The sequence below is a fragment of the Schistocerca piceifrons genome, chromosome 3 (genome assembly GCF_021461385.2).
Source record: "Schistocerca piceifrons isolate TAMUIC-IGC-003096 chromosome 3, iqSchPice1.1, whole genome shotgun sequence".
Lineage (NCBI taxonomy): Eukaryota > Metazoa > Arthropoda > Insecta > Orthoptera > Acrididae > Schistocerca > Schistocerca piceifrons.
In genome coordinates this window covers 573,992,124-574,064,212 of record NC_060140.1, presented here as the reverse complement: position 1 = coordinate 574,064,212, position 72,089 = coordinate 573,992,124, and the positions used below count along the sequence as shown (strand labels likewise).

General features: G+C 40.0%; 1 protein-coding gene across 3 annotated transcripts; it reads left to right on the top strand.

Moving 5' to 3' along the window:
• Positions 1 to 22,512: 22,512 nt before the first annotated feature.
• LOC124787660 (mushroom body large-type Kenyon cell-specific protein 1) lies at positions 22,513 to 42,903 on the top strand. 3 transcript variants are annotated; one of them, XM_047254461.1, is made up of 4 exons: positions 22,513 to 22,804; positions 24,905 to 25,074; positions 25,836 to 26,365; positions 32,589 to 42,903. In XM_047254461.1, exons 1-4 carry the CDS (start codon positions 22,711 to 22,713, stop codon positions 35,167 to 35,169), a joined length of 3,375 nt encoding a protein of 1,124 aa, XP_047110417.1. In that variant the 5' UTR covers positions 22,513 to 22,710; the 3' UTR covers positions 35,170 to 42,903. The 3 variants fall into 3 exon arrangements, with proteins under 3 accessions (XP_047110417.1, XP_047110418.1, XP_047110419.1); XM_047254462.1 differs by lacking the exon at positions 22,513 to 22,804 and adding an exon at positions 22,915 to 23,035; XM_047254463.1 differs by lacking the exon at positions 22,513 to 22,804 and adding an exon at positions 23,144 to 23,447.
• Positions 42,904 to 72,089: the final 29,186 nt, after the last annotated feature.

Sequence of the window (72,089 nt, the reverse complement as noted above, 5' to 3'; positions counted from 1 at the left end):
CATTGTGCAAGAGTGGAACAGTAGAGAAATAGTTTGAATGTGGTTCGACTACGTTCTCAATTATTTGCTGGGTATATTTCAATCTCTGTCTTCTTCTGCAGTTTTTGCCTTCTATAGTTCTCTCTAGTATCACGGATGTCGTTCCCTGATGTCTCAACAGATGTCCTATCATCCTGTCCCTTCTCCTTGTCACTGTTTTCCACATATTCCTTTTCTCTCCGATTTTTCGCTGAACCTCGTCATTTCTCACCTTATCAGTCCACCTAATTTTCAACATTCGTCTATAGCGCCATATATCAAATTCTTCGATCCCCTTCTGTTCGATTTTCCACAGTAAATGTTTCGCTACCATACAATGCTGTGCTCCAAACGTACATTGTAAGAAATTTCTTCCTCAGATTAAGGCCCATAGTTGATATTTCTAGACTTCTCTTGGCGAGGAATGCCCTTTTTGCTATTACTAGTCTGCTTTTGATGTCCTCGTTGCTGCGTCCGTCGCTGGTTATTTTGCTGCCTAGGTAGTAGCATTCCTTAACTTCATCTACTTCGTGACCATTAATCCTGATGTTAAGTTTCTCGCTGTTCTCATTTCCGCTGCTTCTCATTACTTTCGCCTTTCTTCGATTTACTCTCAATCCATATTCTGTACTCATTAGATTGTTCAATCCATTCAGCAGATCATGTAATTCTTCACTTTTACTCAGGATAGCAATGTCATCATCGACTCGCATCATTGATATCCTTTCACCTTGAATTTTAATTCCAATCCTGAACCATTCTTTTATTTGCATCATTGCTTCTTCGATGTTCAGATTGAAGAGTAGGGGCGAAAGACCACATCCCTTTCTTACATTCTTTTTAATCCGAGAACTTCGTTCTTGGTCGTCCACTCTTATTATTCCCTCTTTGCTATTGTACATATTGTATATTACTCGTCTCTCCCTATAGCTTTTCCCTGTTTTTCTCAGAATTTCGAACATCTTGCACCATTTTAAATTGTCGAACTCTTTTTCCAGGTCGATACATCCGATGAACGTGTGTTGATTTTTTTCTTTAGTCTTGCTTCCATTATCAACCGCAACGTCAAAATTGCCTCTTTGATGCCTTTACCTTTCCTAAAGCCAAACTAATCGTCAACTAACACATCCTCAATTTTCTTTTCTATTCTTCTGTGTATTATTCTTGTAAGCAACTTGGAGGCATGTGCTGTTAAGCTGACCGTGCGATAATTCTCACACTTTAGGCTCTTGCAGTCTTCGGAACTATGACGATGATATTTTTCCGAAAATCAGGTGGTATGTCGTAGTCTACAAAGCATCTGTAATAGTCGTTTTCTTGCCACTTCCCCCAATCATTTTAGAAATTCTGATGGAATGTTTTCGATCCCTTCTGCCTTTTTTGATCTTAAGTCCTCCTAAGCTCTTTTAAATTCGGATTCTAATACTGGATCCCCTATCTCTTCTATATCGACTCCTGTTTCTTCTTCTATCGCATCAGACAAATCTTCCCCCTCATAGAGGCCTTCAATATACTCTTTTCACCTATCCGCTTTCTCCTCTGCATCTAACAGTGGAATTTCCGGTGCACGTTTAATGCTACCACCCTTGCTTTTAATTTCGCAGAAGGGTATTTTGACTTTCCTATATCCTGAGTCATTCCTTCCGACAATCATTTCTTTTTTGATTGGTTCATACTTTTCATGCAGCCATTTCGTCTTAGCCTTCCTGCACTTCCTATTTATTTCATTCCTCAGCGACGTGTATTTCTGTATTCCTGAATTTCGCTGAACATTTTTGTACTTTCTTCTTTCATCGATCAACTGAAGTATTTCTTCTGTTACCCATCGCTTCATCGCAGTTAGCTTCTTTGTACCTATGTTTTTCTTTCCAAATTCTGTGTGTTTCCTTTCTAGAGATGTCCATTCCTCTTCAACTGCACTGCCTTCTGGGCTACTCTTTATTGCTGTTATCTACAGCCTTAGAGAAGTTCCTTAGCACTTCCGTATCCCACTTCTTTGCGTACTGATTCTTCCTTACTAATTTCTTCATCCTACTCCTCCTCACTACTACATTGTGATCTGAGTCTGTATCTGCTCCTGGGTACGCCTTAGAAACCAGTATCCGATTTCGGAATCTCTGTCTGACCATGATGTGCTGTAACTGAATTCTTCCCATATCACCCGACCTTTTCCAAGCATACCTCCTCCTCTTGTGGTTCTTGAACAGAGTATTCGCTATTACTAGCTGTACTGTACTGTATTACGCTTTCAGTATCCTCATATACTTTCTCTTTCTCTGTCTCTTCATCTTCAGCTTGCGACGTCGGGTTGTATACCTGAACTATCGCTGTCGATATTGGTTAGCTGTCGCTTCTGATAAGAACGGCTCTATCACTGAATTTTTCACAGTAACACACTCCCTGTCCTACCTTCCTATTCATAACGAATCCTATTCCCGTTATAGCATTTTCCGCTGTTGTTTATATTACCCTATACTCATCTGACCAGAGATCCTTGTCTTCTTTCCATCTCACTTCACTGACTTCTACTATATCTAGATTGAGCCTTTACATTTCCCTTTTCAGATTTTATTCTTCTCTACCACAGTCAAGTTTCTGATATTCCACGCCCCGGCTCGTAGAACGTTATCCTTTCGTTGGTTATTCATGCTTTTTCTCATGGTCACCTCCCCCTTGGCAGTACCCTCCCGGAAATCCGAATCGGGAACTATTCCGGAATCTCTTGCGAATGGGGACATCGTCATGACACCTTTTCAGTTACAGGCCACATGTCCTGTGGAAGCACCTTATGTGTCTTTCATTCAGTGATTTCAATTGCCTCTACCAGGCACTTAATTGTGAATTAAAGAGCAATCGCGTAGATGTAAGTAAAGTGGGATTCACCCAGAAGGAACGACGCTGACTATTCTACAGTTCGTTATCAGCATGGGACACTTACCATCTTCGATATTCAATTAATGGAAAGGATAGAACAGATTTCAAGGAGAGATGAACGCTTCATCTCGAGTTAGCTTAGTCAGCGCCAGGGCATCACAGAAATGCTCAGCAAATTCCTATGGGAGGCGCCACAAGGAGCTCTGTGCATCGTGTACAGTTTTATCCGAGAGCAGACCGTGAAGTACTGGTTTAAACCATAACTTCCTTCTACTTGTATCCACCGTGATCATCATGTGAACAAAATCAGAGAAATTCTGGTAGTTCGCATACGTACAGGTGCGTAGTGGGAGTCTTTCTTTTTTCGCATAATCCGCATGTCGGAACAGAGAGGGAAGGTGATTGAACAGATACGCCTTGTAGCCTCTGCCCCATTCAGTACGGTGGCTTGGGACGTACATAAAGTATAGTGAATACGGTGTGAAGAGCCCCTTCGAGTATGAAAAGTTGATGAAAAATGTATTTTACGATATCCCGGATGTGTGCTGTCCTGTAATCACAACAGTTGCGTCTGATACTTGATATTATATCGTTATTATAATTTACAATCTCTTTCAAGTTAATAAATTTTAACTCTGGCATCGACTGGACTTTCACTTCGGAGCCTACGTCGTAATCATAATGAATTCCTTTGACTCTGTGCCGCTAATTTCTTTTACATCTGCAGGTTAGCCTCATTTGAGGAAGAATAACGTAAAGTGAGGAAGATTTTTTTCTACGATCACTATCAGATATCGTCGTAAAATTCATTTATCGATTCTATTCTTTGCCAAGACAACCAGCGATTGTTTTTAGATACTCAATAAAATCGGTGAACTGTTTTCTTCTGTACGAGCAATTACATTTTAAAATAATAATTTTCAAGATTAATATTTCTTAGGAAAACGATTCCCAAATAATTGGGCTGCGTACTTTTCATTAATATATACTCCGTAGTTTTCTCGTGTCCTTCAAAATCCAAATATTCTTTCGTAAATTCACATCGTCGTAGTATTATAAGACCAAAAACATACTTCTGACTTTTAGCACTTCTCAAAATTAAATAACTTCTTTATGCAAACTTAACCAGGTAATTAAAATTTCTTAATAAATTCTGCTGAAATTATTTACATCTTTGGTAAGGTAGTACGCATCATTTAGCAAACTTTTTTCCTATAAAACATGTTCACGTGGTTTATTCGCATCAACGGTATACAGAGGCTGGCAACGCAATGAAATGTTTTAATTGGTAGCATAAATGTGAGAATGACGACATTTTTGAAGACATCCGTGACCTTCATTATTCACTCAATTACTTCTTTATAACCGCCAGAGAAGAATGATATAGCTTCAGATTCCTTGTTGAGTTGGACGGCCGTTGACTACTTTGATACTGTATCTCGCAACGCGATAAACTCGCGCAGGAGGAACCGTAACCTCCACTGCTCGTCAGATCCCTGCGACGTAAATGTAACAAGTGAACACAGACACCACACTTTGCAGTTTACATCAAACAAAAATATTATTATATGATACTCACTAGATTAAGCATATACACTTCATACATGGTGTAGGCGGCAAAGTTCTCGGTGGTACCGCGCAGTTAATGTATCACAACAAGATGTAGACAGGACATTGAACGCTATCATTTGTCCCTTATTTTCCATCATATTATCCTCAAACACCAATGGTTTTCACGTTGTAAGCCTGCCCTTATTCTTCGTTTATAAATGTCTTAAGTCAGTTCCAGTATCAGGAAAAGAGCACGGGGAGCAGGTTCGATAATCCCCTACTACCGTCTGGGACAAGGATCTAGTGGAAACAGAGCACTGTTGCTTACTGCGACCTATGTCGTGTGGATGACTGGGGTGATTGCCTTTGCGCTATAGTGTTGTGCTGTATTTGCGTTGTTGTGGATGAAAGAAAGGGAAGGGTTAAACACGGTGCTGGCATACAGCCTATCCACCTCTTGAATAGCACCAAGGGGTCCGCCGAGCCTTACGTCTCCATCTGGCTGTCGAATCGCCATTAACATTGTTACACGGCTCACTTCACGAGATACGGCATTGCGATTTGGAATTTAACAGAAAACTTTGGTGCAAATTCTGGCAATCATTAACTGTAGGGCCTACGCCACCCAAATACTAACGAAGAAAATGTTTCATCTCCAGGATTCGAAATGGCTATACTAGAGTGAATAACCTACGCTTCCAAAGTATTCCACAACTATAATTGCGTGGTAATGCTAAACTTATTACTTGCACTATGGTGAATTGCCATACACGAAGATCGGACACGCTGCGATAGCGTGCACTTTTTGCATTCAGTGTTATCACTTAAAACACGTTCTTAACTCCGGGAGAGGGACATGGTTTGATACTGAATTTGTCTCCCACCCCTCCGCAAATATACCTGGCTGTCACCAACGCTTTTAACGTGCCACAGAAGTGTACGAATTTAATAATAATAATAACAATTTATACAATAATAGTAAAGTAAGGGATTAAGAAAAATCCTTGGCCCCAGATTGCACAACAACAAACTAACCCACACCAGAAATGAGACCCTTTTACCCAACTATCGAAAAGCTCTCAGACACAATGAGGAGAAAAGAATTGATTTCTTTATCCCAAATAAATCAACAACAAAATTTTTTGATTGCTTCCGAAACAAAAAGTCCAACCAAATTGGTTAAAAGAAATAGAGAAACACTTAAGAGAATTCTAAATGACAGAAAATAAATTGCAAAGAATAAAATCCTAGGACAATAAAGAGAGGTTCCACGTCGAAATGAAAGCCAAACGAGTGATCCAAATCTCTGAAGAAGAAAGGAAAGCAAGAGCAGAAACAATGAAACAATACTGAACTAACAGAAAGGCACAAACATATTCTTTAGCATAACGTCCAATAAATTGCAGTTCAGAAAAATACAGCTTTTGAAAACCACTCGTCTGAAAATTTTAAGTACATGTGTCACGCAGTTAATTTAAGAATTATAACAGCAACAACGTCTCATAACTTTGTGAACCTCATAATTTATACAAAATACAATCGAAGTGTGTAATAACAACTTTCCGTATCTATCCGAGTGTGTAAATGAGGGAAACATCGCCTCTTTGAGTTGTTTCCGTTTGCCTTTGACAAGTCTCCTTGTCGACAGCTGGTACTTCGGACTGCGCGTGCGCGCCTTTACCTGGCTAGGATCTTATTATAGTCGGCCACAACCACATACACGTACACAAGCAACTAAAAATTATCCTGTGTTATACGTAACTAATAATTTCTAGAACTTCTTGTCATTTTCGAGACGCTTAGTTTTCACGGAACAATATTCTCCAAACTTTGGCTGCGTACTTTGGACATTAGTACACCAGTACGTAAAAGAAAATTAGCGCACCAGTATGTAAAAACATAACCTCTTACATACTCGTATATATGAGTCTACTAACATGAGTTCTAAAATGCATACCCCTTAAGAGCTACTAGCACTTCTTCATCTTCGATACTGTGGAACACGTCTCTTGCTCTGTAAACTCTTTGCTTTCCATGTTTTGAGAAGTGTCGACTAAACATGAATTCTAACAGCTATGAGCACTTGTTCATCTTCGCTACTGTGAAACATCCATTCTACCGAACAAGTGAATGGATGTGTTTCACAGTAATGAAGATAAACAAGTGGTTATAGCTCTTACGATATGACGATTTTTTCTTATTTTCGCCCATATTATCCCCTCTCAAAACATGGGAAGCAAAGAGCTAGCAGTAGATGAGATTTTTTACGCAGTATCGAAGATGAAGTGCTTATAGCTGGTGCGGTATGCATTTTGGAGCCCATGTTAATTGAATTTTTTCATTCGAGTGATCGTTCCTGTCATAGCGCTGAATATACACCATTCCTCCTGGGTCCCCATATATATGACACGACAATACTATTCAGTATCACTGCCTACGTTGACAAATGTGTCTCGCGAACCTTGTAACATCTGCAGTTGCAATAGTTTCATATACAGTTTGTTCATCAATACTTCGCCGGAGACCCATAAATTCTTGTAAGACAATATCGCAGGCTTGGCGGGTTTCGTTTAATTGCTGCTGCCTGCCCGGAGCTCGTTTCTTCGCAGAAGGCGACGTAATTGCTGTTAGTACGTGAAATCGACACGAAAATAAAACCCAAAGTCCTGATTTTTACAGTTATGAGCGTCATCTTTTTGTCCTCGTTTCCTACAAACGGATTGGTTGCTGCTGGTGTAGTCACACGTGAATCTCGTTCACGTCCCTACGGGGGCCGAGGTTACATCCGTATGCTTTATATACATTGCTAAAATTGCCCAAATATATGCTTAACCGATAACCGTTTGAAGATTTCTTGTTTACAGAGCTGAGTAAAAATGTGTGTTCGTTCGTCTAACAACCTGATATACAATCAAGCTTTGTCCATTCATTAATGCTTGGCTGTCTGCTAAGACCAGCTTGTATTGAGCCAGTTGTGTCTGGTTACTTCCGCACGTCGAATGGAAACACCATTCGACTCGAATTAGTAGGCATTTGACATCTAGCAAGGCCGGCCGGAGTGGCCGAGCGGTTCTAGGCGCTACAGTCGGGAACCGCGAGACCGCTACGGTCGCTGGTTCGAATCGTGCCTCGGGCATGGAAGTGTGTGATGTCCTTAGGTTAGTTAGGTTTAAGTAATTCTAAGTTCTAGGGGACTGATGACCTCAGCAGTTAAGTCCCATAGTGCTCAGAACCTTAAACCTTAAACATCCAGCAGGTTGGACTGTTCCCGCTACTAATACGCCACTGGGAGCCTGGCGTTGTTAGCTGCCACCGTGTTGCCACCTTCCCATGCGAAGCACTGTGCCTACCACCTCGCAGGTGGGAAACAAACTTTTCCGAGAGCGACAATTTCACCAGTTTAAAGGTAAAAAAACGAATTAAAATTAAGAAAATATTTTTGTCGACGCATGAAGACCGTACAGGGATCTATTCTGTACCGCACACCTGCAAGAACAGCGACACAACTAAAAAATGCACTACTTTAGTTAAATCGACTTAAGGAATTGTATAAAACTTGCATTGAAACAGTATAAGCATCCTTTAAATTTCAAGTAAATGATTTTGCCGGTAAATTTCATTAGAGTCTATACACCAGTAATACGGAGATGTATTCTGTTCTCGTCGATTGTGAGATGATGTCAGGTAATTATTAATTAATTCTTTGAGTTGTGTGACTTTTCTTGAGTTTTGACCCTTTATGTAATACTTTTGACCCTTTATGTAATACTTTTGCCACTTTCCATCGCAAATAATATATATTTTTTTACTTACCGTAATATTATACGACATTCAAACCTACATCAGGCAAAATCAGTGAATAAGTTAAAGGAGTCGAAATTCTTGTATTACAAAAATACTAAACCTAAAATTGTAATTCATGAAAGTTAATACAACTGAATAAGGAACATCAATTACGTACAATTTAAGGAACACAATTTACGAAAGCACAGAACCATTAATGGGCTTATATAATGTAGGAATTCAATATGAACTTTCTTTATGGCAGAACTGCCCCTTCTTTTTCTTGTACGCTGCAACGCACGAAATTTCGTAATACAGTATTTACAACTGTAATCGTTTGTTTCTTCAGATAGGAGTGAACCTGTGAAGAACATTGTAATGCAAGATACAGACACGGCGTAAACACTGACATTGTAATAATCAATAATATTAACAATTACATTCAGAGTGCATCATACATGAAAAGTTTCACATCTCAGAACGTGCCAGTCTTCGTGAATGAGCCGTACTCGCCTGCCAGTAGCAATGTTGAAGAGACACTGATCTTGCCGCAGCGCATCACGAAGGAGCGCACAACAAAACTCACATCTGCCCTAAAGTGGACAAATTGCGAGATAGAGATGTGACACTTTTCGTGTACGTTGGGACACTTCACACGCATATTTTGGTGAAAAAAACTAAATATTGCCTTTTTTATAATGGTGTCGCTTTTACTGCCAGTGTTCTATATGGCAGTTTCAGAACTTTTACGTGACTTTTGTTTGAGAAGCTTCTGCACAGGAAGCGCAGTACCATGCGTCACTTAGAAATGATCCATTGGCAAGCGAGATATCTGCGTAATTAACAAAAAAGGTACTTTAGTGACTTCAATTGTTTCCTCTGTTTGACGCGACATGCTTGAAGCTGCTTCCCGGACGGAGAAGTTTCAACCGTTTTAAAACAGTAACGTAACTCCGGTCCTAATTAACATTAAGAACAGATTTTTGAAAGGCTTGTACACAGTGTGGAGATCCATACTATACGTGAATTTCAGATTTTTCTTTAACGTGACTTATGTCAGAGCGATTTTCTACCGCAAGGAGAGCGAAGCGCTGTGCCGGCTGCCTGCAGACAGTATTTATCGGGATAACTTCGCAACTTTGCACCTTAAAATTAGATGCCGACTAATATCCCGACTAATTTAAGTCAGACTGTGAATGCCCTTGAGAACCGTATCCGTGCCCGGGTACCCAGATAGCCCGTGTCTATCAGTGTTAACGCCCGGGCGAGCTGCGAATTATACACCAGGCGGAAGCGAACGCTTGCGAGCTGCCTTCCTTGGTGCGCGTGGCAGCTCCGTTTCAATTTGCCGTTGCTCCGGACCGCTCTCGGCCGCAAGCCCGGTGTCCACCTGTTGCCAACCCAACGAGTTCCCTGAAGCGACGCCATCTGCCCCAGAAATCGTTCCTAGTGCTCTGTACACCAAAATGCGAGCGGAAAGTACTGCACGATTTCTTCTTCTTTGTCTTGAAATGTGCACCTGGGCCACCACAACTTACAGGACAGACACTTTTCTCAGTTACAGTGTATATCTAGCAAGTTACCGAGCCCTTACGAACACACAGATGCAGATTCCTAAATCCCTGTCTTACTTATATTTCTGACGACGTTGTTTTATCCTAGATGCAAGTCAACACTCTCTTAATCTCTCAGGATATTTTTAATCTTACGTCACCAACGAATGACGAAAGAAACTTTACATAACGTCTGTTTATTTTTCACTTTCAGCTCAACAAAACATATGAATGAGAAAGACATTAGTTAACATTTCAAGATGGCTGCCACCATAAAATGATATCAAACGATTATACTGAAGCGACACGTGTGGTACACGCAGTAACTACGTTTACATGGGACCCCCAAAATCGATTTCGTAAACCGATTTCGCAGTACCGTTTATGGTCAGTCATCAATTCTGGAAATCCGTTTTCAGCTGCCGGTTGTTCACTTCCACAATCGATTTTCGCTCCCATATAAGCGCACAACGTGTGGATTGTCAGGTTACGTCTTGTTTTCAAAATTTTCGGCTATTATGGACGGGGTGACTTATTGTGCAGTGATGTAGAAGCAAAAATGTTTGAATATTAAACTGTCTATCTCTAATACTAAAGTGAAGAGAAATAGTTATTGTGCTGACTAAATGAGAATAGCTGTGTCCCAGGCGCCGTATTTAACTGGGCTAGTAAATCCGCTTCAGACCTCAATTAACATGTAAACACGATAGCGTAAAACCGTTTGCGAAATTCGTTTTTCGTCTTTCAGAAGATGCGTCGCATGTAAACGTAGTGACTGTTTGTCGACTTGTCCCCTTGCTGCGGTATGTCACACACTGCCCCTCTATTGCACAGACAGATTCTTTTGATATGGAGGCTTGCGTCATTGTCATGGCGTCAATCGTACCACATTTCGTAATGACATGTCTCTAAAACCGTTTCGTGTTTAAAATTTTAGAAAGCATTCTTGACTGGAGCACAGCGATCGGTACAAAATGCTAAAAATCAATACAAACTCTCGATCGCTTGAGCGTTGCAAACCGTACTTCTACGGATCTCGCTCCGTCTGCCGCCACAAGCAGCCATAATGGCGTTGGTAAGCCAGAAGATGGTCTGAGGAAAGGGCCGAAGCCGGTTGCCAACAGATAAAAAAAAACCTGAAAACGCGATCGAGACTGTTTGTGTTGATTTTTAGCATTTCATGTTTTATTAATCTCAAACGAAGCTGAAAACCAACTTCTGCTTGGTTCAGAGAATCATGCAATGATGAGACTCCCTCACTTTGCATGCAAATCACGTTTAAACAGGTTAATTGAATCGGTCTGACGCTAGGGTACCTAGGCTAAAACGCAACAAATGCCAAAATAAATATTGAATTGAGCATTGTTATGTGTATTAAACGATGGCATTTGATTGGGGGGGGGGGGGGGGGGGTTACAGATCTGATTTTGTCGAGGAAATGCATTCGGAAAGTAATCGAAATAATCTTGTTAATCTTCCAATAAATTAATGTGAGTGAAATATCGTCTTTTATGGGAACCTAGACGTTTGAATCGAAGTATTTCGGCCTCATTATTCAAATGAGATAGCGGATAGCTCAGTTGTTTCAAAAGGCTGTTTTTCAAAAAATGTGAGAAACGTATGGAACAGTGCTTCCACATTGGTGGGATTAGCTCAAGGAAGGAATCCCTCACAAACTAGGTGGAGAAGACCTTCAATAACGTCAACAGTATTGATCTTAATTTCTAGAAAGGAAACCAAAGGCGAAAACTTAAATCACGCGTTGACGACTGACAGAGTAAATGTAAGTGAAATGGCTGGTATGAAAAGACATTGATAATTATAAATAGTTACGTTGTAGCCGAAAGTGTTTGTTGTATTACATTAAAAATCAACTTTTAATACGTTAAAAGGAACAAAGAACTTCAGTCCGAAATAATCGTTCAGATGATGAAGTTTTTGCAGTCGATCTTCGAGAGCGGCGAATTCGATACGCTTATAGCTCTACAAATTGCTAACATCCGTTAATCTTTGATATTTTTGATTGTTACCTCATTTGGGTATAAATGCTTTCCTATTATTTTTCGTGGATATCTTATACCTGCAACTACAAAACTTAGATGCTTCAAGTACAAGCCAGTACCTCACATTTTTTTCTCAGTTTATTGTTGCCATGTAGCAAATTCGCAGGTATCTAATTTTGGTGATGTTGGATATTTTCAACTAACTCGTCTTTTGGTTCTAGATTTTCCACTCTCTTGATGTAGACAAATGAAATGTAACGTACTTTTTAATTTCAGTATAGATTTTTTTTTACTCAATATCGGAAGCTTTCTCAAAATGAATGAACACTGCTGATGTTACTGAATGTTAATAATAATTGCAATAACAGAAACCGGTTTATCATACACACTTACATAGTATATATTGCTGGTCAACTCAGACGTTATACATCCACATTGCTCTGGTCGTACAGGTAACAAAAATATCGCGATTCAGCATATAATATGTATCCGGGCTTCATTAATTTTGCACAACACAATTACAAAGGCATTTGAAAATGGTAAACGTTCCCGAACCGCTTAGTGCTAGTTTTAAGTGTTAGAAACATTCGACTGCAGCACGAAGTATTATGTTTGTTTCGTGAAATCAACATGTTGTCACCAAATACTAATTAAATAACCAACAAATACGACCATATTGCCGTGACGTATTCAATATTTTTTTATGATACCATGAGGCGAAATATAATAGTTTCTAAACGTCGCATCATGGAGTCACAGACGTATTGGATGTCCGTCGTGTGCCGTCTGCAGTTCATTGCAAACTAATGGCGCAGAGTCTGAAGAGCTAGTCACCAAGACATCGTAATCCATTAAGTGCCCAAGGGAGACAGACTTGTCGAACTGTTAGTCTCGGAAAACGGCAGCAAATAATTGGGTATTATTTTGTTGGAATGTCGTTATTGAGTGTTGCGAACGAAAGATACTACATCGGCTTTCTAGAGTAGCATTCTTTCCCTGAATATCTTAGTTTATCTTCTCCAGAATGCTGTTTCCACAAAGCTCTAAATACTCGTCATAATGCAATAAATCACTGATATTTGGTCGTCATCGAATAACCAGTAGCCTGTGATTATCACGTAGATTAATCACCCAACATAAGGTTGCAGAACGCATGCTACAGTTTGAGTCGTAATTGTTATAAGCGACCTTCTCTACCTTAATGAATTTCTGATGTTTCCGATATCTGGTGTTACGTCTACGAAGGATGAAGTGTAGCTTACTCTTAGGCCCGCATTACACTCTAAAAGCCGGCCGGTGTGGCCGTGCGGTTAAAGGCGCTTCAGTCTGGAACCGCGTGACCGCTCCGGTCGCAGGTTCGAATCCTGCCTCGGGCATGTGTGTGATGTCCTTAGGTTAGTTAGGTTTAAGTAGTTCTAAGTTCTAGGGGACTGATGACCACAGATGTTAAGTCCCATAGTGCTCAGAGCCATTTCAGCCACTCTAAAAGAACTTTGTCAAATATATTTTATAAAAAAAGACTGGGCTGCTTTTATCATATTTTTTGTAGAAATTAGAACATGTTCTTAGTTTTAGGAAGGTTACTCAAAGACAGTGCCTTAGCGTACATCGCCACAGTCCAGTATGGGTGTTGGCTGTCCTTATCATTCACCACCACTCTCCTTTATTGTGTTCTGTCTAGTTCTAGCCATACAGATCCATTACTTCCAGGTCTTATTAACGTGATCTAAGCGTGTCTGTTTTGGCCGATCCCACTTACTATAAGAAAATATCTTCTTACGTACTATATTTTTGGAGAAAAGTAGGAGACTTAGGCAGCTTGGTCTCAGATGTCATAAATTTTTGGTGTGCAGCGTCACGCTGGCATTGAGACGCAACTCATTTTTGACGAGGATAGACGAAGATTTTTGCTCAGTCTTACTTTAATGCACCATCTTGGCATTCATCTATAATGGTTTATAGAAATCACGAAAAATCTAAATCAAGGTGGATCGGTGGAAATTTGAGCAACTTCAATTCCAGTATTTTAACCACTACGGTTCCTCGCTTAGTAACGGCTGCATCAAAGATGACATCAGAACCATAGGGTTTCCCTAGCGCACACTGGGTCTGTGTTTCAGTTCTATACCACACAATCACTTCGTACCCGTAAACTCTAAGTTTTATTCATAACAAAATAATATTCATCTTCTGACTTACCCGTCGGAGCAATATCTTAACGGTGTGGCAGATAAAGGTTTAACTGTTCATTTGTACAACTAATGGCCACTCTCGTCAGTAATTTTATTCTGTCCCGAATATTTACTTATGCGTGCCTTGAGAGAGGCGATTTGTCGTGGTAAAATATTTTGTTCCAAAAAATGCGTCAGTTGGTAGTCGTAGAGCGTACCTATCTTTTCAAGGCCGCAGTTTTCCGTGTATTCGACTCTCAAGATCAAGAGAAGTGACGAAAAAATAAATAACGCCTGAGTATTGTCCACAGAACTCGAAATACTCGTCATAACGCAATAAAATACTGACAGTTGAGATTCAAAACAGTATTTATCTATTGTAAAACTGTTACATTTTTATAATTTAATTATATGCTTGTCTGGACAACTAATGTTTTATAAATTTTCTGTCGCGTTTTGGCCATTGGTCGTCTTCAGTAGGATACGAGGTACTTCTTCAACTAGACCGCTGCATCTTATTTTGTATTCAGGCAGTTAAACTGGATAAACTTAAATTTATTACCTTGTTCATAGCTATTATTTTTCAGCAACTGTAGTATATATTTCACAATAAAATTCAGTCGTCAGTTGTACAGACATTTTTGTTTCGCTTTAACTGTTTCAACAAATTAATTTGCCGTCTTCAGAAGGTTGCGAAATTGGGAATATTGTACCTTTTTAGATCTTGACCATACATTTATGTAAAGTATAAGATGCATATTACAGAAACTTACTTAGTAGGTATTGATTTAGCGGAGCTCAGCATCATCTTCACAGAAATGTACTGTGTGTAATTTCCTTATATATTTAACTGTACTTTTTAGATATGTTATATTATACTTTTTGCATATATGTTCCTTACCTATGGCCCAATAGCTTGTCATGTACATAGATGTAATTCATTTACTGTAATCCTTCTGTGTTTACGGTAATCACATACAATAAGTACAGTTTTGGAAATGCCGTGGCATTATGCTTCTGTGAAGAAGATGTTGACTCTGCTAAACAAATACTAAGTAAATTTCTGTAATACGCTTCTTACACTTTACATAAATGTATGGTAAAGGTATAACGATTTATAATATACCTCATTCTGTAGGAGTCTGAAGATGATAAATTAATTTGGCGGAACCTGTAAACCGAAATAAAAATATCTGTGCAACTGACTACTGAATTTTATTCTAAAATTAAATTCCTTTTTCAGCGTTGCTGTTAGTCGGACGCATAGTGTTATTGAAATGTATCTTACTTGAGATGAGGCAAATATGTACAGTATATTGCTCTGAAGAGACCAACGCCGAAATCCCATTTACCATGATACCATGGCACGTGTAACAAAGGAAACAAAGGAAAATCTATATCTACAAGTGTTGACCGAAAGGGAATTTGTATCCTGCGTGTCGGAGGGTCCACCGTACCAATACTGTCGACTGTCTGTAATATGCCATTTGCGAACGGAGCGAGGGAAAGCGACTCGGTAGGCGCCCTAAAGCCTCTTACAGGAATCTAGTGGTGCCTACGTGAGTTATACGGCGGTGATGGCACAATGCTCACAAAGTTTTCTTCGAACACAGGTTCTACGAATTTACGCTGTAGGGTTGCGAGGGAACTATGCCGTCTTTCTTCCAAGGATTTCCTTCGAAGTTCCCAGGCATTTCTGTCACAGAGGAGCGGAACAATACCCCAGGATAGGTCGCACCAATATTTTTTTATTTTATTTCTATTTTTTTTTTTTTTTTTTTTTTTACAGTTGCACTGCATTTTCGAGTGACTCTTCGAATAAATCTAAATCTTCATCAGGTTACCTTCCATTCCTTCATTTATAAATCTAAATCTTCCATTCGTCTGCCCTAATACTGATTTTACGAGATCGTCCTATTTCTTGTAGATGCTTAGTATTAGCCCCAGTTACTTGCACCATGTGATGTGCTTAGGATGTTCAGCACTGATCTTGTAAACGGATGTTATCGGTTCCTTCTATTTGTTTTGGAATTATCTTGGATTTATCCACTTTTAGAGAGACCTGTCATTCGTTACACGAAGTGGAGTTTTTGTCCAAGGCTTTCCACACTTCCTTCCGATCGTCGAACGACTATACTTTCCTACACACAGCTACATCTATACTCCGCAAGCTTGTTACTGTGTGTGGTGGAGGATATTTTGTGTACTACACTCACTTTCCACCTTTACCGATCCAGGCTTGAATGGTCGGAAGGAAGAACGATTGCCTCCGAGTGAAATCGAATCTCTCTATTTTTATGCCCATGCTAATTTCACGAGGTGTATTGCATGAGGGAGCAATGTATTGGGTGACTCTTCTACGAACTTACACTCTCGGAGTTTTAACAGTAAATCATACCACGATACAAAATATCTCTCTTGCAGCGCCTGCCGCTGGAGTTGACAGAGCGTCCGTTTGACAAATGAAATCGAACCTTTCTCGTGCGAAACCCAGAATGACGGGCAATATTCAAGTATGGTCGAACTAATACTTTGTACTACGTCCTTCGTTGAAGGACTGCATTTCCTGAGGCTTCTACAAGTGAATCTCACTCTGCCATCTGCCTTAGCCACGATTAATTATATATGGTCATTCCACTTCAGATCGTTCCGTACGCATACTCCTAGATATTTTATGGAAGTAACTGCTTCCTGTGATTGTTCTGCAGTCGTGTCATCATACAATAAAGGGTATTTCTGTCTATATATTCGCAACAAGTTACCTTCGCTTGAGTTGCGGATCAATTACCAGTACTTGCACCAAGCGTCAGTCCTCTGCAGTCTTCCTGCCCTTAGTTACAACTTGCTAGCGTTGCAACTTCTCTGTACAGAATCAGCGGAAAGCCTCATGGAACTTCCTACGTTTTCTACTGGGCAGTTCACATATATTGTTAAAAGTAATGGTCCTATGAAACTGTCTTGGGGCAAGCCCGGAATAACTTTAACATCTGAAGACTTCTGTCCGTTCAAAATGACCTTCTGTGTTCCGTTTGTTACAAATTCTTCAGTGCAGTCAGATAATTAGTCTGATATTCCGTACGCTCGTATTTTGTTCAATAGGCGGCAGTGTGAAACTGTATCGAATGCCTTACGAAAGTCAAGGAAGACAACGTCTACGTAGGCGCCTGCATCTACTGCTTTCTGGATCTCGTGGTAGGGGTGGGAAAAACCAACTGGTTGAAACTGATACTGATATTTTTGTTCTGAAAACTACCATTTTTTGGTATATGTTTGGTCTCGGTTAAAAAAGGCTTTTTTCGTTCTTTGCTGATAACCAGCTTATAAATTTACCGTTCTTATTGTGTTAAAAATTTTATTTTAAAATAAAACATTAAAAAAACACTTGTAATGCTTATTCGTACAATTTCCATTGCTTTCAAATATTGGGTTATTGTAGAAACTGACAAAAGCGGTCACCTTTATATTAATAACAACGCCTACGGTAGAAACTAGCAGCAAACACGTGGCAAGAATCGGTACAACGTTGTAGAGACAATTATGTACCTGGTGCGCCGTGGCGTAGTCTATTAGACGGTACGCCTGCACATGCAGTGCGTAAGACATACCCCCACCTGGACTATTCAATAGTTTCTCGCTGTCGTCCTCAGGTATCGTCTGGATTGTAGAATGGCACCATCCCTAATTTGGAAGTATTTTATTACAAAGTGGGGTAGCAATGAAGGAAAATGCTCCATTTCCTTTCAAAGATAAAAAAAAGATAGCAGGCACAAAGAACTTGTGACGTCCACAGTGTTCTTTGGAAGAGAAGGTAAATTTGACTGATATAGGACTACCTATAATTTTACTGACGTGCTTTAAACTTGGGATAATAACTGGACGCTTAGTATTGTGACCGTCCAAGAGTGACGTTGCAGGAGAGTAATCAACTTCTTTCGCTATCGCTATCGCCACGCTCGTCTTCTTCACCTTCGTAAGCTTTGCTGGAGACAATGAGACCGATTTCTGCCGTAGACTTAACCGCATATCAATTGTGAACTACCGCTCCTTCACCTCCATTAAAATTTTTCGGTCTTTGTTCGATATCTACGGCTATTAGCAATAAAAAAACTTAGAAGTAGGTTATTTCGGAAACCGGTTATTTTGAACGGTTTTAACAGTCAGTTTGAACTGAAAACGAAAAGAACCAGTGTAACCGGAAACCTGTTGTTTGAGCGATAGCCGCCGTCCGTACCTCGTGAACGATCAGAGCGAGCTAGGTTTGACAACAGCCTTCATCAGTGCAGTCTTGTATTGTTGCTGATCTCATCCTGTAATACAGACAGACGTCAGAGTAGGTGTGGCGGTTATCGTTGAAACAACCGCTTTTCGGCTTTCTGTTTCTATTATTTTCTGTAATAAACGTAGAAATCACACAAAGACTGAAAATTTTTGACTCCGTCAGTTTCAAGATACATACAATCAAAATATTAAATTAAATATGCATATAAAAGAATACTTAGTGCGTCCACCGTTCGCTGCTTTTCTCAAAAAGTGGGTGACTGCTACAAACAACCAGTTTTCTCCTGATGATTCTAATGTTTTGAAACACCATACCACTATTTCGACATTAGAATATTCAGTGAGAATAGGTGAAAACTGAGGTTGCAGAACTCAATTTTTCGGTTGATTTGTACTTTTAGGGGCTGCAAGCTTATACAGGCATGTTGCGTAGGCACAGGCAGCAGCAGATCAGCCGGTTTCTATTTTTATTGTAAACTATGAATCATCCGCTGAGTTGTTCGTTTTTTTTTCCCCTTATAATACGTGACAAATTAATCTTTTAAAGTAAATAGGGCATTGAATACCACGCTTCGTAAAATACTTGCAGACTAGGGCTGGTGCCCTTCTGTAATACAACAGATATCCGACGACGACAATGAGAAACTACCAGAGAGACCCGATGGGGCAAGTCTTACACACTGCATGTACCTTCCACTCGGCGACGCCACGTGGTAACAGGTACAGTACTTTCCCGGCAGTGCTGTGCCGATTCTTGCTCGTTTCAGTCGACATTGTCATTAAAATAGCACTGATCGCTTTTAGAATTTTCTATAATAGCGGAATATTTCAGAGCAATGCAAATTGTACGAATAAAAAGTACTCGTCCTTTCAAAAAGATGTATTTAAAAACTGATATGATTCATATTTCAGTTTTTTTTACTCGGTTATTAGGAAAAAATTAGAGACACCTGTTATAATGGAAGCCGGTCGGAGTGACCGTGCGGTTCTCGGCGCTACAGACTGGAGCCGAGCGACCGCTCCGGTCGCAGGTTCGAATCCTGCCTCGGGCATGGATGTGTGTGATGTCCTTAGGTTAGTTTGGTTTAATTAGTTTTAAGTTCTAGGCGACTGATGACCTCAGAAGTTAAGTCGCATAGTGCTCAGAGCCATTTGAACCATTTTGTTATAATCGAGCCCGAACAAATACTGAAAAAAAAAAACGGATATTCGGAACGAAAATACCGGTATCGGTTTTAACCGGTTGGTTTTTTCCATCCATGCGTCATAGTGAAGCACGTTTGAACAGTTTGTAGTCAGACTGCTACTTGCTGTAGCGAGGATACAACGTAGATCCGCGACGAGACGTCACCTGCTGTCGCTTTATCGTCCTCATCCCGTAGGCTCGCCGCTGCCCTTGCCAAGACGGTTGCGTGCGAGCGCGCTTGCTGCCGCTGGCACCCCTGCCAAATAAAGCACACGCACGAATTACAACCGCCATGGAGGGTCAGTGCGATCAATAAATTTAATAAACCATAACCCGTAGTTGGGCCGAGGGGAGGGGGCGGAAGACGAGGCCCTGATGGTGGTGGGGGGGGGGGGAAGAAGAGGGGGGGAAGAAGAGGGGGGGGGGGGCAGAAACGAAGGGGTCGCGGCGCTATCGACCGGCCAGCCGCTACAATATTCGCGCGGTAATCTCCCGAACACCCACCCTCAGCTCAGATATTTGGGGACCTCGCCTTCTTTCGTTCCGTAAAAAAGAAATTAAACTTAAAAATCTTTTCTTTCGGTACGACGTTCAAAAAGTGTACACCGACGGCGAAGAAAGAAATTACGGGGAGGACGAAGGAAGAAGAATAAAAAAGCAAACTGTCGGAGAGGGGTCGGAGGGGAGGGCGCTGGGGAAATCTTTAGAATCGCCCCACCTTATCGCAGGGTTGGCCCGTCGTCTTGACAACGTCACCAAATATTCTCCCCGTCTCGTGCCTCGCAAAATGTTCGCCGAGTGCGAAAAGGAGCGCACGCCGGTACGGCCGAACGGACGGTTGAGGGAGGGAGGAAGGGGTCGGTGGTAGGCGAGGCAGGAGGCCGAGGCGAGGAAGAGACGTACGCGCCGAGTGGGATCGCGCCGCTGCGTCGCGCACTACGGCCAGACGAGTCGCCGAGAACTGGGTTACGACGCGCGCCGCGGTTCCGCCCGCCGAATGTAGATGTCACTAGTGGCCGCTGGCGGTGGGACGTGGGCTGCGCGCACGCCGCTGCAGTAGCCGGCCGGCGATACCGCGAATGCTTAATGGTACCCGCTCCGCCGCCGCCACGCCCGCCGGCTTCCCGTAGCCCGCTGCTGCCCAAACGGCGCGCTCTCTCGCGACGGGGAGCCATCCCTGTGGCCGGCGCTCTAGCGCCAGCGCCGAGAGCAGCCACGACGACGACGACGAAGACGTCGACGACGCGCGGGCCGCTGCTGGCGCAGGTACTACTGCAAGCGCTCTGTCGTCGCCAGCGAGTCATCGGCAGTGAGCCTGGCCCGAGGCGGAGCGATGCTGCAGTGTGCCTTTCGTTTTGTGACAAATGACAGTTCCTCTAATCTGCCGGGCGGGCAACGATAGTAGAAACGGGGTCAGAAGCAACAAGTTTCCGCCGCTCAGGAAGAAACTGCTCGCAGTTAACGCCCACTGGCGGCGGCACAGTAGAGTTTCGCTGCGAACGAAGAACGCCGTGTTCCTCGTTTCGGATACCTCGAGAATTTTTTCCTTTCGCAATCTGTTCTCGTAAGCGCAGATGCACATAAAACTGCACGTGAGAAATTCAGACAAACTGCTCCACTCGTTGTGCAACACAGCGTGATATTCGTGTACCGTACTTTCGCATTATTGGTGACAGAGAACAATGAAAATGTTCGACATGTTTAGTATCTTCGAGTTGAGCGTAGACTGTCTGACAAATAACACTTGACTTAATTCTGTTTTCCTCCACGCATTGTAATGGGTGACCAATACTTTCGGTTGGTTGTGTCTGTCAGATGAGAACAACGAGTATCGCAGTTTTGTAACTGGTGTTCCCGTAATAGGGCGGATGTTCCGCTTCCAAGTTTGGGTGCTTGCGTCTGCCACCTGGCGCTGACGGTTCAGCTGTTGTCCCGGAAGCAGCACGAGCAGCAACGACTCTCAGCGCCTCCCGCTCTTTGTCACTTTCGTCGTTCTACATTTTTGCGACAAATTATCGTACTTCCTTTATTTCACACTCACATGTTCACCAGTAGTGGGACCGAAGAAAAGCAGCGTCCTAGGGAATTACGCAGGTAAGCGAGTAATTTTGACACCTCGCATATATTTTTTTCTGTAAATTAAACTATTTGCGAAAATACCGGTATGCTCTTCCTGCAAATTACGATTGGCGAGAACGCGTGTAAGATCGGTAGATGGACACATCGGAGGTCTCCATTCTCCCCCTCTCTTTCTCGAAAGAGAGAGAGAGAGAGAGAGAGAGAGAGAGAGAGAAGGAAAAAAAAGAAAAAGCAAAAAATAAAAAAATAAAAACAGGTCTAGGCGTGGCGTTACGAAATGCAAGTGTGTGACGCCTGCTTGGGGAGAGAATATTGCAGAAAGAAGCACGGAGGGAAAAAAGGAAGAAAGGGGAACTTAAAAAGAAGAAAAACCTTCAGGGTCAGTTTGGATTGCCATTCGGTTCCGGGCTGTCCGCCTGGGAGGCAGTAGTAGGGGCAGGCAGGCGGGCAGTTAGTCCGCACCGTGCCGCCGACGCGAGCCGCTGCCGACCTGCCGCGCCTGTGTCGCTCTGCTGGGACACGCTCGTTTTTTCCGCTGCGTTTTGGTCGGACGGCTTCGGGCGCGCCCGCTCGCGCCGATCTATATCCCGAAAGGTCATAAGCGCCGGCGGACACCGCGGTAGGGCCTACAGTATTTTTGACAGCACGTGGTGGTCGGCAAAGGCAGCACGCGAGGCAGAAAGACAGACGCTCTAGTGGGAAGCCTTTCTGGCGAGTTCTCCGAAGTGCCTAGCAAAAACACACGAAAACTACAGAAACACCGAAAAAAATTTTCCAGTGGCTGTGTCTTACGAAACTGTGCTCCTCGCCATTTATTATACTTCACTCGACCATCGGGGAGAAATATCTGCACCATCGACATCGAAGAGAGAGAGAGAGAGAGAGAGAGAGAGAGAGAGAGAGAGAGAGAGAGAGAGGGGGGGGGGGGGCCGAGTTGTGTGTGCGATTTTACGAGCGAGCGCCGAGTACGGACTCGCGAGTTCGGGCTGTGGTGGGGAGCGCCAGCGCTGCGAAACTACTCCCTCCCCCTCTTCCTTTGCTGAACGAATCTCCCTCCCTCTCTCTTTCTCTCCCTCCATCTGTAGCGCTCGTCCCCTCCCTCCAGTCCTTCCCCCCCAACGTTCTGCTAAAGATCGCATCGAAGACGCGGCAATAGGCGGTGCAACGTGTTGCGTCATGAGAGACATGACGTCACAAGTAGGGTGAAGGCAAAAATGGCGGAGTGCTCCTATGCTCGCTGTGTTCAGGAGCGCCGAGCAATCAAAAAAGAGCTGCAAAGATGGACGAAGAATATGGTTTTCGTAGTAGGTGAGTGGCAAAAGTGTCATAGATTCCAGAGGAGGTGCATCTCCCTGTTACTCTGTGCTGTGTATCTGCAGAATAACCTTCGTGTTTTCGACCTGTTGCCAAAAAATGCTTAAAACACAGTTCCGTATTTTGGCTAGGGTGACGACTGCAGTCTGCTGTCGGACAGTGTGGTGTTTCGCATCGTAGCGCCGCACACGCCTGCATCGATGCACTACAACCGTGGCTCTTCGTGTGAGTGGAAGTGTTTTCTATAGAACAACGCGCTTTTTTTTCTTTTTTTGCAGATATTCGCTAATGTTTGCGTGTGCAACCGAATTAAGCATCAGCTGAGATGGGGGGTTAAGGCCCGTGCGCAGAACAGCCGAGGCCTAGTTGTCATCGACTTAGTACGTAACTGAGCGTTTACCATGACCCACCGCAATAGTCGCGGAGTAAATAGTAGGTGAAAATGGAAAAGTAGGTAACGCCGAGCCGACAAGTGACAAACCGAAGACGTGAATACATAGTGATGTGATGTTGCGCTCTCACAATTGTTTGCATGGAGCAGCTGTGCGACGTCAAAACACACGGTAAATGAAATAGCGTGCGAAACACTGCGCTCTACATCCACGAAATGCGCCGCGGTTGCAGGCGCCTCTCACAGGTAAGAAGTACAATCGAAAATGCATTTTCATTCGCCGGCAGAACGCTTCCGTGAGAAAACGCGTGTTTTCAAAATCACGTGATATTATTTCTAATAGAAAGAGAGCTCGTGTTTGCAAAATTGTATGGCATCATTTGTGAAAAGAGAAATGCGAGCACAAACTTCGAGTCCGAACAGTAAAGATTAATTTTTATCGTAGGACTATCGAAATAATTGTAAACGATATTGAAATGCGGTCATTCGTGCTTTGTTGCCTTAAAGTGCGTCGTATATTAACACGGTATTCAGAGCAGTTTGAGATTCTGTTTACGATACTGGTTGGAAGAATGGAAAGTGATCACGACTACATCGGTTTCATTCCCGTAATTATAATGCTGCGCTATGGAAATTTGTGTCATATTTTGTCGCTGGCTTGTATATTTCATACTGCTTGTCTGTTTCGAAGATTTGACAGTGCGACTAAGTTTGTGAATGTCCGTAGAGCGAAAGTCAACAATTTCTGACTACGTCCATGGCAACAATGTAGCTGTTCCTTGACACTTGGTGAAACTGCCGACTGCAGTCTTTTAAAAATACTATAATTTGGCGAGCTATAGACAAAGAAGCTGAGAATTTCACAGCTCTTGCGGTGCAAATTAAATTGTGAAAGTACTGTGGAACGATTTCTAACACTCAGTGGCGGACTTTTCAAAGGCACTGCTTTAATCCTTTTTTTATAACAGAATAATATATAAAGACGAGAATAGTCGTATTGCGAGTGACCGAGGAGCAAGCTGCTTCCTGTCGCTATAACGTACTCTTAAGTATAATAAAAAACGTAGCAAAATAAACTGTGATATTGTGTGCACAGGTGAGATGGTTCAGAGTTACCAATAAAATTTTTAGACAGGTAACACACAACTACTTGTGATTGAAACTCTTCTTCGATGGGAATACATGACATATATCCTACGTAACATAAATGATAACATGAAATTTCGTGAATTGCTAATGTTAGCTCTTGGATAAAGTTTTAGTTTTGCCAGACTACTTCCCGTTGTTTGTATGGTATGAAAAGGCGCATTGTGATTCTGAATAATAGTCTGTTTGCACCAAAAACTATAAGGATGTCAGAAATTTTTGTTTTGTGTTAGTCACTTATTTGAGAACTAGCATCTACTCTGATTCGATCATTTGAATGTGTGTCGGAAAAAAGCTAGACTGCTAATGCATTCATTTCCATCACCAACTACTACACATCGACAGAAATGAAATCACATTAAATTTAATAGAAGGCTTTTATCTACGGCGTACATCATAGAACAGAGAAATACATTATTTGAACCTAATATCCTTTAAAGTTTGATGTAAGCAAATGCCAAACCAAATACCAACTTTCGTTACTACCTCCAGCCACACACATAATGAATTTTTCTTTTCGCTCAGTGAACACTGAAGTTTTTCCTTTTTTTACCCAGGTTTGGAACGGGTAGCGGAGGAGTTAATGGGAAGAAGGAAATGGAAACATTATCAGGAGTCAGTTTTGAGAAGTAGACCGCAAGCAGACATAGAACCCAGCAGCAGTGATTGGCAAGTTGAAGACAAATGTTGCTTTTGCGACGGTGGGATGTTCCTAAGACCAGCAACAGTGAGTATTGACTGTCATCGTTCAAGCCATTGCATAACACAGACGTATAAAATATTATACAAAATGTCATGTCAACTGCTCAACCTATTTTGAAAGTTTGTCTTGCAGACAGATTTTTTCATTCTGTTGCCCACGGTTTTTTTTCTTTTTATATTGTTGGTAACTTTATTCAGTCACTTGGAGTTTAAGGGCGCTATAGGTCAGGGTGAATATGCCATCCCACTCAAGGTTTTTTGTGTAACTTGTGGTACCTAAGCAAAATTAAATTTAAAATACGTTTTATATAATTAGCCCTAATTATTGTAATTTTAGTAACAGGTTTCTTACATAAAGTCGTTTTTTTATGAGTTTTGATTTGAAGTGTATGTACAACAATTGGTTTTATTGCATATTTCTACAATTTTGTGTTTTCATCATTGAGAATAATAGATGAACCAGTACTGGTGCAAATACTTAATGTAGTCACAAGTGCATGTTAATTATATGTTCATAGAGGATGAAGATACCTTTAGACAAAGGATATACTCATTACCTTCCAGGCATTTTGTGCCTAGGTAGTGTATGTTAAAAATGATGTTTGTTGTATACTTTTTGGTTCTGTTCAAATGTCACCTGGTTGGCAATGGGTGACAAATGTCACTACAATAATGGTTATTCCTTAACAAAATATTTATCAATATTTTTATCAAACTAGGCTGTGTAAAATAAAAATTTCATTAAAACATAATGCTAATGTAGAAACCTGTGCTTTCCAATGACAGAGTCCACAGTCCGACAGCTGCAGTAGTTCCAACAGCCACAGCAGTTTTCACGAAACCCAGTCGACAGTAGCAGCAGACAATTCACCTCCCAGGCTGGCGATGACAACACTCGAACCGGTCACGTCACTGGCCGCGTCGCTGGCAGCTATCCCGACCTACAGCCCGGGACCCGCACAGGGCCAGAGCCAGGGGCACTCCGCAATGGCAACCACCCCTCCAGCAGGCCTCTCTCTCTACCCCGCAGTAGCACGCCATCGAACACCTGCGGGACTCTTCCCTCCGTGGTACATGTCACCGACGGCACCTGCTCCGAACGTGCAGTCGGAAGGAAAGACTGAACCGGAAACTCCACCCGTCGTCGTATCCCTCCCTGCATCTACACCGCTGTCGGTGCCATCAGCTGCGGCGAGTGAGCAGCCTTTGGACTTGAGTGCCAAAGCCAAGGAAGAAGCCTCTGCACCCAGCGCCTCACCTGTGCCTCAGCCTTTGGGATTGGCAACTCTGAGTTTGGACAGCAAGCAGATATTCAAGTAAGTGCACTTATCCGTATGTTAAAAATACTTCTACAGGTGTCGGACACTTTCATAACTCATTAATATCGTTATAATTCTGAGGTCTGTGGTCTATCAGAATAGTGTATATTATGTAGTTCTGCATTCACCTTTCCACTGCACAGTCGATCAGAGGATATGGGAACATTTGGTTGGATTACCAATAAAAGAGTAATAAATATGGTGGTCCATATCAGTTTTGCCATTCAGATTAGGTATAAAGCTTAGGATTATTATTGTACAGAACAAATTTAACAGCAACTTGTATGTTACTTGAATTCATTCCCGTTCTTTACAGATTTTAAAAAATCAAGGTAGCATAGTGTCAAAATCACAACAAAATTAGCAGTTTTCTGCATATGTTTTGAATGTCATGTTAAATCTGAGGAGAGAAGGAAGAGGAAGACATACTTGCAGGATAAATAACTATAGCTAGAAGGGTCCATAGGATGTTGAAATGTGGGAGTGGAGGTTACTTAATTTTCAGTTTTTAGAACCTTTGAAGGTATTTCTTCATAAGAATATAGACAAAGACGTAGAAAGTTGTGAAATAACAGGTTTGCTGTCTGTGTTTGCATTTTTTGTTGCTACATTTGCCTCATTTTAGCGAGAACAGTACATCGATCTGAAAGGAAGTTTCACCAGTTACTCCAAGGTATAGGAATTTAAGTTTGCATTTAGCTGTAAACTCTGTGCTACAGTAGTTTATGGAAGTGGCCAAAACTAAAGTAGTCACTGCTTATGAAACTACCTCATGTGCACCAAATTCATAGCTCTTGCAAGGGTGCTAATACTGTGTTTAGTATTAACTAAATGAAGCAGTTTTTTAGCCCTGTGTTTAGGGTGTGACAGTGGAAATGTTCTGTGGCAACCTGAGCAACAGTAGTTCCATGATGACAGTGGTAGTGATGTAAATGAAGAAAATGATACTGTCACCAGTCTGATTCTCTTAATGCTCAGAAAATGTCTTTAGTAGTAAACAGTAAATGATCTGAAATTGTAATAAGCCCCACAGCAACACATGCAATTAATTAAGTAGAAAAATATGGGATAACACATTTGTTCATGAACAGTAAACATTGCTGTTTGGTATGTTAAAAAAAGGAATCAAATAAACAAACTAGAAAATACTTCCTTATCAAGCCTGTAGGTATTTGTCTCCTGTCTTGACTCAATTTACTATGCCATACAGTTCTATGTGACCAAGAGTTTTAATTGATCTCTCTTTCAGTTAAGTGAGACAAAATATAAAAAAAAGAAGAAAAAAAACATTGATATACTTTGCTGTTCCTCAACCACCTCAGTAAAATATGAACAGATATTTACAATTCTTCCTCCATTGTTAAGTTCTGGCAAGTAATCAACATTTCCTAAAATATGACGTGATTATCCATAATTTGATCTGGACAAAATCAAGCATATTGCCCAACAACACTGCTATTTTCAGTTTCTTTTTCAATTATTGGTTCATTTTGTAAAACTGAAATTTACATTCCCTAGTATGTTCCTTCCCCATTGATTCTCCGAGCAGTGAAATAAAACTAATTCACTTACACGAACATATTTTATGGTTACGATCACTATTACATATTTTAGTTTTCCTCAAATTTTCAAACTTAAATTTTTATTTGTGTTATTTGCCCCCAGAAAAATTTTTTCATTTGCCCCATAACAACTCACTGTCTGATGTTGCTCACATACTGTATTTATATTATTTTCATTTGATTCTTAAAAATTTCTTTCCTCTTTGACATCAGTGAAGAAACCAACATTTGTATGAGTATTTTGTGCTTTTATCCATTTCTTTGTTTTGCATTTTAAGAATTAGGTCATGTATTACTTTACTTTAAATCCCATAACTGTCAAAAACAAATGAATTAAATACATTTCCAGGCATCAGATAACATTTGTTAATAATCATTCTAATGCACAACACTGCAATTTCTAAGCTCATACCCCTTTGTCCTGGTGGAATTTTTTATGTAACTTATTGTGGCAGTGGCAGCATATAGGTGTACTGCTGTTAACAATTTCAGTTTAAAATCTGAAGTCACAGTCACAGGGAAAAAACATATATGGAGTGCCTTCAAACACTGGTCAAATTGTTTGTGTTCTATGCTCAAATCACTCAAAATATCTTAGGGCTGAAGAGTCTCTTCTGAGTACAACAGTACAAATATAGTAACGTATCCTTAATTAGTGATCGGTGACCATAAAGACACCATGTTTTTCACATATTTAGACATTCTACTGAGCAACTGAAAAAAATGTATATTAAGGAACTAATGACAATTGCTTTCTTTGGTAATATATGCAAAATGGCTACAAATATTTTATGAGCAAAGGTTCAAAATGGCCCTGAGCACTATGGGACTTAACTTCTAAGGTCATCAGTCCCCTAGAACTTAGAACTACTTAAACCTAACTAAACTAAGGACATCACACACATCCATGCCCAAGGCAGGATTCGAACCTGCGATCGTAGCGGTCGCACGGGTCCAGACTGTAGCGCCTAGAACCGCTCGGCCACCCCGGCCGGCTATGAGCAAAGGTATCACACAATGTTTCCTTTGTTACACACACTGACATACTAGAAGGACTGTACTTCCTTACATTCTTGACATTGTATCATTTGAATACCAGCTCTGTAATTTGTGAGTGGTATAATTACAGGTCTTGCTTTTCTGATTTGATGTCGTGATCAAGACTGTAAAATGTATGGCCAGTACTTCAGGAGGTTAAACTCTAAGTGCTGTGTTGTATATATATAAAAATGCAAAAAAACTTTCCAAAAGCTAGGCTAGTTTATTGTACTTTTATTTCTCTTAAGACAGTACTCGCAATTTCTCATCCTGAAGGTAAGCAGGATCCCTCGCCAGCCATCCTATTTCCTTATCTTCTTCTTCTTCCATTGGTTTCAGTAAACTGTGGGCTGCATAAAGTAAACTGCCTCTTTGTTCTGTCTTTTTCTTGATTTTAAGTCTTCCCAATATTTCTTGATTCTTTCACTGTGTTCTTTTTTTTCTGTCCATGCAGCAATATACTTTCTGACCTTTTCCTGAAAACTCCCAGACTTCCTAATCTTGTTTCAAAAGGTGACCTGTCTAGAATTTCAGTTTTTTTGACATTCATTTCTGCTAATTATTTTTCTCACTTCCCAGAAATAAAACTATTGTTTTGTCATATTAGAGTTTTCAAGTGAATTTTCCTTTTGATACAATAAATAGTGTAAGATTTCAGATACTGCATTAGATGCATGTATAAGTCATGAAGTTAAAAATGTAAATCATAATTATGAATAACTACAGAAATATGAAATTTCCTGATTATTTAAACCTTTCATAACAGCAAGTTCATGCAGTGTTTGGTTTCATGACTTCCTTTATTTCAAATTATAGCAACAATTGAAATTCCTGGATGGACAACATGCAAAATTTCAAATTATTGTGATTCAAATATCTATAGAACCCTACTCATTATAAAATGAAGATGGCATTTTTCCATGTAGGCTGTATTTATGTTCTTCATTCCACAGTTAGTTCCAGGTTTTTAAGCCTTTATCAAGCTTTTAGCAAGGAAAATGTACCATACATGGAAATGGCAGCATATTCACTTGATGTGCTCCGGTTCATTTTGATTTACAGTTCATCAACCCTCAATAACATGCTAGAAAGTCAAAACTAAATGTGGAATGAAGAAGTAATCTAAATAAATATAGCCTAGATGGAAATATGCAGCATCCATTTACTAGATTTGTGGCCGTGGTGACTATTATGAAGAAGACTGTCATTTAGTCACCATTTTTATTAATAAACATTGTATGTGTTATTGCTTTGCGAAAAACAGAACTTTTGTTGTTGTCATCCTTGTGCATCTTCCTTATTTTCCCTGTTCAGCAACTCATTTGGCTTTTACCTTCGTTCTATGTATCGTGACCATTTTTATCAGAATTTCAAACATTTGACACCGTAAGGGGAGGTATAATGAGTTTGTTCAGATTTGCAAGTACTGTGGAGGATGTTGATGCTTTTGTATTTTTCCTTCCATTACTAAACATAAGATTAATATAATTTTTATCAGTACTACTGTTCCTGTACTTGGCAATTGTTGTGATGTATGTACCATTCTCATTGTTGTCTCATAAATTTCCACCATTCTGGAAATTATACTGAGCTTATATTTTGAGTAAAAATTTCCATGGTCCTCCATCATTTCTGATTGCATGGTCCTCTGTCATTTCTGACGCATGTACTTTTCTCCTGACCAGTACGAAAGTGTATATACTTACTTGCCTCTATCAGTATCATTGACAGGTCCTCAGCTGACTGTTTGTGGTGTAGCCATCAGCACTAAAGTGTATTCTTTACATAAGGCATCACATTGCATTTGTTGTGCATTTGTTAATAACAGTTGAATCAAAAAGCAAATTCACTTTTGGAAACTCTAAAATTACAAGACAGAATGACTGGCAACTACTTACCTTCAAGAGTCAAAATTCAAATACTGCTGACAGATGCAACTAGTCCAAGTTATCAGAAATATTATTTCTTTCCTGAGGATGGATCAAATAGTCCTGAAACCAAGGATCAGTTTTTTCCCCCTTTAAATATGTCAGTCAGCAGCACTGGAATTATGCTTCCTGAAGACAAGGATGCCTGCTGGTCAGCCACTCTGCCACATTACTATTATTACGATTTGATTTTCTTTATTCATTGCTACTTTTCATTTTTTGCATGGATATAAGGTAGTGCTGTAGTCAGTATGCAAGGAGAATGATATGATATAATATGTTTCAGATAGTATTTTTTCTGTCTTGATTTAGACATGATTAATTTGTCCACAAATACATTTGCACTTGTACTAAAATAATTTAAATGTTATTCTTAGGATTCCCTTTTTTTCTTTAATAAAATAAATTTAAATATGTGGTTTTGTGTGAAAATGTAGAAGCTGTAGACCACCTCTAAACTTGGCCTACACTTCTTGTTACAATACTGTTATTCTTTTGAGTTCATTTATTTACAAAGTAAATATATTTAACAAGACCATAAAAATTATTGGCATTTCAACATTTTTCTGTTATTACTTGTGTTACAATCTTATACAGCATTTCCAACTGGATTTTATCTGTAACATCACTTCAAAACTTTTATTTCATATAAATAGTAAAAACATGTATTTGATGCTTACTTTTGGTGTGTCCTTTACAAGGCACAGTTGTTTAACAGTTCCAAATTGAAGAGACACATACATTTTATCAAGCAGTAGACACTTTCCTCACACTGAAGTTGATTTGACTCAACTACTCAGTAACATAAATCGTTCTTATAGTGTTTCCAAAAACTATGTAGTATAGTTTTCTTTCTTGAGTGTGGATAGGAAAAATTAATAAATCATTCAATGTGCAAGGCGGAACACTTCATTTTGTTGTTGCTATTTTTTTTTTCCTTTGGGGACCACATACAATTTTATAGTGTAGTAAGACAGAATGACTGACTATCACTTACCTTCAGGAGACAAAATTATTAGTACAAGAAAGTATCTTAACTTTTGGAACTAATAATTCCTTCTTCAGGGGCAAAAGTGGGATAGGTTTGGAAAGAATGAAAAGAAAGGGTAGGTCACTCACATCCCAGTATAAGAGGGACCCACCTGTTGTGAGGCTGAAGGCAGATGGTGTTAGGAGACAGTAAATGAGTTCAATAATGTATAGTTAAAAACAGTAAGTTTTTGAGAATTCACCACCATAAGAAACTGTTTAACTATTGGCACCATTAGTATAACTCATGTTTTTACTGCTGAGCAGTGAGTTGCTATTATTTGTGGCTATTTAAATAGTGTTGCTGTTGAGAGATTGAGCAGTGCTGTTGTAGTCTGTTTTCAAGCATGATTGACACTCAAGCATCAATAATAGTGTTGTTGTAGTCTGTTTTATTGCATTTGACACTGAAGTCTCAGGATGCATATATCATGCTAATTAGTTCCTAATTGAACACTATATACAGGGCAATGTTCTGTTGTGAATAACAGGTATGTAATAGGACTATACCCACTGCACTCATCATGCGAATATCCTCATGACTTATATATCTAACAGTAAAAGAATATCATACAACTGACTCATAAGTTTTGATATTAAAATTATTGTTGTGGTTTAAATTCAGATCATAACTGATACATGTTATTGTTATTTTCAATACAGGGCGAAACCAAGAATGAGTGCAGTGGCAGGTCGAAGGACATACACAGAAGAAGAGCTTCAGGCTGCTCTGAGAGATATCCAGAGTGGAAAATTAGGAACTCGACGTGCAGCTGTTATTTATGGTATACCACGCTCCACACTTCGGAACAAAGTGTACAAGTTGGCTATGGAGCGTGAACGTGACGCACACTTAGTGGTTCCTACAGTAGAGGAAAGAGACCTATCTGGCGCTGAGGATGAGAAGGAAGTTGAACGTGCTTTAAGTCGTCCTCTTCTTTCTGTTGATGATCTTCTGCGATTATCTGTGCTAGATGGGGATGCTCTTAGAGTTCTTCTGGAGGAAGTTTCTGCAGGACACAATCGTGAAGCAAGTGAGTCAGCATCCTCCCCAGTGTTTCCACAGTCTAGTGAACTTTGGCATGGTCTAGAACAGAGTGCATTGGGACCTTACATCTCCCAGCTTCTGATAGCTGGAAGTGCTCAAGATCCTTGCCATGCTGAAAGTGGAGGTACACTCCCAAAATTTTCTTCCCCTCTTCTCCCCGAACTTGTCCGCCGCATGATGGCAGAGGAGCAGCAACAGCAGATAAAGAAGCTAGGTAGTGCCAATAATTTGGAAGCAAATACAAATGTAACATTGAATGGTGCTTCAGGTGATGAGATACAGAAGTTAGGTGATAGCGACAACAGTGCTGGGCCACCGAGAGTTCCGTCTGCATCATCTCAAACAGACCCTGTGAAAGCTACAACAAAAGTTGGGGAAGCAGACGAATCATCTGACACAGATGCAACAGCTTCCACTTCTAGAGTTGCCACACCACCAAATGTGATACTGAGAATTCCGTCCTTTAAACCAACTACGAAAAATGGTGTGGCTACTCGAGGAAGTGGAAGTTTGCCTTCTAGTGAAATTCCATTCCAGACTGTTGGAGTTCCTGCATTTCCTGGCCAGGAATCTAGTCATGTATTGAACAGCAGCAGTAACAACAGTAATGAGTCTTGTTCACCACCAGCATCTAACCTTGTAGGAAAAGGGATCGGGGTCAGTTTACGTGATGTTATAGCCAAAAGCATTAGTCAGAAGTTTCAACCGACTGATCTTCCAATGTCACAGAAGCTCTTATTATCAGCAGATGAGCCACCCCCATTTAAGAGAGGTCGTTTTACTCCTCCATTAAATACAAATATCACATCGTGCACTATAAAACACAATAACAATAACAACACTAATGTTGATGATAAAAACAAGACATCCCCTGCAGGTGGAAAAGCTTCATCAAATTCTACTGGCAAAGGAACCCGGCCAAAACGTGGAAAATACCGTAATTATGACCGTGATAGTTTGGTGGAAGCTGTTAGAGCAGTGCAGAGGGGTGAAATGAGTGTCCATAGGGCAGGATCATATTATGGTGTTCCACATTCAACATTAGAATACAAGGTGAAAGAGAGACATTTGATGAGACCTCGGAAGAGGGAGCCCAAGCAACAACAGTCTGATGAAGTTAAAAGGAAAGATGAATCTGGAACTTCAATTCCAAGGAGCACAGCAACGACCTCATCAGCACTGGCAAATGATAAACTTAAAACTTTGCCTAAACCTCCCAAGACTGCCTTTAATTCACCTGCTCCATTACCTGGTGCACCAAATGGTCTGAAAATACCACCCTTGTTTGATCCCAGTTTATCTCTTGCTGCATATGCTAATGTTACAACAGCCTTTCCATTTTGGCCTGGTCCATTTCATGCCTTACCAGTTCCAGATTTTGCCACTCCTGCTGGTAGCTTTCCTCCAAATCCTGAACATTTCTTTGCACCACAAATGATACACAGGCTACAAGATGAAACTAGGACTGCACCACGAACGAGCCCGTCTTCAGCAGTTCCTCCTCTTGGGAAGACTGCACGAGAGATGGCAGCATCTTTGTATGATGGAACAGGAGCTAATGGTAATTTTCTTGATGGTATAATTCGTTCAAGTCTTGAGATGGGTTTGCCATCATCCTCACCCAAAGAAGGCAGTACAGGTGTGGGAAATAGCGGAAAAATGTCTAACAAAGCACTCATTGATCAGCTTTGTCGTAACAGTTGTGTCACTCCTCTGCCCAAAGCTCCAACACCTTTTAGTATAAAAGATTGCAGTACCAGTGTAAATAGCTCAGATGAAGAACCTGTAAGGCAAGAAAGTGTCATCCAGGACAAGCCCTTAGAATCTGCTTCTCCTGCAGAGCCTGTAGTTTGTCTATCAAATTCATCCAGTGGCCTGCCAGAACATGACTGTAGAATAGATAGTGAACATGTTACTTCAGTTTCAGATGAAAAACATAGCAAGGACAGTGTTTTGCCACTGTCAGGGGTGCACTGTGTGACACCAACTGAAGATAGTTCTGAATTATTTACTAAAGATTCAAGTGAATTTCATAAAGAACATGTTCATAATCCAACTGATGAAAGTGCCTGTGATAGTAAAACTGTAAAAATACTTGGTGATATTGAAGCTGCCAAAGACTTACTCCCTAAAGAAGAAGGCAATGAGGATTCAGAACAAACTGAGGATACCAAATCAATGACGGTCAACTCATAGAGAGACTGATGCATTTCTTAGCTACTATTTCATAACATGTCAAAAATTTAATGTGAATGCAAGAGATTTTATTATGTATATTGTTAAGGTGTATCTTATTTTAATCACCTTGCTGTACTGATTTTGTAGGTGTTTAACACTAATGATACTGACTGTATTTCTTCTTTATTTTAGGAAAGCAAAAGAATTCAATTTTTAAATGTGAGGTATTTGCAAACTTAATATTATCTGTCCTGAGTGTGTCACTGGCATTTCATAACATTCTTTCTTCAACATACTGATGTGCGACTACTTTTCCTGCTACTGTGAGGTCGACAATCCAAATGTTGCCAAAGCTAATGTGGAACACATGCCCTTATATTTATCAGATTTCATCAATTATTTGTCCTTCTTTTACAGTAGGTAGAGTTGGTAATCTGAATGTAACTTATTTAAAAATGTAGGTGTATAAATTTGTGGAGACTTTTTAAACATATATATATATATATATATATTTTAATATAACCAAAATGTTCTGGAGTTTTCCCAAGATATTTATCAGAGCAATTAAAATTCATTCCCATTTGTCCAAAGAATCTTCAAAGTCTCATGTAACTATTGTCAAATTCTTTATATTTTTCATTATTTACACTGAATGTTGGTTAGAAAAAAATTAATATGCTAGTGTTAGTAATGTCAGTGCATTCATACTTCCTTTTCTATCATCATTGTTTTATGTCACTCAGAATTATTTCATAATTCTGTCATATTTGTTGTCATTTCGATTTTCACAATTCCAAGTGTCCCATTATTTTCATAACAGCAAATGTAAGATTATTGGTACAGTACAGACGTGTGATGGTCAGTTCCCTTTTTAATATCTTTTTCCTCAAACAAATGAAATTATAGTCATAGTCTGGTGTGCTGGGTACTTAAAATATCACTTTCACTGTTGTAAATTCTGTGATGTGCTCGAGTCATTTGTTCCAACAATTTTTCTGTCATTGCGTGCATTGTCATTTTGCTTGTATCACTGTATGTAACCAGTGTGTCTTCTGTCTGTGCTTATACTGTTGATAACAGATGATCCTGGTATCTGTCTTATCCTTCAGACAGGTGCTTTGATGTTCAGAAATTTAAATATTAAGGAAAAATTTTTTAAAGATGTCTTGGGGCTCTCCAAGAATTTTACTTGTCTGTGATGAAGCCAAATTTTGAATGTATATTTTCTCTATCAATATCTTATATATATACTAGACTAGTTTATATATTGATAAAAGAAACTTGAATTTTGTTTGATAATTGAAGTGCAATTAGAGATGGTATGAACTTATACACATTGTACCATACATATATATTTACAATTTATACATGTTTGAGTATATGGCATTAAATTATAAAGTAAATGGAGGCAGAAATGATGAAACAAATGTGAGGGATGTAATCAGTGACAGTGTTAAGCAATTGGAATTCGACCACAGGTCATTTCTTGTATAACCATTCTGCATTAATTAGTGGGATATTTGACACAGGAAATGGACAGTTGATAAGATTTTTTAAATACAGGGTGAAATCATAAGTACACCAGTCACATGTTTTGGATACATTAAGTCAACATGAACTTCATGTTGCATTTACTTCGGGAACTAGGTAAATGTATTTCATGTCCTTACATAAGTTTGAGCATATACATTGTTGTCATCCATCAGGATGACATAATTGTGTTCTTGCTTTGCTTCCAATTTTACTCTTTGCAGTTGGTGAATGTCTGGCACAGTTACAGACAAACTTTTTCCAGTGTGTTTAATAGTCTGAGTTTTTCCATTTAGACAATATTTATATTTTCAGTGTGTAAATGTTAGAGTTGTCAATTCCTTTAATGCCTAGCATAGAGGAGCATGTTGGTGACAGGACGCCAAGCCCTTAGTCCAGATCTGTAACCACATTTTTGGGGAATGATTTTCAGTAGTCTTACATTCCATAGGAAAAAAAAATTACTTCGCAAGCTTTTATTGGAGAATCAGAATGCGTACATTCCAGCCGAACATGTACCAGAAAATTTTCCCCTAAATTGAATGTGATGTGATCTCAAACCAGTAATGAAGAAAAAGTGCCGTGAAGATAAAAAGAGACAGTTAAATGAATTTTCATCAGCATGATGTTCTGTATGTTTCAAAGTAATAATATATCAGATGGAAGCTGAGCTTCCCATTAAGCTTTATTATAGTAAATGAATATTATAAATATGCTGATGAGCATTCTAGAGATGTTCCAGACGATTTTTTTAATGTATGTGTGTATGTGTAAGGTGAACTTATTCTCGCTGTAATTTTGTGTGAATGATTAAAAGAGAAAGTGAAGTTGCAGCCTATAGTGCAATGCCAAGAACTGTTTAAGTTTGATTTTGTTATACACAAATATATATAAATATATATATATATACATATAATTTTTCATGAATATGGTGTACAGAAATTTTTCTTTTTAACTTTTTGTGTTGCTATTGTGATATTTTTCCCAAAAATATATTTAGAATTTAAATGAATGACACAAAAAATGTTTGCGTGAAACATTAATATATTTTATTATCATAATATACACAAACAAAAGTTGTCAAAAGTTATTATTTAAGAAGAAGAAATTATTTTTACCATTTTGTGTGATGTGCAGACGTAAATTTTTGTTTGCTCACTGAAATTCTTTCTGTAACTTAAATAAAGTCAGAAAATTTTGGAACGCATTAAGTACAGTGGTAGGAGTTCAACAGCAGCTATGACATACCTGCGGTCTGCTGATGTATTTGTTTTAACTGAAGAAGAAAAGTAATCATTGTAGAAAAATTGTGTACGGCTGTGATATATAGAAATATATTTGTGGAATATTTTGGAATATTTTCCATATGTACATTCCAAGTACACTGAAATTGATACATGGTAGTTGTAATACTGGCAGTCTTCTCGAGAAAATGTTTCAGTGACACTCCCCCTCGCAGAATGATTATGTGTATGAAAAAACCAAACAGAAAGCACTTCATTGTTAATGCCTCCCCTAGAATTCATGTTAGTTATTTTAAAATTGCATTGTCTTTGTTTTGTTTAACTCTGTACAAATTTTTACAAATGGTGCAAACACTATGTTGTTAAGTAAAGTTATCAATGCATGGAATCATGTATCTGTTCAACACTGAGGTACAATAGGTATTTAATACATTTATGGCACTTTTAAGCAATCTGTTAACATGCTAAAGGTCTGCTCCCCACATACTCAGTGCTGCTACCTGACTCTGTGAAGTTAGCATGCACCAGAATACTCTATATAAATTTAATGGTTATACATATGTAGTTTCTGTAAACTGTGACTGATTTTTATACATGCCTTTCCCTTACTTGCTGTGAGGATAAAATGCTTGTATTTCACTTATGTATCATACAGTAGACAGGTAATACCACAGGAAAGCAACTGTTCACTTTGTAGTTTTACTACCTGAGTTCACCATATTCAGCTGTATATATGTACATTCATATTGTCTGCATTTAACTAAGCATCCATTATTGTGTGCTGTATGTGTTTGTGACATTTTTCCTGTTATGGTAATGGACATACAATGTGTTGTCTTGAATGACAATGCTTACACATTTGTTGAATTTTGTACAGAGAATTACTGTAATATCCAGAACAGCAGCTCCAACAGTACCACAAATTTCCATATGATCATGTGTCATTTTACTACTGCTATTATTGTAATATTTTATTAGTATGTACAGAGATATTACTACAGTTTACAGTAAGAGTATGTAAGCAATTAGCTGCTGTTGGGACTAGTTCTGTTTTAATGTTAGATTTTAAGAACTGTTTGCTCTCATATGTTATTTCCACACACACACACACACACACACACACACACACACACACACACACACACACACACACAAAATTATATTTTTATTTCAACAGTTTTGAACATTATTTACCAATCAGCAACATTCAAAACCTGGTACCTAAGCAAATGTATCAATATTGCATTAAAATCAAGTCATACATGTACTGAGTGCAACATTACATTATGTACAAGAAACATTATTTTACGAAAAGTACAACAGCCACATATTTGCATCTTATGGTTTAAAAACTGTTTTTAAACTTCCTTCTGCTATTCTTTGGAGATGTTTTATGTAATTCATGTGCATTTAATTATAGTTATTTCACTTACATATGATTTGTTCAAAGTGAACAAAATCAAATAAATGTTATCAGTGCACACATTTGTTGCACATAAACTTTCAGTACAATTACCCATCTGATATTTTCTGATGCTGTGCAAATTAACTGTGTTGTTTGTATACTATTCCAATCTTTTCAGAAAAAGTTAGGCTTTACATTCTCATGAATACTCATAAACTGTCCTCTCATACTGAAATGGTGGATTAAAGCAATGATAAACAAGGGTTATTAGAACACAAGTTTTCACATAAAAGAAATATTTAAATCAAAATTCCACCTTACAGTTGTCCAGCAGAAAGAAAAGGAAAAGAAAAGTATGACTGCTACCTGTGGCTCTATTGCCTATACACGTGTGAAAGGTGTCATTAGCAGACAGTGGTTGCATCACATTCAAAATATAGTACTTGTTAGTTAATATGTGTAAGTATTATGTTCATTCATTGGCTAGTTGTATGTTGTACAGAAAAAATTTAAATGATTTTTAATTCAAAATACATGTCATTCACTATCAGTAAATGTTAAGAGTTTCACTGAACACAGTAGTTGATGTTTTTTTTTACATTATTCTATTTTGGAAAAAGAAAACTTCACTCTCAAATGAGCACAAACAATCACAGCAAATTATTTATTCGTTAAATCTGTGCATACTAGCAGCAAGCCATCAAATTAATGAAAAATTTTAGTGCTGCTTAAATTTAGAATGTGATAACTACAGGAAACCTCTAGATGAAGAGAAGTGAAGTGTCAATGATCACAAACTGATTGTTGTAATTACACACTTATTAAAACACTACCTGTGTTGAATACTTGATACAGTGTAAAAGTGAAAGGCACCAACAGTGCTTATAATACAGTAGTGTATGGAATGCAGTACAAACAAAGCACTGTTGCTTGTCTATGACAAAGAGATCTGGAAAACGTACAGTAAATTTGAGTATACAAATATATTCCTTTATAAAAATATTTGTTAGAAAGCAAATTCCCTTTACTTTGCAATTTTAAATTAAGACCTCTGGTGAAAGCAAAAAGATGAAGAATTTGATGTAATTAACATTCTACTGTAACGTAATACATGAGCATTATACTGATGTAAAAATGTCTGTAAAGCAGTGTTTTGCAAATGAAAGTAAGGCTGTGTGTAAAGAGTTTTATTTTGGGAAGGGTTCATACTTACTATGTAGCTGAACATTCAGAAACAGGTCTTGCATTTTTGAGGTATTGATAGTGTAAAACATTGAGCAGGGACTTTTCTTTGGATGTCTAGTCACAATTTTCTCCAGACAGCTCAGCACATTTACTGAGGAGGAGGGTTACGGAGTCATCACTCTACAGAATTAATGAGATTTAAATCCCTCTTGCTTACATTATCTGCAAGTTAAATATCTGCGTGATTCCATCGTGCAACTTCACTGAATGTACAGTAATGCCGTACATACCTAACTTGTTTCAGCCCCAGAAATAGATGACAATATTTCATGATTAATCTGACTGTTGTGTTATGGCAAACTGAAATATACTCATTCACAAAAAAAAAAAATCAGGATGATACATGTAATAATAAAAATAACCCTGCACATTGTTCACCATAGACATTATTCTCAATATGTCTCAAGTTTTGTTGCTTTTTCTTCCTCCTGTGTCTTTCTGTATGTTTTCAATTACAGTGCTGTTCCACATTTGCAGGATGATGATCGTTGCAGCTTACAGTACTCTTAATGTAAAACTCATACAAAACCCCAATCATTATCCATTACTCTATATGACCTCTTAAAATTATCAGTGATACACAGTGCTGGTCAAACTGTTGTACTTCCTCCAAAATTCATATTGGTAGTGACTGTTCTGTGAATGTGCAGTAACAATGTATTTGTCATCCTTACAATATTAAGTCTTACAAGATTTGACTGAGGTTATGTAAGCTAATCGATGTATTATGTCACAACTTCTGCCATGTGAATCTTTCGAGACAAGCTGAATACAGTTCTATGGGGGAAAGAAATATGGTGTGCATTCCGAATGTCATCCTAGACACAACGAATAATTTTAAAAGTATCTGATAGAATGAACAGTGCACATCTTCCATTGCCTATACTCTCTTTTATCATTGCCTTTAATTCAAAGTTCATGTATTTTGAGGACCTATGACAAACTAACAACACAGTTAAAAAATGTGAAGAAAACATTAAACAAGACAAGTATGTGGCATCTGTATAATTTTACATAGAAATGTAATAAAACACTTTAAGCACATTTGTTTTCAACATAAAAGTTGAAAATTATAGGCCATAATGTAAAGTGAAACAAAACTGCTCTTTAAACTTATTCTTGTGGTAAATGCATCTCTCTTAGGGAAAAATGTGAATCTGGTTTCTATAATCCAGAGAAAGCATGATCTCTCTCTCTCTCTCTCTCTACACATTGAAACTTACATAAAACTTATGTGATTTTTAACATAAAACAAAAGATTATGTATCACATGTTTCTGGCTCTGTTTTCGTGGTTGATTTATCACATAGGCCCTAATTACATTGCTGCCAATAACTGTAATGATAGATGTATTGCACTGTTTTCAGATTCAGTGATAAGAATCAGTTGTTTCTTGAAAAAGAGAAATGTAAGAGATATTATTGACATGCCATGACATGACATTTTAATGTGAAAGATATTTCAAACTATTTTAAGACTGATTGTTATGCCAGTAATTCTTTTTTGTGGTGTGCTATGTTACGGATGGACTTCTTTATTACAGTTTTCTGTGTTTCAGTTCTGCTTGGTAAAACTTACACTGTGTTACCTGAGCAGTAGAAATTATGTGTACCTGTACACAGCTTAGCTTTTGATGACTGGTAAATTCCCTTAATTGCATTTGTTTTTTGAACTGTTATAGAAAAAATTGCAACAAAGTCTGTGTTATCTGTCTTTCCTCCAAAGTAAATGTTTCCATTATGGGACCAAAAAATTAAGACGTAAATTATATAATGTTATTACTACATGTTGCAGCTTAATTTAAACAGTACTCACAGTGAACATACACATTTCCTGATTTTTGTAGATCATAACTTAACACTTTCCAATAATGTAACTTCTATCTGTTTCACATTTTGCTATTAGTGTGTCAAGAATCCGTATTTGACAATATGTCTCACTTGCAGATGGTGTTTCCATACTGTTTTCTATGTGTGCACAGTATTCTCAATATGCATTTCCTACATTTTGTTTACTTTTTTACCAACTGATTCAACTGATTTTTATGAGCAAAATAAGTGGTAAAGTGTATTTGGTGTGATGTAGAGAGGTTACTAGGTTGTTCTGCTTGCCTTGTGAAATCTATATAAATATTTGTCAAATAAATATTGAACTTCATTTATGCCAAGTGTTTGTCATAAGAAATGATAAGTTGCCACTCATTAGTGTTACAGAAGACCAAAAATGCTGTTTGGATAATGCCAGTGGGAAGTGTTATTTTCAGAGACTAAAACATATTGTATATTTATATTGCAAATTTGGAGTAAACCAGTATTTACTACTGTCAAAGAATTGTCATTATTTCTTTCTGTATGAAATAGTTGGTAAAATATCCTTTAGCACACCCTTTGAGGATCAGTCCTCTAGAAAGAGAAAGAGAGAGAGAGAGAGAGAGAGGGAGTATACTTATCCATATTTCTCTCTCTCTCTCTCTCTCTCTCTCTGTGTGTGTGTGTGTGTGTGTGTGTGTGTGTGTGTGTGTGTGTGTGTGTGTGTGTGAGTGAGAAAGAGAGAGAGAGAGAGAGAGAGAGAGAGAGAGAGCACTTCTCTTCTCTTCTTTGACTGACAAATGGCCTCAACTAGGTAGTTAGAGGGCAATCTACAGTTCTAACATGGAATACATACCACTATATATCTGCATTAGTAATGTACACTAAACACTTCTATTCCAGAATTCTAGAGATGAAAGTAGGAATTATGTGCCAGAAAAGATCGTAGGACTAAACCACGGGACTTGTCTGCTATCTGCATTATGAACAACAAACTACTGCAGAGCAATGTCTTAAAAAAGTGCATGGTGAGGTTGATTTTATTGAAGCCTCCAGTTTTTCACTTTTTACTCGACAGAGTGAACTACTATATTATATAATTACTCCTGCTTATCCTATAAAGTCAGGCTTTCTGATGCTTGATAAAAGTCTAATAGCTACAGCAATCTTCTAGAGATTCAGCATAAATTCTATACATAAAACGGCATGATGTACCTTCTTCATCTGTAAGGATTTAAAATTTTCTGTGGCACAGTGACAAGTGGCTTTGGAGTTGAGTACTTTTATTTCACAAATTAAACACTTATTTGTATCTTACACTACTTCACAATGTCACAAAATGTTTGAAAAATTAGCAGCTGTGAAATTACAAATCAGCCACATTAAAATGTAGATTGAATATGATAAGCAATAAAATTTTGAGTTAGGATCAGTCATCACCATCCATTTTCCTTATTTGGTGTTGTGTGTGGTACTTCCGCCTAGATTCATCTTGTGTCATGGTTGTGCTTAGGCAACCTCTTGTTTGGTGTGTCTTACAATGTACATCTTCTTTCATGCAAGTTCAGTGCTGCTTAAACTGGGGTACATTAAGTGTGTTTGACAAAAATGAGTAAAGGTTTTACATTAATTCTTCTGGTGCAGACAGTTGGAGTCTCAAGTGAGATAAAATGTATTTTTTCCCCACTAGTCCTTACATTTTTTCACTGTAGAAAACATTTTAATGATATACAGCAAGCAACATTTTGTGACATTTGGTTACATTTCATCATTTTTTATATCAGCCATTTGACATCCACTGCTTCATAAAGGCATGGACAGTACTTTTTCATTCATTATGGTCTTCTAAAATACACATCCATGAAACTCCTGTAGGTTTTCTTATGTTAGCTACCCTGCTTCTATTACATTACAGTCTCTGTATTTTTCGTCTTTTGGAAGCTACTGTCAGTACTAGCCATCTCATCTCCTTAAGTTAAGTACAGGTCAGCAACTCTGTATCATAATTTGATAGTTTTCTCAGTTGACATGACTCGTTGATACAATTAATAGAGGCTTAAGCAGTGATCTATACATTCGTCTGTATACTAATGTAGGCTGAAGATGGTGGTGGTGATTACTGTTTAATGTCCCGTCGACAACGAGGTCATTACAGATGGAGCACAAGCTCGGGTTAGGGAAGGATGGGAAAGGAAATCGGCCGTGCCCTTTCAAAGGAACCATCCCGGCATTGACCTGAAACGATTTAGGGAAATCACGGAAAACCTAAATCAGGATGGCTGGAGACGGGATTGAACCGTCGTCCTCCCGATTGCGAGTCCAGTGTGCTAACCACTGTGCCACCTCGCTCGGTAGGCTGAAGAAATATCTTTTTCCTCAAGGGCTGTTAGTATATTTCTGTTGCAGTCTCAGAAAATCCAAGAAAAGTTGGAAATTGATACTCTATCTATTGTTTTATAATGTTTTTCATGACTTCCAAATGGCAACAATTTTTGGTAATATTTTATACATTACATAGATGAGGCTGATAAGTCTATAGTTTTTCTCTCTCTTTACTTGTGAAATATCACAACTGAAGCATTGTTTCAGATTGTGGAATCATCTTCCACCATAGCAATTCTGGAAGTATTTTTATAAGTTCTTTATCTATTCCTTTGGTTGCAACTGTAACAATTTGTACTGGAGCATTACTGTCTGTAGGCTCCAGTCATTTCTTCTTGTCATGTATGTTTGCAGAATGTCATTTTCATTATTAATTGTCTATATTTCAGATAGATCAAACTTTTAAATAAATTTTCAAATAATTGTAAAATTGAAACTTGGCAGATGACTCAATTTTCTCAAACAATATAAATTTCTGCAGCTCAGCACACTGATGGATGATATTGCAGCTGAAAATGGCATCCAAATGTGCACAAAGCATGTTGAGAGCAGACACACATGCACACTGTGGTGATCGTGTACCTTCTCACTCTCAATCACAAACGGACGTCATTTAACAAATACTCTCATATAATATTGTGATTATTGTTCCTGTGATATTCTTATCCTTCTATGTGTTGGTGACATTCACCCATTTGAGATTTTATTTTCGTTTGTCTGATATCTGAAACTTCTATTTGCCAAAGTACCTTTGTTAAAAATAGCCCCTTTTTTCTATATTAGCATTATCTTCATAAGATGCTGAACTTGATGTCTCATTTTTATCGGGAACACATCATTATTCATGAATAAATTCTTATCATGTCCATTTCTGATTTCCTGCCAGATGAGGATCCATATTTACAAAACATATTTTATTGTATTTATTAAATGCCAACAGCCACAAGCTAGTCATACACTATGACTGGTTTCAGCTGAACATAGAAACCATCTTTAGATAGAATGCACAATAATGATCTTTGCTACTGAGGCCATAGTTTGTCAAGTATAACAAAGCATAGACTCAGTAGGCCCCATAATTAGACAATTTAGCTGCACATTTGATCTGAAGATGGGTACATCTTACACTTGAAACCGGCTATCTGTGTGACTAGCTTGTGATTGTTGTCATTCGGTAAGAAATACAAAAAAATTAAATGTGTCAGAGAATCTGTTTGAGTCACTGACTATGAGTATTTAGAACAATAATAGTCCTATAGATGTCAACTGAATATTTTAATAACTTACCACAAACACTATCCCAGCCAGAACAGTTACTGGTTTTTAGTGACATATATTTTTTTTTAAATCACCAACATACTCTAAAAAACTAATTTTCATTGGTAATGTATGCAATGTCTGTGGGAATAAAGGTAATGCATTCGCATTTAGTTGTTAAGTAGCAAGTGCTTAGTTTACTGCCACTCAAAGAAAGTTGTTATTAAATTTGCTGGCAAATGATTTCAAAGAGTCATACCCATTATTCTCTTGGCAGAAGCACACACATATAATAGCTGATCTAAGGAATTTTATCATGAACGTGAATTCTAACATTTCCACTTTCATCAAGGATCAGCTACAGATTAATTAGAATTGAATCTACTGTTCTAGTCTCTGCTTATATTGACATATTTCTGATTAATAGGAACCTGAGTGACTATTGGCCTCTCTCAGAACTACACAGTGCCCTACAGATAGTAAATTTATGGCTCCACAATAATGGGATTGCCTTCATATGAGGTCCACTTGCACCTGTTGCCTCTCTTCAGATAAGTGACAAACTAAAATAACATACAGCATTAGACCACAACTGCTGTTAATTTATACAGCAAAAATACCCACAACAATCTTTTGGTCACCACCCCCTTTCTACTACAAATACTTAGTCAGTCTCAAACAAAGTAATTTATTTGTTTTTTTTAAACCACCACTTTAGCTGAAGTTGCTGACACACACTTTTGGCACTCATTTCAAGATATATGATGGATTGAACTCTGATTTTGGAAGAAATTTTAATCATCACTATTTGGCTGCTGTAGGTAAGTTGTAGCATAACGATCCTGACCACCAGGATTTGCATTAAGATCAAAATCTCTCTTCAGTGTCTAAGGGACTGAGGGGATATGACCATTAATTGTGAACTGCTACATAGGTACATTATCTTGGCAGATTCCTTAGTTTTATTTCAAGTTTCACCTTGTTCTCATTATCATATTTCATTTAAATGATATCTTCTGTCCTGTGAAGCACATACCTCTTCTTCAGCACCTGCTTAGAGTATTAGTGGATGGAGCAGTATACCACAATGCTCTCCTAGTGCGATAACAAAACTGGAACTTTTATCACCTCTTCAAATAGAGCTTCATTATTATTCAAAAGGCTGCATGAGCACTGTTTCAGCTATTCCACTAGTTAAAAATCCCTGGCAGAATTGTGCATTAAACACAGGTCTGTCTGTTGTAGACACGATGATCCCTGAGCCACTTACCACACCATTACGATCTTCCGTTGCCACTTAGCAAGTCCAGTAGCTAATTAAATCCATTAACTTAACAGCTCCAGGCATTCTTTAAGACCTTAAGATGCCTTCACTTTAATTCAAACATTATTTCTTAATTAATGTTACTGTAGCTTTTCGTATGTACAGTCATATTTGTAGTGAGTGATGCACTGAGATACTGTCCCTGCACATGATTTCTCAGACTAAATTGTACATCTTTCCTGTCAGACCCCAGATCACATCACAATTGCATTAATACAAATTTAAAATCCCTTCCTTTCTTCCAGCTGCAATTACACACTGAACATTTACCACTTTTCGCACATCTTCAAGCACAGACAACCATCTGCATCTTTTATTTGAAACTCACTAAATTCAACTTCTTTGCAATAACTTCTATTCTCCTCTGAGCCTCACAGGGCTTCTAATCTGTACCAAAACTCCTCTGAGACCCAACTGACAGTCTCATCCAAACCAGAAGTTTCCTATTCAGAATGGAAGGAAAGAGGATTGATTAGGGTTCAGCTTCCAATCGATGACTAGGTCATTAGAGGTGAGCATTGGTTAGGGCACAAGGGAAAAACTGGCCATTTCTGATTCAAAGGAACTGTCTTGGTGTTTTCTTAACTCATTTAATGAGACCAAGGAAAACTTAAGTCTAGATGGATGGACGAGAATGTAAACATTACCCCTCCAATTTGCAAGTTCACCCTAATGGTGTCTTTCAAAGACACACACTGACAACTTAACATATTATACAAAATTATATGCACATCTGAGGCGAAAAATTCTCAGTGGATGCCCAAAGAATGCTTGTCCATGATGGTCAGCAAAATCACTGAGAATGAATGAAGCACCTTTGTGTTTTCAAGGTTATCAAATTCATTTGCTACTGCACACACGCAGCTTAGAAAATATATTACAGGCAGCTTGGAACCATAACAGTCAGGAATTGTGACATTATAAGTGTTCATTATCTCATTTATCCAGCCAGAAAACATTTCATGATTCTGGCTATCATAGACATTACACTACAAGAGCAACTTTTTCAACATTTTTATGAACACTGGCATAACTGGGAACACATTTACTTCAGTTTACAATTCTTCTGTAGATGTATCTGTGTTGTAACGTTTATATCTACATCTACCAGACCACTGTGAAGTGCCTGGAAAAAGGTACTTTCCATTGTATCACTTCTTTCCCTTTCTGCATAGAGTATGGGAAAAATGACCGCTTAAATACATCTGTGCACACTGTAATTAATCTAATCTTGTCTTTGTTGTTCCTGTGAAAGCTATATGTAGGCTGATGTAGTACATTTCTAGATGCCTCGCTTAATGCAGTTTCTTGAAACTTGGTAAATAGACTTCTGTGTGATTGCTGGAGTTTCAAGCTTAGTGCGAGCTAGGATTCTCTGCTGAAGGAGGATGTTGGGCATCTGAAGAAGGCCCAATGATGATTGCAATGAGTTTGAGCTTTGATTACAATCATTAGTGGGCGGTGCGGAGAATATGATGGCGTCTCCCCAGAGACAATGGCCTCTGGCTGCTGACAGTGCATTCTGCTACTGTGTGACTGGTGCTGCACTGCCAGGTTCACCCTAGTGTTGTGAAGTCATTGATCATGCAGCCCCCTCCACTGTCTGTGATCAACTTGACAGAGCCCTGGCTTCATCATGATGGTCTTGTGGTGGCTCAAAGATTCGTTTGTGACTTAATCCCTTTACAGCCAGTTCAGGCTTTCAGCATCTCATTGATGTTTCCCCATGGGTCAAATAAAGCAGTTACGTGTTGCCCTTTTATGTATATGTTCAGTATTAGCTGTTACTCCTGTTTGATTTGCATCACCATGTACGATACTTTACATGACTGAGCCTAAGTGATCGTCCCACTTCATATTCCTACAAAGCAGTACGACTAGGTTTTTGTGGCAGTTGAGTGGCTGTAATTTTCTGCATTTTGTGAAGTGTGTTATTATGCATTTCTTAACAAATTAACCAATCTTTGCATTACAATGAGATCTTATTAAGATCTGAATGAATAATTGTGAAGCTTTTCTCAGACAGTATTTCATTATAGATGACTGCGTCACCTACAACACGTCCAATGATACAACTAATACCATACTATATTGTCTAGCAGGTCATTAGTATACCTAAAGAGCAACAAAGGTTCCACCACCCTTACCTAGGGTGCACAAAAAGTTTCTCCAAGGTCTGTCAGTGGTTCTCTATGCAAGAGAACATGCTGCATCCTCCCTAGCAAGAATCCTCATGTGAGTCACAAATTTCATTTAACACCACATATTATCACACTTAGTTTCATAAACATTGGTCTTGTACTGAGTGAAATGTTTTTCTGAATTCAAGAACAAATATGTATCTACCTGATTGTGTTCATCCATTGTTATCAAGGCATAATGGAGTTGGGGTTCGTATGACTGATGATTCCGGAATCCATATTCATTGGCATTGAGTAAGTCACTTTGTTCAGGATACCTCATTACATTTGACCTCAGAATATGTTCAAAGATTCTACAGCAAATGATTTTCAAGACACTGAATGGTAGTTTATAAATTACTGCTGCTATCATTGTTAAGTGGAATCACCTATCATTCACTGCACTAGAGGACACAATTGTTTTGTTGACGTGATGTACAATGTATTATAATTAAAAAAGGATATTACTCAGCCACAAATTCTGTATTGAATCTTTCATGTCATGGCTGAGAAAGCCACTCAAAATAATGTGCTCCAGGTAGCAAGAAATAAATTAACTTCATCCACACTCAATGGAATACAACAAAACAGTCATTCGGACTTGAATATACACTATTTGGTTCCAGACCACTGATAGTCATTGATGTTGTGCTCCAACGCTTCTTAAAAGTGCAATCTCGGTGTGGCCGTGTTGGTGGAGAGCGGTAGCACTCAACGATGGTCCAGGAAAGAGGTCTTGATGAGGCAGAAGCTTGTAGACGGTCAGAGGTAGAGATGGCTGCAGTGGAGAGATGGCTGCCTTGGAAAGGCTGATAATGCAGCCAATGTAATCAGAGAGTGATGGTGAGTTGCGCACAAATGGGCAGTGGAAGCGGCTAATTTTGGGCTCTTGTGGAGAACTCGGACAAGACATGTAGCAACAGTGTGGACACGACTTGGAGTGAAGGCATCAGTGGTTGCTATAGAAAACTTTAATAAGGCATGGAGTGAAGACTCGAGATATGGCTCAGAGTGAAAATGTTAGTGGCTGATATGGAGAACTCAGACAGCACACAGAGAAAGGGCTTGGACACAGCTCCGAGCATATGACAGCGCTGGGTAACAGGAGTTTCAATTAAGGTAACGGCAATTGGAGTTGGAGCTATGGCCTGGAGAAACCTCTGGTGTGAACTGGCTTTCGTCAGCCAGGTGGCATCCTTTATAGGACGTCCTTTATAATTGCCCAGTGAAAGAATACTTCTGCGAGATTGGGGGGCACATGATCTGCAAAATGATAACAGTGCCTGCTGCAACAACCCAAGGGTAATTTTATCTTTACCAAATTGGTTCTGTCAATGCTGGTGTCACTGTTAATGAATCATCCAATACTATTTTTTGTTAATTTTTGTGTAGTTCTGGTTGTTTGCTGGGGAGCTGGAGTTTTTGTATTTGTCCATTATTTCTGTTTATCCTACTGGACAGCTATGAAAATATTCTGAATGTTTTATCTACAAAAATATGTTCACTCTAAAAAACTAGTCATCGAGGTATTTTTACATTTAACTTAAACAAAATTGGCTAGAAATAATTATTAAAGTTAAAACAAATTGTATTTTATAATAATGCACGAAATATTAATGTCACAATGTAGGTCAATGTAACTTCTCTGAAAATTATCTCTGATGTATTATAGTCTTTGGACATAAGTTGATGCCATGGGAGGCAGAATGTTTTGTCGTGTTTTGTTTATGGCTCCACTCTTCTTTCATCTCTGTTCTGCAAAGTTATATGTTAAAGATATAAAACCAATTTGAAGAAATACATGATGAAAGAATTACTTTCTGATAAAAAGTATGACAAATACCACTGAATCGACTATTTTTATTTTGCAAGAATGTGATGATTCACTAAAGTGCAAGATGCATACTTTTTGGGATTGTTGTCAGCAACACTATTGTGATATGTAGTTATACCATGATGACACCACTAATTACAGTGCCTGTAGCAGAAAAGCTGGTGCCATGTTTCACGATGGGACCTGCAGGAGATGCAGTTGACAACAACCATGGTGTACTTACGTTTGTGGTTATACTGCTTACCCTGCACCTCCGCTATGGTGTCATGAGGAGTCTGGTGAGGCGGCAGTCAAAAATATAAGTTGTATTGCGTAACGGTGGGTCCCATGGGGATACTGGGATACTATATAACCCGACCGGAGTTCTGCTGGGTCCTGCGGTGGTTATTTAATTTTAGCAATTTAGCTGTTTGGCAACTCCGTTGACAAAAATATCTATATTATTCATTGCCGAGTGGTACAAAAATTAAACTTGGCAGTATTTTATTCATTTTGGTTAGAGAACATTGCAGCTGTGTTCACAAATTTCCAATGTTTAACGAACTAGGTAGTAATTGTTGTCTGAGAGTTAAGGGAATAAACAGCGAGACCCTGCTTCATGGGACAGTCATCTGGTGCCAGCGACATCAGTCAGAAATCAGAACGAATTGTAGTAGAATATAGGAGTTATAAAATCGAAGCATTGAGTGCAATATTGACACCAGACATGAGAAATGATTACATAAGATAAAAGTATATGGGTCAGGCTGGACTAGGGCCAGAGGGCAGACGAGGGTCTCCCAGGGCTCATCTGCAGCGAGAGGTACCTCTCTGTGATGTCATTTGACATGAGGATAAAAACGAAAGACTAGTTTGTCGTTCATGCCTTGAAGGCCCAAAGCATGTCGAGAGGCCGCTGTATCATCCTCTACGTTGTGGCGCCATGCAGATATGGTACAGAGGTGCATGTGGTCAGCACATCGCCCTCCTGGCTGTTTTGTCGACTTTTCAGTGTGTTGAGCCGATATTTCTCATTCAACTAGCTCCTCAGTTAGCATCATGCGGTTGAGTGCACTCTGTACTATTCCTCTCAGGAAGGAAGAATGCTTGGTAGTATTGGGAATCAGACCTGGAATCTTCTCATGGAAGTCATCTGCACCGACCTCTCTGCTGCTGAGGCGGTTGGACTGTCATGACAGAAAAGCTACAAACACGAAAATTACCTAAGAAAGTTCAAAATAAAAATTAATAACAATGTGACTGATGAGATTATTAAGATTCGTAGACATTGACATCCATAAACTCAGCATCAGGGATCGAGTAGGTTTACTTGTGAAAGAAACTGCATTCAGGCTATGCCAACATTGCAGAGATACTGCCCAGACAGAATTATGAAATTGCTGACACAACGAAAAGACTGGGGCAATTATGTCGTGGCTGCCCAACAGCCATACCTGACGCATTGGCTCTGTAATGGCTTAGGAGAGAGGAGCACTGCCGTTTCAAAAATGATGGCAGACCGAGTTCATATAAAATCTACCATTTTTGACAGGCAGTGTTCAGCCACCATCAGGAGCCAGCCACAACGGGAAGCTTACAACAGGAATCACTAAGAAATACGTCATCAAGCTGCCACCAACAGACACTTTCTACACCAGCTGCAGGTCTGTTGTCCAAATTAAGTCCAAATGCTGCTGAGTTGGTGCATGCCAACATGCAGGTTACCTGTCAGTTAACTTCCATCTGCTACTGACCACCTACCATGGGCGACGATGGGTTGAGCCTTGGTCACCTAAGCACTCAACTGCCATCGACTGCCCAGTCAAATTTTCCTGCTGTTCGTTACTCTCTGTGCACAAACTCTGTGCTGATCAATCCTGTGTGCAGGCTCATGACACTGTTGCGAGTTGTTGCCATCCATACCGGGGTCCACAATTTGATTCTGTACATTCTGGTGCATGTCACACTGAGCTGTGCTTCGCATTAGAGATGGGTCGAACTCGTTCATTCCCGTGAACTACTTCATTCGTTTCCCTCTTTGCTGCGAAGCGTTCAAATGAAGTAGTTCATTCATGAAGTACGGAAGCCTGGCGAAGTTGCCCAGTTCGCCGCTCAGCCGCGACTACGCTCGCTTCGCCTCGCTCGTACAATAAAGCTTCGTAATAATTCATAATTTTACCAACAGATGGCCGAACTATGCAGTAACGTGCACGCAACGTTTTACGCTCTTACAGCGTCTGAGTTAAATAGAGCATGGTCGAAGGGGACAAAGGAAAGATAAACAGAGAAGCCTGTCGCATATAAAGAAGGTGATACATTTAATCTTGCTCGACATTTTTTCATGAAGTGCCCAAAAAAGTCTTTATCTGCCAAGTGAAATATTATTTGTTGTATACATGGACTGAGAACTAGGACTACCAACGAAATGCAGTCCAATTTTATGTCCCTTTTAAAATTTAATCCAAAATAGAATGAGAATGTTTACCACTGTCACAAAGTCTATACACCTACGTTAAGTAATTATTCAGAAGTTTTCCTGTAGATTTTATTTTGTGGTGAGAATAATAACCCTCACCATTCAAAACGTAAACTGTCACCTGTAGTCATTGGTACGATTTCAAGTAAAATCCCTCTTTCAGTGTTATTAACAAACCTTTTATTTTCATGTTAGCTGTGCGTGCTCATACAGCCAGCCTCTTCGTTTGTATCTTTAATATTCATTTGTCTGCAAGCGCTGCCAACGGCAAGCTACCCCGTGGACGCGAAGTTTAACTGCACAAATAGTCACGGGTAATGATGCCAGCACTGCAGGAAGCAGCTGTCGCTGCCTTCCCCTCACCTATCACCGCCAGAACCGCTCCTAAACTTATCGCTCACCACAAACACCGCGCGATTCGTCGACAGGCAGTAGAGAGAGGACTGAAGAGAAGGGAGAATGAGTGACGTAGCGCCGATGTAGTGGGAGAGGGAGAGGGAAGAGAGCGAGTGAACTAGAATAAAGTGTGGAGTGTGCTATCTGTGAAGAGTTTGAAGTACCAGTTCATTGAAATTGAGTGGTTAGTTCACACTTCACTGGAGTGAAGCGTTCATTTGAACGACTCATTCACGAGCTCCCCATCACTACTTCGCATCAGTCAGTGTGGCTGTCTACTCTAGAAGCTGCATATTGACCTCTTTAGGCGCCTGTGTCAACGTCATACCACAAGAAAGGGAAAGTTGAGTACATCATCTGCTATCCAGGTTGACACCACTGCTGGCTGTTCCAAGAAGCTACTTGCTGACAGAACCAAGCTTCACTGTCCAAAGCAAACTTCACCGTCCTACTCTGGTCTGCACCTTGGGGCATTGTCCAACTAATGTGTTCTGGCATCGAATAAAAGGTTAACTCTAAATACTGTTTCCATGACGGGGCGTCAGGCATCCACTCAGTACCTACTAACCACACCCAGCAACTCCACCCACAATGGTGAACTGCAGGCCCTTCTCACCACTAGTACCCTAGATCCATGATCCACCGTAGAGGTCATTCATCCTCTGACCTCTACTAAGCTGAATAATTTATAATTATTAGGCCAAGGTTTCAACCCTTTAGAATAACAGGTGACTTGTTCACTACACATCTTTCTTACCAGTACCTCTTCAGTCACTCGTTCCACCTGGTTCTCTCTACTTCCATGACCTTAATTTTGATTCTAGTATCAGCTCACGTATGACCTTCCACTGTCTTCCTACAGTTGGTCCTTTCTCGCATTTCGGGGGATGGATTTTCTTCACTTATACCAATTTTTTTCCAGTCCTCCCAGCTTCTTTCATACAGCTGTTCCCTGTTCAGTATGCTGCATTCTGTATCTTCTTGGTCAAATTGTTGTCCTCCATCCTCTCCTGAAGTGCACAGCAAATCCGAGTCTTATCTTCAAAACTCGCTTACAACTTCTTCCTTGATCTATGTACCTGGGATTCAACTTTATGTTCGATATGTCTCCCAAAATATTTCGTTCCTCCTCCTCCAGACAGATGCAGACTTTCTTGCCCAAGGTCTTCGTTGGGTACAATGCGGTATTTATGAATGGTGACATACAATGTCTTGGTTTGGAGTTCCAGGACAGGTTTTTCTTTCCACAACATGTTTTGGCAACATACCGTAGTTTCTACAGCATTTGCGACCTGTGTGTAATGTTGTTGTTGGTCTGTAACTTATCTGTTATGTTTTCCCAAGGTAACAAGCTGTTCACATTCTTCACCACTTGGTCTTCAACCTTCTAGCTGATGCCTGCATTAAAGACCTTGACCTCATTTTACACTAACTTGAGACAGCCATTGCCTGCAACTACAGTAAGATTTTCCAGTGCCATTTTTGCATCTTCTTCATTCTCACGTAACAACGTCATAACATTGGCAACGGCTGGACTTTCTAGTGTGGCGTTATGTTTCATTTTGTACCCAGTTAGCACTCCTACAATAGTCATATTTTTTTTTCATCTGTCTCCACTATTGGACCACTTAATTTTATAGTAAGCTGAACAGAATCGGTGACAATCCATCTCCTTGACGAACCTGTGCCTTTATTTCAAAGCTTTCCAACTCTGAGTTACGGTACTTGATCCTAGCAGAGACTGAAAGATTTATATCAAATAAATAAATAAAGGACGTACTGATCTCCCATGGTACACAAAACAGGTCAGAACACTGTTGCATAAGCAACGAAAAAAGCATCTCAGATTCATTTGAACATGAAATCTCCAAGACTGGTGACCAGAGAGTTTCTCGTATCAGCAGACGTAACCAGTCGCTGCTGGGTCGCCGTAAAACGACATTCCAGAAGTAAGCAAAGTGAATTGGCTGAAGCTATTCGAATCTGAGGAAAGGGAAAGCTTGTAGGAAATATATATATACTGTGGACTACCTGTAGCATCACATCTCTGTTGACAAAATGTAAAATATCTTTATGACTTTGCTGTTGTACGTTTCTGTTTTGAACGCCGGCAGAGGTTCGAGTCCTCCCCCGGGCGTGTGTGTGTGTGTGTGTGTGTGTGTTTGTCCTTAGGATAATTTAGGTTAAGTAGTGTGTAAGCTTAGGGACTGATAACTTTAAGACCTCACACACATTTGAACATTTTTGTTTTGTTTTGAACGTGTACTGTAAATTGTTATAGTCATGTTTAATATGCGTACGTTTTTGCATAAGAGGACTAGAAGAAAATTGCAAGTAAATGTTTTCCTAATTTGCAACTAACTACAGAGGGGTCCAGAAAAATATGGACAGTATTTGATAGTCAGTATTAATGGAACAAAATGACATACCATTACCATTATTGCATGGGGACAGGGGGGAAGGGAAGGTTATTTTATGTGTTCAAAGTGACGTCAATTAGCAGCCAAACAACGTCGATGGCGCTGAACTGTTGACTGAACTAAGGTTGAACTACAAGTGTCAGTGTTGCCAGTGTGATAGCTGCATTGGACGCCTCAATGGTTTCTCGTAGCTCGTTCAGTGTAGCTGGTTTTTCTTGATAAACCTCATTTTTCAAAGTCCCCTACAAGCAGAATTAGAGGTGAAATCTGGAGACCTTGATGGGTGCATAACAGTTCACAGTCGACCTATACCTATCTATCGTCCAGGTAGGATATCATCCGAGTAGGCTGCAACATCTCTGTGGTAGTGAGGTGGAGTGCAATCTTGTTATAGATAAAATCTTTCATTTCTCAACACTTCTCGGATTGCAGGTAAAATCGACATTTGCAGCATATGAAGATACACATCAACAGTTACGATATCTCCAAAGAAGAATGGGCCAATCAAACCGCTCAACGACAGATCACACCTCACATTAACACCCTTTAGATTAACATGTTTGTCCATGTGAACATGAGGATTTTAAGGAGTCTAGTATATGCAGCTGTGGCGGTTTAGAGAACTGTTCAGTTTGAATTGCACCTATCAGACCAATACCCGTCCGTGTAAACCATTCATCCTCAAAGCATGCTTTCAAGAAACTCACATTACTCCATCTTTCGATGCAGGTCGTCCCCTTTCACAGCCCGCAGCGATCTTGGAATGTATACTTTCCACTATGCAACCATCAGACTAAAATTGGAACGATATGTCATTTTTCCAAGAGCATTAACTATCAAAGTTTCTCAGGATCCCACTGTATATATAAAGGTCCAGCATCATTCAGAAAAACGCTCATGTTTATGACTTACAGTGTAGGCAACAGAATTAGGCAAAAGTTAACAACACAAAACATAATGTGTAAATGACATATTACGCGAAAAACGCACTTGAGAATGGGAAGCATTTCTTGAAACACATTTAAATTACATAGAAGCACCAACAATTACTTTTTACAAGCAAAACTCTTCATCACAATACTTGCTAATTGAATGTACCTGAACCATCGGTGTGCTGACATTTGCCACGCCGGACATTTGCCACGATTTTACCTGCTCCGGAGGGTTGGGTCCCCTGTCTCCCCCTCCTCCTCCTCCTCCACTACGCTTACTGAGCCTTTCCGCTGGTTTATTTAACATAGAACCAGAATCTCTTTGGATTTTCCGCCACATCTCTAGAGAGAGTTTCGTTGTGGAAACTATTAAATGCATCTCGCATTGAAATCCGCACCAAATTTCGAGCCTCAGTAAAACTTCGCTAATCTTGCAGATTTTGCGTTCGTCTGAATTATACGTGCCTTTTTCGGTGCTCCTGCACCAGCTTTCTGTCGTGTTTTGTGTACCATGGGGGGATCAGTTCCGTCTATTATTAATTTATTTGGTATGAATCTCTCGAGTGCTGTTGATACTATTTCTTTGAACTTAGGCCACATATGGTCTTCACTTACATAGTTTACAAGGATTGGAGACTGTCTCTTAGAAAGACGTCACCTGAATTTTTAGCTTCTTTTATAAATAGATATATTTCACGTTTAGTTTTGGTGAATTTCTTTGTTACGGAATTGAGCCTCGTTACGACTGTGTGTTCACTAATCCCTGTATCCGTCGTGATGCTCAGGAATATTTGTGGCTAAGAGATCAAGTGTGTTTTCGTAACCACTTACAATTTGAATGGCCTCGTGAACTAATTGTTCAAAATAATCTAAAAAAAAAGCATTTATAACAATTACAGAAGTTGTTTTCTATCTACAGTAGGGTCTGAAAATGTATTTTTGTCAACATACGGAAGGTAGATTGAAGTCACTGCCAACTATAATTGTACGAGTGGGGTATCTATTTGTGATGAGACTCAAGTTTTCTTTGAACTGTTCAGCAACTGTTTCATTTGAGACCGGGGGTCTGTAAAAGGAGCCAGTTATTACCTTACTCCGGTTGTCGACTATAACCTCTGCCCATACTAAGTCACAGGAACTAACTACTTCAATGTCGCTTGTGAGCTGGAGCACACATTGCATTATTTTTCCTTAAGTTGTGCTTATTGTTTCTCTTGTAGTGCAGATCATTACAATTAACGGCTTTTCCCTCCAAAACATAGGATGCTTTCTCTGTGACCCTGTAAATACCAGAGCTAAACAATGTAGAACAACAACGTACGTTACAAGCATAGCATTCTGCATTACTTCATTTCCTTATTTCTAACATTTTAAAATTGTATGTCGACTTTAGGTGACATGTCGATCATAGATGATCTTATCTCTATTTAGTGAACGTATTTTCAGTCATGTTTTGAACACTGTCCCGCTACACTTTATTAACTAATGTTTCGCCGCAAAGGATATCGCATGTTAGAGAGTAAATTAATATGGAATATGTCGTTCTTTTCAAACATTCACATACCCATTTCTTCTTTCCTTATTGTCTTTTGAGCATGCAGTTGTAGTAATTAAAGTAGGCACAAATGCAGTGAAAAAAAAGAAATGATTAGCGTATATTCGCATTCTCTTTACATCGTTCCTTTCTTGTTGCTCTCATGGCGATGGATTGTTTCTATCGCGATCAGTAAGCGTGAAAGGAAGCTACCGTACAGACAGAGGGATCTATATTTATACTTGGCAGAACTAATTACATACTGACATAATCGTCGGTATTGCTTTTGTTTCCCAAAAGTTATAAATATTTCTATTTCGGAAAAGAAGCTCTGTATTTGGCCAAGATGTCGAAGAAGAAGGTCCCTTACGTACTGGTTGTATGGAGTAAGATGAGACGACGGTTTGAAAGCGGACAGAAGTAGGAAGGGCGTCCCTTACCTTAGGGATCGCTACCTGGCGAAGGGGCAAGTGTGGCAAATGTCTGGCATTCGAACCATCTTCCTTTTGCTGCTGGTGGTACACAATAGAAGTAGGGTAACTGGGTTTCTAGGGCACATTGTTAGAGTGGGTTGCATACATTCAGGAGCAAACTTGATTGATTTATGACTCCCTCTCTTCCCCTCCCCTCCCCTAACTTATTGTTCTGTTAATTGATTGATGACCCCTGCAATTAAGTTGTTCTTTTGAGATACCCCCATCCCCCCCCCCCCTTCTGGGAAACCCCATCGCTGATACAAGGACACATATAATATTGAAATAATTGACTAATTAATTAAATCGATAAATTAATTTCTCCTCCCCTCTGGGAAATCCCTCAGGCCTCCCCTTCCCCTTCCCACCTGGAAACTAGCGAGAAAAGGACTCAGTTTGTGCTGGAGACAAAGCATCTCATGCCAGGAAGTTCAAATCAGTGTCAATTACATAGCAAAGGATACACTGTTTCTTTATAAAATTCAATTTGCAGGGATTCGGTCTCTTTTTTATTTGGTGGGAAAAGCCCTGCTGTTTTGGAAGATGCAGGTCTTGTAAAAAACGTAGGAAAGAAGTAATTACATAGATCACTTTTTTGTTCGCTCATGGAAGGAAAATCGATATCAACATAACTCACTGTCCTTAATAACACTGTTAAAAATATTCTGACATCATCTTCGCACTGACCACATGGCAAACATGCTGGACATTTTGTGTATTACCACATGTGCAAGTCGGGAGACAGGCCTGCACACTGTGCCAAATCATGTGGCCACAGACTGGAAGTCCCACTAATCCCTGAACAAATCAAAATAGGTAACTAACTTTTTCACTTGGAATTTTGTAGTATTAAATACATGTCATTTTACTGCTTCAGTCTATGTCCAATGTATAATTGGTGAGTTGAATATTGAAAGCCAGCAACAGCATCAGTGCTGTGAGTAGTATATAAAATTTTCTTCTTTGTAGTATTGAGTATGTGTGATATATTGCGTTTGACAAAAATTTCATTGTATATGTTTGTATATGTAATATGGTACATATTCTACGTTTCAGTTGTAGACCATCTCCTGGTAGAAGAAGAAGAGGAACAGGGAGAGGCATGTGTCAGGATGAGCAGGAGCCACAACAGAACTCTTCCAAGTGCATATTCTAAGAAATATATATTTTTTGTATCCAGAATGAGATTTTTCACTCTGCAGCGGAGTGTGCGCTGATATGAAACTTCCTGGCAGATTAAAACTGTGTGCCCGACCGAGACTCGAACTCGGGACCTTTGCCTTTCGCGGGCAAGTGCTCTACCAACTTTTTTTTTTTTTTTTTTTTTTTTTTTGTAAAACCTTTATTAAAAAAAAACAATGTTACACATTGCAAATACATTCTAAGTTAAACATACATGTAGTTATTTAAACAAAGCGGTTTGATCATTTCAATTGCACTGACATTAAGGAAAGACAACAGAAGATTGTGTTACTGACTAAATCACCAGAAGAATTAAATTAAACATAAATACTTGAGAATGGCGGAAAAGAGATATATAATAAAGTTGATTAGCCTTCCAACTACACTTTCTGGACATTAAGTGAATCTAAGTATTTGAAGTGATCAGATCTATATAATCAGTCTTTTCACTGCAAAAATGAACAGCGCAATGTGCCAGCCATTGAATATGGTTTTAACCAATCGATAAGGAGATTTCTATAAAAACTGTCTATTTCCAAATTTCTAGTATAAGCCAATAATGCACCTTTCATGTTTTGTGTTTGGCACTATTAGACACACAAACTCAATGTCACATAAGTTCTGTACATTAGCTTGTAAATTTCAAAAAACTACTCTCTGAAAGGGAGAAAGCACACATCATAAATATACTGTAAAATCTTAAAAATAGTATCCTTAAGGTAACTACAAATCATCACTGTCAACACAGTCTTCTTTTTTATATTAACCAATGCCCATTCTTTCAAATACAATTTTTAGCATATTACCGAACTTTTTCTTGTGATTCGAATAGCTTCTAATTTTGTGGAACTCACACAGCATGTGTACCTTGAACTCTATGATGCTATCGGATCCTAATTTGTTAAGGACGTAGTTAACAAAATTTCCCAGCAACCAGTACACAGCGTTATTTTTTGCTTCTGGGAAATAGCGTGCTTCAGGCCTGTGTATCAATGATAGCGATATATACTCAGGGGATGTTCTTGTAATCAGAGCTATTTGCTCCCGGATCCACTTCCAACTATTCATGTGACCACTGCAAGTATATCTATGAATTACTGTGTCAACTAGATGGCATTGTTGACATAAATTTGTTTCACAGAGTCCGATTGCGTGCAGTCTTTCATTGGTGCTAACTATGTTGTTAACTGTCTTGTACCATGACGTTTTTATATTAGACGTGAGCACATTAGAACTAATGTTTTTCCAAATCTCAGTCCACTCAATGTTTGGAAACTGTCGTTCTATTTTGTTTCTTCCTTCGCTTTTCTTTCGTTCCCGCATTATGGCTCTCGATGTTAAGTGTCGGGACTGCCTGAGTTCGACACTGACATAACTAAACTCAACATAGAAAATCCTCACGTGCTGTAAGCGACTGTTGACATTCTGCACGTCAATCGGGGGAAGCAGGCTTGGGGGTTTAATGATCTCGAAAAGTTGGCTGGTTATGCTTTCTCGCGAGTCTCTTATTAAATTAACTTGCCTTTTGATAAAAAGAGCAGAGGCTTTATCCGTTATATCAGTTAATCCTAGTCCACCATTTTTAGGATCTAAAGTGGCTACTTTAGCAGGTACTCTGAACACCTCACCTCTCCACAAAAATTTTGTGATTTTGGACATTATTCTCCTCGCTATCATTCTCGGTATTGGAAACAGCTGGGCAGTATAATAAGCCTTAGCAAGGATGCATGAGTTGATATACTGTGTTCTTTGAACTTGGTTCATATATCGAGTTAAATTCTCTACAATGGCTCCTTGCACTTTATCTGCTGCTACTTTCCAATTTAAAGCAGTCATTTTCATAGGGCATGCTGTCAGGGTGATCCCAAGTGTTTGATGTTGTCGGACTAATTTTGCCCACTCGACGTTGATATTATCAAAACCTCTGAGATTTAACATCTTACTTTTTTTCCGTTTGCATTGGCTCCAGATGCTCTACAGTACGAATCAATCACTGTTGCTAGCGTGGTTACCTCGTCATTATTCCTTATAATGACCCCTATATCGTCAGCATAGGCTCTTATAACTGTTTTGTTTCCTGATAATGTTAAGCCTTTTAATGTAACATGGACATGTCGGAGGAAAGGTTCCAGTGAAATTGCGAAAAGCGACATGGACAGAGGACTTCCTTGAGGAACACCTCGTTGTATTTGCATCGGCCTGGATTGTTGACAATTCACCGCTATTTTAGCATTTATTCCAGTTGCTATGTTCTTAATCAACTGTATAACCCTATCGTTGAAACCTATTTTCTTCAATGTGTGTAGAAGATATTCATGGTTTACTACATCGAACGCCTTATAAAAATCTAAAAACAATAAAGCACACTTTATGTTTGTTACAGAAGTTATTGCAATGATATCCCTGAATTCCGCTAGATTTTGAAAAATGGTTCTGCCTTGCGCACAATTCTGATGTTGACTAATAATTTTATCTGTAAGGCATGAAATTCTCTTGTTTATTATTCTAGCTATTAATTTATAATCAGAATTCAGCAGTGAAATTGGACGAAAATTATTTAAGTCTTTGTTTCCATTATTTTTTGGCACCAGAACAATTTTACTCTCCTTAAACTCAGCCGGAATCATTTTACCCTGAATAACCTCATTTACAATGTCCGTGATTTTCGCACCTACTATTGGCCAGTAACGGATGTAAAACTCTGCTGGCAGACCATCCGGTCCTGGGGATTTTTTTGGTGGCGAGGCGCACAGTCTCATACACGTCTTCTTCACTGGCAACCTCGAGAAAATTTTCGTTGTCATCTTCTGTCAGCTGTGGGGCTAGGATGTCAAGGAATTCTTCCAAGGAAGCATCACTACTTTGATGTACAGAATATAGCTCGCAATAATAGCGATATATCTCGTCCATGATATCCTGCTGGGTTCTGAGAATCGTGCCGTTTTTTGTTCGAATTTCTTCAATAAAAGTCCTTCTCCCGTTTTTCGTATGCTTCACTAAATGATATAGGGAAGCAGTTTCATCTGCTGACACCGAATTTGCCTTCGATTTTATTTTCAACCCTTCCATTTGACTTCTCTTGATATTAAGTAACTTGGCTTTGACTTTTTTTATGTCTGCTATCCGAAGTGAGGAACCTGCTGAGACTTGATCATATAGATCTCTCAAAACGGAATAGTAATACTCTATAGTGCATTTCATTTCCCTTGCGCTCTGGGCACTGTATTGAATAAGAACTTTCCTCAACTTTGGCTTTGCCATTTTAACCCACCAGTCAATAGCAGTGGCATATCTACTACGGGCTCGCAGGCATATTGCCCATGTTTCTTTAATCAGATCTTCTAAATCATGATTAACTAACAAGGAAGTGTTCAAATTCCACTGATTCTTGAATTGGCGAACCGGTTGTCTTGTTAGATTTATGCAAGCTAAGACACTTGAATGGTCTGAAAAGTACGTAGGAATGGTTTCTACTTTTGTCACGGAAGTTACAAGATTTTTAGAAATATATAGTCTATCAATCCTGCTACGTGATGTTGCCGTGACATAAGTGAACTCAACAGTGGAGGGGTATTTGATTTCCCATATATCCTTTAACTCTAAACCAGTAACTAGTTGTTTTAGTTCACCTGAGAAATTAAAATTAGGTAACTGATCTTTTCGATTTAAAACACAATTAAAATCACCTCCAAGTAATAACTGTCTTGGAGATTTCCTTAACAAGTATATCAAGTCATCTTTGAAGAAACGTGCCCTGTCAGCTCGATGAGAACTTCCTGAAGGGGCGTACAAGTTGATGATAGTCACATCATAGATATTTAGTCCTATTCCCCTTCCGGATTCCAGTCGATCCACCTCGCTTACTGTAATCCCTTCCCTTACCAAAATAGCTGTTCCAACACTTGTTTCGGGAGACACATTTATGTAACTGACAAAACCGGGAATTACCAAATCCGAAATTAGAACTTCTTGTAACAGGGCAATATCAGTCGCAGATTCGTACAAAAATTCCTTAAGGGCCGATAATTTCAAACCAGTCGTGATTTTATTTATGTTTATAGTGGTGACAGAATAAGATTGCGTCATTGTGCTGTCACTATGTAGTTGTTTTGTTGAACTAATTTAGTTTACTGTGGTTCAGGGTTCAGTTAAGCTGTAACAGTTTTCTCGGAAGGCTGAACATGGAATAACACTTCAATCAGTTTATTAGTTACTGTCCCGTTTTTTTCTACTTCTGATGTTTTCTCTTGTACCGCAGGCAGACTGATTTCCTGGTAAACTTTCTGATTTTTCCTCCAGTGATTCGTGTACGACCGTTTCGGACTGAACATTCTTTGGGCTTGGGTCGCCCCTACTGGATTTTCCCTTCCCTTGGTTACGAGCTACATTCTCATTTGGTTGCGTCGGTATTTTACTTCGCGGCTTATCTGGAGCAGCAGCAGACGCTTTAGCAATTTCGGTTGCCGGCGCCTGCCCTGAGGTGTTGACCGTGATTTCAGTTTGGCCACCACTTCCTCGTTCTTTATTAATTTCACTCACTTTCTGATCTAGGGAAACAAATGGAGACTGCAGTTTTGCATCCTCTCCCTGAATTTGTTTATTAACAGATAGATTCTGATCTTTGCAATCGGCTACTGCACCTGTTGTTTCTTGCAAATTAATGCTGCTTACACCCCTTCCATTTTCTGGTACCGTATGTGTATTATCTATCTGTTCATTAGTTTCCATTCGCATTTTGCCTTCAGGTTCCTCAGCCTTCTCATCGCACTGTTTTTGCTTGCGAAGTGAGGGAGTGGGACAAGACAGCTCGTCCTCTGAACAACTATCAGTTATCTCCAGAGGTCGTTTTTTCGGTTGCATTTCAGTTTCACGAGTAGTGGCAACGGGGTTTCCTTTTGTTGTTAACGGGGGAAATTGACTGTTATCGTGAAGGGAGACATCAGCTTGTCCCGCTGCGTTAACATCCTCAACCAGTTGTTCCGGGCTATTCTTTGGTAACAGATCATTTAAGGTAAGCTTCTGACGCTGTATCAAATTACTTTTAAGCACAACAGTTCGCCGCGGACATTCCTGTCTGAAGTGGCCGGTTTCGTTACATATATGACATGTAGCTTCCTGACCTGTATAAACAATTTGTGCCTTATACCCACAAACAGTTATGTGAGACGGAATATTCGTCTTAACGTCCATCTCTACACAGCGGACCCCGTTAAAACACTGCAGTTTAAAGCGAGGCGACCATCTTTCATTTGCAATTGATTTAACGTCTCCATAGTTTAAAAGAGCTTCCTTAATCTTATCATTTTCAATTTCAATGGGGAGATTCAAGACACGAACGGTTTTGTAATGAATGTCCGCTCTATAGATGGAAACCTTACTTTTATAACCATTTCTATGCACAAAATCTACTTCATAGCCCCACTTTCGTAACACTTTATCAACAGTCGAAGCACTGATTAACTTGACAAAAACACAGTATTTTTCCTGATCCAGTTGCCAGGTATGAACGGTTTCAGAACTTAGACCAATTACCTGTGTAATCCAGTCATCTATTTCCAGGGATGTCGGCTGAACAGGACGGGATTCTTTGTCAAAAGCAAATACCAGAGTATTCTTCCTGAGGTTTGTAGCCATGGTTAATCCAGCGAAGCAATTTCGGTTAAACAACCGAAATTCCAAGTAGCAGCAGCAAGACCAGAAAGAGCGATCAGATCACAAGGAACAGGAACGAACACGGAGATTAACGGACGGACGGCACTCGGCGAAGCACAAGTACAGCGATGTAAACACTGAAGTGCAGCGCAACAGTTAACAGCAGCCACTCGCGAGCGCGGCTGAAACGGAACTGCTCGCCAACTGAGCTACCGAAGCACGACTCACGCCCGGTACTCACAACTTTACTTCTGCCAGTACCTCGTCTCCTACCTTTCAAACTTTACAGAAGCTCTTCTGCGAAACTTGCAGAACTAGCACTCCTGAAAGAAAGGATATTGCGGAGACATGGCTTAGCCACAGCCTGGGGGATGTTTCCAGAATGAGATTTTCACTCTGCAGCGGAGTGTGCGCTGATATGAAACTTCCTGGCAGATTAAAACTGTGTGCCCGACCGAGACTCGAACTCGGGACCTTTGCCTTTCGCGGGCAAGTGCTCTACCAACTGAGCTACCGAAGCACGACTCACGCCCGGTACTCACAACTTTACTTCTGCCAGTACCTCGTCTCCTACCTTCCAAACTTTACAGAAGCTCTTCTGCGAAACTTGCAGAACTAGCACTCCTGAAAGAAAGGATATTGCGGAGACATGGCTTAGCCACAGCCTGGGGGATGTTTCCAGAATGAGATCCTTTCTTTCAGGAGTGCTAGTTCTGCAAGTTTCGCAGAAGAGTTTCTGTAAAGTTTGGAAGGTAGGAGACGAGGTACTGGCAGAAGTAAAGTTGTGAGTAGCGGGCGTGAGTCGTGCTTCGGTAGCTCAGTTGGTAGAGCACTTGCCCGCGAAAGGCAAAGGTCCCGAGTTCGAGTCTCGGTCGGGCACACAGTTTTAATCTGCCAGGAAGTTTCATATATTTTTTGTAGTTTCTTACCTGTGTATATTTTTTTATAATTTAAAAAACTGATAAGTAGTTTTCGGTGATGCCAGTGAGATGGACAGATGGCTCTTCCCCAACTCAGACAAGGATGAAATGCCACAGTGGGTGGAGGAGATGGAGAGAGGCCTTCATCTGCATGAGGAGACTCTGGATAATCTGAGGGAGATGCCAAGGGGCCAGAGCGGAATGAGTAATACATACTCACTCTGCCTACAAATAATAGTAATAATAATAATAATAATTGTGTTTTTTCTTTCCTTCTAGCAACAGAAGGCTGTGTCTGGACCATTTCACATAATTTTCATTCTTCTCTCTCTATTCTACAGCGACTGCATCAGGTGAACAATTTTCGCAACAAGAAGTGGTGCAAGACCCGGGGTTGGTGATGCTTGCTTCGCCAAATATGGGGACAGTGGACCTGCCTCGCCGGCATGGGCGCCGCTAGTCACAAGTGGGAAGCCGCTGCCCCCGCTGCCGGGTATCACGACGGTATTGGGTTCCTAAGAATGTGTACCTTCCTGTTGGAGCCCCTCAAGGTTGTTAATGATGGCGCAGTGCTGTGCATTGAACTGTCATCTTCTCCCCCCCCCCCCCCCCCCCCCAGAGTTGCCTCTGGCATTCAGGAGGCAGGTCTTCATTATCGTAATAATGTGGAGCGCATCGATCACTGGGTGGCTTGGTGAGTCCACCTTGAGAGCTATACTGGCCTAGTGTTCCGAGATGGAAGTTAGGTGGTCAGCTAAAGCACTCAGCCGAATACTACACCTGGATATCTGTACAAATGTCTATGATCCTGTAAATGGAGGTGCCAACTATATCAAGCTGTCTAAGGATATACCAGCCAAGAATGCAGGCATTAATGTCAAAAATGAAAAGTATCAGCCTGTTGTGCATGGTCAGTCCTGGCTTCCAAAAGGAATATTAAAGAGAATCCAGAGCACACGTATCGATATGGTAGATACCTTGACATTCATAAGTGTAATAACTCTGATGGCATTGAGGTGCCTGTCGAGATCCAGGACATATCTAGATTTAAGGTCCAGAATACTAGAATATTGGTTCATGTTTATGGTCTGGAGAAACGCAAGTCAGAACGACCATATAGTCATCGGACCCCACTATTTCTCAAAATGTGTTGGTGAGCATAAGATGCACGTAAACATGCTCTTATTCTCCGATGAGAATAATAAGGAAAACAGCAATAATCATTATGTTTGGATTGCAACCATCTCCCAACGCCTCGCCTCTCAATTCAGTAGCAACAAATGTAAAAAGCATGTTTGTTTAAGGTATTTGAATTATTTTTCCTCAGACAAGTTACCAGAATCGCGCCTAGTAGACTGCACTCCCAAGGACCCAGTACGTGTTATTATGCCTACTGAAGAAAACAAATACTTGAAGTTTAAGAATGCTAACCATCAGGAGTGATGCCCATTTATGATGTATGCCCATTTATGATGTATGCCTCCTTTTGAATGCCTTCTCGCCCCTGTCACCCACTGTGAAGGTGACCCCACAGCCTCACAGTTCTACTGCGCAGCCCACATGCAATTTGAAGTACCGCTTACAAAGGCAAATGCCGGCCGACGTGGCCGAGCGGTTCTAGGCGCTACAGTCTGGAACCACGCGACCGCTACGGCCGCAGGTTCGAATCCTGCCTCGGGCATGGATGTGTGTGATGTCCTTAGGTTAGTTAGGTTTAAGTAGTTCTAAGTTCTAAGGGACTGATGACGTCAGAAGTTAAGTCCCATAGTGCTCAGAGCCGTTTGAACCATTATGAACAAAGGCAAATGCCCGTTTTTCTTCCATAATTTAAGCGGGTATGATGCTCACTTTCTCAAGCGCTTAGCTGATTTCGGCTGGGACAAAAATCAGTTCAGTGTCCTGCCTGAGAGCATCGAGAAATATACACTCCTGGAAATGGAAAAAAGAACACATTGACACCGGTGTGTCAGACCCACCATACTTGCTCCGGACACTGCGAGAGGGCTGTACAAGCAATGATCACACGCACGGCACAGCGGACACACCAGGAACCGCGGTGTTGGCCGTCGAATGGCGCTAGCTGCGCAGCATTTGTGCACCGCCGCCGTCAGTGTCAGCCAGTTTGCCGTGGCATACGGAGCTCCATCGCAGTCTTTAACACTGGTAGCATGCCGCGACAGCGTGGACGTGAACCGTATGTGCAGTTGACGGACTTTGAGCGAGGGCGTATAGTGGGCATGCGGGAGGCCAGGTGGACGTACCGCCGAATTGCTCAACACGTGGGGCGTGAGGTCTCCACAGTACATCGATGTTGTCGCCAGTGGTCGGCGGAAGGTGCACGTGCCCGTCGACCTGGGACCGGACCGCAGCGACGCACGGATGCACGCCACGACCGTAGGATCCTACGCAGTGCCGTAGGGGACCGCACCGCCACTTCCCAGCAAATTAGGGACACTGTTGCTCCTGGGGTATCGGCGAGGACCATTCGCAACCGTCTCCATGAAGCTGGGCTACGGTCCCGCACACCGTTAGGCCGTCTTCCGCTCACGCCCCAACATCGTGCAGCCCGCCTCCAGTGGTGTCGCGACAGGCGTGAATGGAGGGACGAATGGAGACGTGTCGTCTTCAGCGATGAGAGTCGCTTCTGCCTTGGTGCCAATGATGGTCGTATGCGTGTTTGGCGCCGTGCAGGTGAGCGCCACAATCAGGACTGCATACGACCGAGGCACACAGGGCCAACACCCGGCATCATGGTGTGGGGAGCGATCTCCTACACTGGCCGTACACCACTGGTGATCGTCGAGGGGACACTAAATAGTGCACGGTACATCCAAACCGTCATCGAACCCATCGTTCTACCATTCCTAGACCGGCAAGGGAACTTGCTGTTCCAACAGGACAATGCACGTCCGCATGTATCCCGTGCCACCCAACGTGCTCTAGAAGGTGTAAGTCAACTACCCTGGCCAGCAAGATCTCCGGATCTGTCCCCCATTGAGCATGTTTTGGACTGGATGAAGCGTCGTCTCACGCGGTCTGCACGTCCAGCACGAACGCTGGTCCAACTGAGGCGCCAGGTGGAAATGGCATGGCAAGCCGTTCCACAGGACTACATCCAGTATCTGTACGATCGTCTCCATGGGAGAATAGCAGCCTGCATTGCTGCGAAAGGTGGATATACACTGTACTAGTGCCGACATTGTGCATGCTCTGTTGCCTGTGTCTATGTGCCTGTGGTTCTGTCAGTGTGATCATGTGATGTATCTGACCCCAGGAATGTGTCAATAAAGTTTCCCCTTCCTGGGACAATGAATTCACGGTGTTCTTATTTCAATTTCCAGGAGTGTATTTCATTCGTCCTATGAATGACGCCAAGGGTTGCGCTCCGCTTCCTTGACTCGCTACGCTTTATGCATGCACCAATCCAATTGATATCTTTCCTCGTTGGAAAATGGAGCTCCAGTGATATGAAATCCTCTCAAGGTAGAGTTTCAACGAGTTTCTGGAAATGTTGCAATGGTGTTTGAGTGTTTGTTGCAGACACAAACAAATCGAGGCCCTGACAACCTCAAAACTGATAACGGTGATGAGTTTTACAATGTGTCTTTCAAAACTGTGATGGAATTATGGAACACATCGCTACTCAACATTCATGCATCTGAAGACGAATACTGTGGAACATCTGAAAAGAATAATAAAGGGTCAAAAGTGGATGCGTGTTAATCTTCACAGCTCATACAAATGGACAGATACATTCCGAGAAATAACAGTGCAGTATAATCGAACCAAACACATCACAAAAAAAAAAAAAAAAATTGGACTCATGGTTACAGTGTACTATCGTATTAAAATCCTGGATCCATGTAAACAAAAATTTAATATTGGTGACTTGGTTGTTGTTGTTGTTGTGGTCTTCAGTCCTGAGACTGGTTTGATGCAGCTCTCCATGCTACTCTATCCTGTGCAAGCTTCTTCATCTCCCAGTACTTACTGCAACTTACATCCTTCTGAATCTGCTTAGTGTATTCATCTCTTGGTCTCCCTCTACAATTTTTACCCTCCACGCTGCCCTCCAATGCTAAATTTGTGATCCCCTGATGCCTCAGAACATATCCTACCAACTGGTCCCTTCTTCTTGTCAAGTTATGCCACAGACTCCTCTTCTCCCCAATTCTCTTCAGTACCTCCTCATTAGTTATGTGATCAACCCATCTAATCTTCAGCATTCTTCTGTAGCACCACATTTCGAAAGCTTCTATTCTCTTCTTGTCCAAACTATTTATCGTCCATGTTTCACTTCCATGCATGGCTACACTCCATACAAATATTTTCAGAAACGACTTCCTGACACCTAAATCTATACTCGATGTTAACAAATTTCTCTTCTTCTGAAACGCTTTCCTTGTCATTGCCAGTCTACATTTTATATCCTCTCTACTTCGACCATCATCAGTTATTTTGCTCCCCAAATAGCAAAACTCAGTTATTACTTAAAGCGTCTCATTTCCTAATCTAATTCCCGCAGCATCACCCGACTTAATTCGACTACATTCCATTATCCTCATTTTGGTTTTGTTGATGTTCATCTTATATCCTCCGTTCAAGACACTGTCCATTCCGTTCAACTGCTCTTCCATGTCCTTTGCTGTCTCTGACAGAATTACGTCATCGGCGAACCTCAAAGTTTTTATTCCTTCTCCATGGATTTTAATACCCACTCCGAATTTTTCTTTTGTTTCCGTTACTGCTTGCTCGATATACAGTT

What these genes read in the sequence shown, in the direction of transcription:
- LOC124787660 (XM_047254461.1), top strand. Translation starts at nt 22,711, where the DNA reads ATGGCGGAGTGCTCCTATGCTCGCTGTGTTCAGGAGCGCCGAGCAATC. An exon ending in GAATATGGTTTTCGTAGTAG is followed by an intron (nt 22,805 to 24,904) that starts GTGAGTGGCAAA and finishes TTTTTTACCCAG; the next exon opens with GTTTGGAACGGGTAGCGGAG. An exon ending in GACAGCAAGCAGATATTCAA is followed by an intron (nt 26,366 to 32,588) that starts GTAAGTGCACTT and finishes TTTTCAATACAG; the next exon opens with GGCGAAACCAAGAATGAGTG.